This window comes from Poecile atricapillus, chromosome 28, assembly GCF_030490865.1.
Source record: "Poecile atricapillus isolate bPoeAtr1 chromosome 28, bPoeAtr1.hap1, whole genome shotgun sequence".
In the NCBI taxonomy this organism is placed as follows: Eukaryota; Metazoa; Chordata; class Aves; order Passeriformes; family Paridae; genus Poecile; species Poecile atricapillus.
The window spans coordinates 3,445,985-3,507,168 of NC_081276.1; the positions used below are offsets into that span (position 1 = coordinate 3,445,985).

The 61,184-nt window shown below is 43.3% G+C and overlaps 3 protein-coding genes across 12 annotated transcripts; 2 read left to right on the forward strand and 1 right to left on the reverse strand.

The window, feature by feature from the left end:
* Positions 1 to 880: 880 nt before the first annotated feature.
* Positions 881 to 7,888, reverse strand: HAUS8 (HAUS augmin like complex subunit 8). Of its 3 annotated transcripts, XM_058858608.1 has the most exons (11): positions 7,709 to 7,888; positions 7,444 to 7,547; positions 7,121 to 7,217; positions 6,194 to 6,307; positions 5,730 to 5,815; positions 5,056 to 5,127; positions 4,376 to 4,534; positions 3,396 to 3,537; positions 2,245 to 2,386; positions 1,380 to 1,524; positions 882 to 1,165 (listed from the first exon to the last, which is right to left on the reverse strand). In XM_058858608.1, the coding sequence occupies exons 1-10, from the start codon at positions 7,767 to 7,769 to the stop codon at positions 1,404 to 1,406; spliced, it is 1,098 nt and encodes a 365-aa protein (XP_058714591.1). In that variant the 5' UTR covers positions 7,770 to 7,888; the 3' UTR covers positions 882 to 1,165; positions 1,380 to 1,403. The 3 variants fall into 3 exon arrangements, with proteins under 3 accessions (XP_058714592.1, XP_058714590.1, XP_058714591.1); XM_058858609.1 differs by having other exon boundaries at positions 881 to 1,524; positions 4,376 to 4,465; XM_058858607.1 differs by having other exon boundaries at positions 881 to 1,524; positions 7,709 to 7,887.
* Positions 7,889 to 8,884: 996 nt separating this feature from the next.
* MYO9B (myosin IXB) lies at positions 8,885 to 50,931 on the forward strand. Of its 8 annotated transcripts, none has more exons than XM_058858523.1 (43): positions 8,885 to 8,942; positions 14,264 to 14,366; positions 16,915 to 17,808; positions 24,814 to 24,908; positions 26,178 to 26,240; positions 26,363 to 26,462; positions 26,600 to 26,700; positions 26,913 to 27,042; positions 27,499 to 27,588; positions 27,831 to 27,947; positions 28,233 to 28,367; positions 30,243 to 30,364; positions 30,934 to 31,075; positions 31,307 to 31,502; positions 32,800 to 32,875; positions 33,274 to 33,363; positions 34,395 to 34,505; positions 35,528 to 35,567; positions 36,020 to 36,142; positions 36,558 to 36,638; positions 36,834 to 36,944; positions 37,448 to 37,570; positions 38,064 to 38,213; positions 38,325 to 38,491; positions 39,049 to 39,993; positions 40,519 to 40,585; positions 40,950 to 41,080; positions 41,725 to 41,882; positions 41,991 to 42,169; positions 42,643 to 42,741; positions 43,244 to 43,420; positions 43,893 to 43,934; positions 44,461 to 44,572; positions 44,725 to 44,795; positions 45,255 to 45,447; positions 45,766 to 45,894; positions 46,470 to 46,575; positions 47,241 to 47,372; positions 48,310 to 48,433; positions 48,845 to 48,892; positions 49,363 to 49,502; positions 49,762 to 49,889; positions 50,039 to 50,931. In XM_058858523.1, exons 3-43 carry the CDS (start codon positions 16,972 to 16,974, stop codon positions 50,473 to 50,475), a joined length of 6,618 nt encoding a protein of 2,205 aa, XP_058714506.1. In that variant the 5' UTR covers positions 8,885 to 8,942; positions 14,264 to 14,366; positions 16,915 to 16,971; the 3' UTR covers positions 50,476 to 50,931. The 8 variants fall into 8 exon arrangements, with proteins under 8 accessions (XP_058714506.1, XP_058714513.1, XP_058714507.1 ...); XM_058858530.1 differs by having other exon boundaries at positions 49,762 to 49,901; positions 50,039 to 50,175; XM_058858524.1 differs by lacking the exon at positions 48,845 to 48,892.
* Positions 50,932 to 51,383: 452 nt separating this feature from the next.
* Positions 51,384 to 57,128, forward strand: USE1 (unconventional SNARE in the ER 1). Its single transcript, XM_058858786.1, has 8 exons — positions 51,384 to 51,530; positions 51,690 to 51,739; positions 52,308 to 52,386; positions 52,874 to 53,026; positions 53,255 to 53,273; positions 53,986 to 54,016; positions 54,256 to 54,418; positions 54,630 to 57,128. Exons 1-8 carry the CDS (start codon positions 51,393 to 51,395, stop codon positions 54,810 to 54,812), a joined length of 816 nt encoding a protein of 271 aa, XP_058714769.1. The 5' UTR covers positions 51,384 to 51,392; the 3' UTR covers positions 54,813 to 57,128.
* Positions 57,129 to 61,184: the final 4,056 nt, after the last annotated feature.

Here is a 61,184-nt window from a genome sequence, read left to right on the forward strand (position 1 = left end):
CACATCTCCATCCACCAAAACTAACCAGCCCACACATTTCCAGCCAGCTGACTTTGCTGGGCAAAGTTCCCCATCCAGTGGCCAAATTCATGGATGCAGCTCATGCTCCTGCCCCAGAGCTTGATCCAGCACCTATTGCTGATGTGCTGGATTGCAGCCACAGGTGAACTACCAGGTGCAGATCGTGTGAGGAAAAAGAAAGAAGAGATATCCTGAAATTACACTGGTTCACAGAGAAGCTGCTGCTAAAAAAATGACACTGACATTGCGTGCGAGGAGGGTCCGAAGTTTGTTTCATGGGTGTGGCACATCTGCTGATCCAGTTACTTTTTTTTTTACTCCTAATTTTTAATAAAAGGAGACAAGAATCTGGATAGACCTTTAGCAGTGCCAGGACAAAAGCCTTAACAGCACCTGAAGGAGTGCAAGAATAATACTCCAGGTATCTAAGGAGTAGGCCAAAAAGCCTTATAGACACAGCTTAAGATAGAAATGTGAAAAACCATTACAGAACAAGGTTCCACAGGTTAAAAAATACAGGTTACAGCACATCTTCCAGAAAAAAATGCATTCCATGTGAAAAAAAAAAGAATGTTGAAGAAACATGCCAGATGTGGCTTGTATGTTCCTAGCACAGCACATGCACTCAGCAAGCAGGTTTGTGGTTTCTTTCCCCATTTCCAATCCTTTGGCCTCAGCACTTGGGGTGCTCATGGCTGACCACTGGGACCACTTGGTGTGTACAAGGGCATCACTGGACTGTGCAGTATTAGCCCCAAGTAAGGCCAGATGGAAACAAAAGCTGCTGTAGGAGATCAGTGAACATATTCAAACTTGAAGGCTCCTGCTAGAGCAGTGGAAAACAGTCTTTACTATTAAAAAGAATAAAATCCTTAAAGAGGAGTCAGGTTTATACAAAAGCATTTGTGATTTCAATAATTTATTTACAAGGCAATTAGGCAACCAGTTACCAAAACTTCTCACTTGTTAAAAGTGACCAGGCTCCTTCCAAGCAAGTGCTTTGTACCCACCCAGCACATCCAGAAATACGGGACAAATCAGAGTTCCTGCAGAAGTTGTTCAGTGAGCAACCAACACTCAGGCTGTAGATTACCACAGGTCAGATTTGCCAGGAATAGCACTTTTTATCACTTCTCTTTCAGTACTGTCAAGGCAGAAAGGAGTGGAAAACCTGTCACAGAAATCCCCATTAAAAGCGAGCGGCGATGTCTCCTTGTGGGACAGCCTGCAAAACAACTCTCCAATTCCTCCATCAGTGAGCACCCCTGCTGCTGGCTTCACTGAAAAACTGGGCAAGTTGTATGTCCATACAAGAAGTAATAGAATAAAAAGTCTTCTGGCTTTGAGTTAGTACCTACCCAGTAGTAAAACAATACAGAAACTCAGCTGAAATACCAGCGTTTCACAACATCTACTCCATGATTCTCTTCACACACATATTGGTTATGCAGAGAAACTTCTTTACTGGTTTCAAACGACAGGTTCTGCACATCTGTGAAGCTCCTGGAACACATGAAAATAAACCAGTGACTCTGAAGGACAATAACTCTGCTTTAGCCCAAAGACTACATGCCTGGACATCTTTCTCCTACTATGGATGGCCCCACCAGAAAAAAACAAACATAAAATGTGAATTTTCTTCTCAAAATCAATAACTGGGAGGACAGATGGGGCAGTATGCAGGAGGGGGAGATGAGTGGCTTAACAGCCTATTAATCTTCAAAGATTCTAATTTCTTCTGCAGCAATGAAGGAAGGGAAGGACATTAGTCATGCTTTATCTCTTCCTCATCCTCCCAGTGATGCTTTGTATTTGTTGCCACAATAGTTGAGGAGAAAACCCTTCTCTGTGCTACTTGTGCCTTCTCAAGGATGACACATTTGCAGGGTTGTTATTTCAGACAGTGTGCAGCTCACTTTTCTGTTTCCTGGGTTTCTCCACTCCTACATACCTAAACTAAAGTCTGTTCTTGCTCAGCAAAATCCTCAGCTGAAGTGGCAGAGAATGGCACACTCAATTGGCTCACCTGGAGTACAAACCCAACCCCAAACCCCAAACATCCTACTGTGACTGGAGGCAGGGCAGGGACAGAAATACAGATGACTGCTACAAAGAGAATTACACTTAGTGCTACCAAACCCTCAGTTAACCCTCCTCCAGTCTGAGTAGATTTTCCTCTGAATATGTTATCAACAAGTCTTTCCACCAACTAGTTGTGATTACCTTTGAAGCCCTTCACTCAGCTCTTGAGACACTACTTTAAGCTCTTTCAGTGCATCCAGTGCTTTTGCACTATCCCCTGAGTGGTTTGGCATAACGTCTGTCAGAAGCTCCTGTGTGATCATTAATTGTTTTCTCAGTTCATCTGGAAGATGAGAAGTTAAATGTATTAAAAATGAGAGTGGCACCAGTTAACACATGATATTAACAGCTGGAGTAACCCAGAGACAGGTGAACTAGATGACAAAAAAACATTGTTCAGCTTTCACAAAAACACTGTGAAACTGTGAAAGCCGAATTATTTTTCACTGTTGTGACTAGCACCAGAAACAGGCTATTAAAATTGCTCATCAAGCTCTCATTTAGAGTATGTCAAAGATTTTTAAGAGAAAAAACAAGTTTTAGACACCCAAAATTCCTTGGCCAGTTTCATGTATTACTGTTGGCAGGTATCCCCTCCATGAAATTTATTCAGTCATTTCCTTCAACATTCACAAACAAAAAAAATGGACCTATTCCTTTCCAGTCTTCTTACAAGAATTCGAAGTTCTTCAATAAACGTTTTGCATTTATCTTAAAGTGCAAGATTACTGTAAATGATTTAGAAATCTTGTTTGTTGTAGACCAGCAGTTTAAAAACGTAACCTTTTCTCCAGACTTCAATATCAAATGTATGTACTGATTTATTAAATATGCTCTGATTCAAGACAGCACAAAATAGGATTTAAGTTCCAGTTCTGCAAGAAACTTGAGCAAGTCTGCCCAGGTGATTCTGTCCCTCAAACACAGAAAGATCACAGCATTCCTACAACTTGTTTACACATCAAGAAAAAGAAAGGGAGAGAAATACCATGAATACAGTTTGAATATATAGAAACCTACTTAAAAAAGGTGTATATGAATACTGAACTAACTTAAAAAGTTAATTTCTTCTCTGCTGCAAGATAAAAAACTGTAGTTAAGTGGTTAAACAGAAGTAAGAATTACACACAGCACAAAGTGTGATTATTGCTGCAGGCCAGTGTCCACACAGGCTCTAGGAGCACATGAAGTTCCTCCAGTGGACACAGGCAGATGCAGCACTATGTGAGAAGCTTTTTTTAACAAAAACCCACTATAACTGAAAGCAAATTTGGCAAATCAAATTTTCATACCAAGGTAGGTTTGCTTATCTCCTTCTATGTGAATGTTCTTTATGGGTAATTCATGTCTCGTAGCATCCAGGGAAGCCGCAAAGTTTTTGTATTGCTCTTTAAACTGTTCACAGACAGCAACGAGGGGAGACAGCACTTCTATCTGAAAGAGACACACACTGAACAACACTCCTCCAAAAGCACATCTTCTGTAATTACAAACCTGGCTCACTACAAAAAAATACTTTATGATAAAACCAAATACCACTCTGAAATGCTTATTGTCAGAGGAATTCAAGAAGTCTGTGGTACAATAATCCTATCAAACTGTTTATTATGTTTTCCTCTACATCCTCAGTACCAGTTCCTTTGTTTCTGTAGCTCAGAGATATTAGCAACATAGCCAGCAAAGGGTTTTATATCAGATCCTTTGACTGTAATTAACAAGGGTGTTCTCCAACAGCCTTGCTCAATTTTTGCAATGTGTATTTGTTAAAAAAGCAAAGAGATTCAGTTTTGAAAATTCATTATTCAAACATTAATTATTCACTAGAAACCCGTCTTCTTATAATTAGGCCAGAACTACTTGTGGCTAACACATACATAAACAACAGAAGATGTTCACTTCTCTCTAAGGGGTGGCATCTCAGCTCTAACCACAACTGGAGCTGCCTAAGGGCAGGATGTTCACAAGGTTTTGGGTACTTTCACCTCCTGGGCATCACCCAGACCCTGTCCTGGCAGCCACTGCAGTCCCTGCCCTTGCCTCATGCTTCTCCTCCCTGCCCCTGAGTTGTCCACGAGGGGCAACTCAACAGTGACAAAGGCACCTGCTCAGGTGCTGCAGGCCTCAACAGGAACGAGATATTTATTTTCTTTAGAATGCATAAAATTATACCCCTGCAGGTCACAGAAGCAAAGATATCTCCCCTGGATAAAGGACTACTTCATAAATGAGTTTGTGTAACAATCAGAGAAACATTAATCCTATTAAAACCTACCTGTTTGTCTAATGTTTCATTGAGCTTCTGCTCTCTCTCCTCAAGCAGAATTTCACGTTTCAGCTCCCAGAGCTTCTCCTGTTGTCTCCGCTTTTCTTCACACAGCATTAATAAATTTTTTTCAGCTTTTTCCTCCATCTTGGCAACCCTTTTTTCTGCCTATTACATCCCAAAAATATTCACAATTAAAGCAATGCTACATCTGAGCAATTGACATATTCTGAATAAAGAAATGCAAGCCTCAGACCAGACCAGACCTCACACAGTAAGCAAAGACAATCAGAGTTAAAGACTCTCTCAAGACTCTTGCCCCAGCCGTGCTTATTTTTGTAAAGGAAAATACACAAACTAACAGCACTGAGGGAAAAAAGTCACAACCTTCAACTCCAGATAGACTCAAAACTTTCAGTCCCCCTAAAATGTTTTTTTAAAGTTTTCCCTTTGAACATTTTTCCTTTTAAATTTCTGCATCGCCCTAATTCCTAAGGAACCACCACCAGCTTAATAAACTGGCACTGAATCCACTCTAAGAGTTTTCATAGCAAGTCTTATGGTTTCACAAATAATAAATATATACAGTCACGAAAATCTAATTTTTACAGGTCAGGAAGTATTTAAGAAATTAAACAATTCTTCAGTATCAAGTTCTGTCTGAAACACCACGCTTGACTAACTCTTACCTTTATTCTTAGGAAAGTTAAAAGTAGTGTCTCAGATTCCAGTTCTGCCATCAGATCACGAGAAGCAGTTTCCTTCAGAAAAGAAAAGAATATTCTGCATCAAGTTTGGTATTTAAACAATTGTTTTTTTCAGTGGTCAAATTAATTACCAAATTAATTACCAATAGTTCAGTTTGTGCCCGGAATCATCACTGCCAAGAGGGAACTCAATGAGAGAAGTTTGTTTTTTAAACACTCATGTTAAGTAAATACTTTGTTCCACCACCTTTTATAACATTTTCAGCAGATTTTCATAAAGAGCACTTTATATTAAATTGAATCAGTGTTAGTTCTCAGAACAAAAATATTTAAAATTATTTATAAAATAATTATAAATATTTAAAATATTTAAAGATAATGTGATGTAATTAAAGAGAAAGGGCAGGAATGCAAGAAGAATCCACCTGAGGAGATGCAATAATTGGAACAGATTCTTTACCACAAGAAATGGAAGGAAAGCTCTGGTCAGTGTGCAGATATTTGATCAACACACCAAACACTGCCAGCAGTAGAACTGATTTCTGCAAGGAGGCTTTAGACCCTCCCAGGAGCTCAGCTGCAATTCAGATTAAAGATAAACACAAAATCTTAATTTCAAAATAAATATCCTTACTAATGTAAGCAGTGAGACTCACCTCATCAGTCGATCTGCTTTTCTTTATCTCTGAATCTCCTTCTGAAGCAGATTCTGAACAAGAACTCTTCTTGGGGTCACTTTTATCTGTATCACAACAACAAAGTTAGTATGCTCTTCTGTCAAGGTCTGTTGATCACGTGGGCATTTAGCTTTAAGGGACAAATAAATGTGATCTACTTTTCAGAAGGGCTGACACCCACTATTATAGGACAGAGACTCAAAAGTACTTCATTCTTTAATTTTTCATTTTATTCTTTACTTTTTGACTTTAAACAAAACAGAGCACCCCAAAGGTACTACAAATTGAGAGGTTAATTTAAACTCCAGAGGTATTAGTACCTCTGCTTAAAATTCTTTTGTGAATATACAAGAATACAATTTCTTATCCCCAAGTTTCAGCACATACATTAAAATAATAATAATAAAAAAACTACCAGAAATTGTGTACAAATGGAAATTTACCATTAATAGCAGAAATATCAAGGTCTGGTAGCTTCATTTTTTCTTCATCTAATAAAGTGGACTGCAAGTCACCCTTCTCAAAACCACTCTGATTTAATGAGCTGTAATCAACACCTGTAGAAAGAAGCTGTTATCAGACTAGAAGAATTAGAACCAAAAGAATTAGGTTCAGCAGAAGTTCACAATTCAAAGCTGTAGAGGCCCAGGGAAGCTGATCTGGTTGCATCTCCCCACTCACACCCCGCTATGACCTGAGAAATGCTCCTTAGGCCTCGGACTTGAACTGCACCTGGACAAGGCCCCTCGAGCTTATCAGAAACACTCTCTCTTCCCAGGAATGTCTAATGAGCATCTGTTTTCTAATGAACAGCCTTAAAACCTTATTCTTCTTGAACCTCCAAAGAAAGTTACCAACTGGAATTGCAGCCAGAATGGAAAATTATTATGACTAAAGCCAACTCTCTAACAACCCCATAAAGTGAGAGCCTTTGAGGTTCTAATTCACAGAAAACAAGGGAATAATTTGTCTCAATAACTGGGTATCTGTGGAGACAACCAAGGACTGTCAATAATACCAGGCAGGAATCATTGGTAATAACAAAAGAAATAAAAATGGACTGTTTTGCACATAGAGATTTTGGTTTAACAGAAAGATTAAATAAAAAAAAACCAAACAGAATAATGGTGAGGGCATAGGAAAAGAACCATATAAAACCTTGTGCAGAAGGCAGAAAAGACCAAATCACTCAATTCCAGAGGCAGGACCTAATTTGTCTTAGTCTCACACCAAGTTTTTTGATTTCCTTCGCATACAAATAATAACTGACAGTGATGCAAGTAACACAAAATATCAATATCTTAGAGATGTTAAGAGTTTCATAGGCTGGAAATACAAAAGAATAGCTTTTAAACATTGATAAAACCTACCAGCATTAGTTTTGTGTTTCTGAGAGAGATCTGATCTTGCTTTAGTTCTAGTAGATGGCAGAGAAGTATTTGAAGAAGAAGAACTTGACGAAGCATCCTGAAGAGAAAGAAACAGCTAATACAGAACATAGATAGCAATCTCTTATCTTTAACTTAAACGCTGACAATAAACAACTAAATCCCAGGGCACCTTGGTACTTTGGAAGTCACCCGAGGACAGTCCCAAGCTCCTACCAAGTAACACATCCCAACTCCCTCATAACCCCTGCAAAGGCGGTTTTCTCCCAGGTCTCGCTGCCACTTGTCGAAGCTGCCCCTCACACCTTTTCTGCCTTTCGCTGAGCGACGCCTGATCTCGGCAGTCTCGGCACTTTCTGTCCGTCTTTCTTATCGAAGTGCAGGTAGCGAGACTGCACGACTCTTCCTCCTGAAAGAGGAGAAAACGGAGCTCAGCCGGGCCCAGTGCGGAGCCTCCCGCCTCAGGTCGGATCCCCCCTCGGCCAGGCCGGGCCGGGCCGGGCCGGGCCGCGCCGGGCCGGGCTGGGCTCCCGCCTCAGCTAGCGCGGGTCCGCCCTCACCCCACGCTACCTTTCCGCTTAGCTTTAGGCGTTTGTCCGCCCGCCGCCATGCCGCCGCCCTCCGAGGACATGGTGCCGAGGCAGCGGCGGGGGGCGAGGGGCCGGGCAGCGATCACTCCCCTCAGCCCCGAACCGCCCCAGCCGCCATCGCGTTTGAATCACCGCGCATGCGCGCGCCGAGGCGGGAGCGGTGAGGGGCGGCAGCGCGCCCCCTGGCGGCGCGGAGGAATGAAAGGAGCCCGGGGCTGCGCTGCCTTTTAAATAAAGCAATAAAGGAAGGTCTGGCAACTCCTGCGGTACGGCTGGCCCTAAAGGTGCTCCTGGCCTCAGGCCTTTGGTGGGAGGTAGCTTCAGCTGGTGAAGTCTGTTCTGGGCTCCTCAGTACAAGAAAGACAAGGAGCTACTGGAGAGGATCCAGCGGAAGCCGCAAAGATGATAAGTCTGGAGCATCTCTGTGATGAGGAGAGGCTGTGGGAGCTGGGCCTGGTTAGTCCAGAGAAGAGAAGGCTCAGAGAGGATTCCATCAATCCTATATAAATATACAAATGTCTCCAAGGGGTGTCCAGAGGATGGTGCCACTGCTCAGAGGTGCCCAGTGACAGGACGAGGAGTAATGGACAGAAAATGAAATGCAAGACAAACACCTCAACATGAGGAAGAACTTCTTTACATTGAGGGCGATAGAGCAGTGGAACATCTGCCCAGGGAGGATGTGGAGTCTCCCTCTCTGGAGACATCCCAAACCCACCTGGACGCTTTCCGGTGCCACCTGCTCCAGGTGACCCTGCCTTGGCAAACATCTTTGATTCTGTGAACCACTGTGCCCCAGTGCTGTGACAGACCAAGCACCAGCCACCCCACCACCGCCGCAGCGGGAGCCCTCACAGCGGCGGGCGGCAACACTCCGGGCCAGGCACGGCACCGGGGTTCTTTGGTTTTCACAGGACTCCACCCCCGCTACCTCAAACAGACAGACAGACAGACAGACAGCACCTGGCTACCGCGGCGGGGGCGAGAAGCGGGCTCGGGGCTCGAACCCGCGTTCCCCCGAGCCCCGCCCGCCGCATCCCCTCCATTCCCCCCAGCCCGTGGGCGCCGCTCCGCGCCCCCGCCCCGGCTCGGCGCATGCGCGGGGCGAGCGCGGCGCTGAATGGGCGCGCCCCGGCCCCCCCCACCCGGAAGTGGCGCGCGCGGGGCCTGTGGCGGCGGCGGGGCCGGGCGGCCGCGCTTCGACACCGGCGCAGGTAACGGGCCCCGCGCTCCTCTTCCCCCTGCTCCACATCGTTCCCGCTCCCCCTGCCTCTTGCTCCTTCGCTATGGGCTACGCAGCGCTGTGGTAGCGGTGCCTCGGAGGACCGGGTCTCGCACCGAGTGCTGTGGGGCGGCCGGGGCAATTCTGAGGGGCTGTGTGGGGGTCGGCTCTGAGGGGATCTGTGAGGGTCGGTGCCTCGGGGCAGATGTGAGGGAGCGTGTGACGGTCGGCTCTGAGGGGGTGTCTAAAAATCAGTTCCAGGCCGGGGCAGCTGCGGGGCTCCGCCGCCGCCCTCAGGAGCTCGGGGCCGGAGCGGTTCCCCGGGACGCCCGCAGGAGCTCGGCTGTGCTCGGGGCCAGGGCCGGGCCCGGCTCCGGGGCTGTGCCGGGCGCGGGCAGATGCTGCTGACTTTGTGTCAGCTGTGCCCGAGGAGCTGGAGGTGCCAAGGGAAGGGAAGTGTCTGACGCCCGGCTGTGCCTCCCATCTCTCGGGCAGAGCCTGAAATTGTTACTTCTAGCTCCCGGGTTTTTCCATCTCCTGCTTGTGATATTTCAGCCACACAGTGTTCTGCTTTCTCGTGTGATGTTTCTAACTCTCGGTATGAACAGCCTGTAATCTTTCAGAGAAATATCTCACGATCTTTCAAAGAATTCGTTAAAATTCTCAGGGCTCTTTTGTTTCTTTGTGTTATTTTTGCACACCTCTTGACAGCTGGTGCTGCTGCTGTGCTGAGGGAGTGTTTTATCGTGATGACTGTCGTTGCCCGGTTGAATCATGCCTTTTGCTGTGTGGATGTCGATAGTGCTCTGTCTTTTTGGCAAGCTTGGTGTTGCAATCTCTGGGAAGTAAAACTTTTGCAAGCTAGGAACATCCTTTGTTACATGTTTCTAGACTAAAAGTATCAGACTGCCGTCCTGACTCATGACAATTCTGGCCTTAGGTCTGATACAGGTATGTGTGATCCTGGTGGAAGATGAATTCCCAGTATCATTTTAGCTTTGTTTTCTGTTACTCCAGTAAGTATTTTGGCAAAATTCATGCCTGGCTTTATTTGCAATTCGTGTTTGTGGAAAGCGAGAAGCACTTTGGATGCAAATGAGCTCAGCATTCTTTGATTTCACCTTCTGGAAATGGGTGGCAGTGGAGCAAAGGGCTGGAGATGATCTCAAGCTCCTGGCAGATGTGATTATCCTTTCAAAGATGTCATCAGCATCCTCCCACGGTACTCCTAGAGGTGGATCGGTATCGGTGCGTCTGCCAAGCTGTTCGTCTGCCAAGCTGTTTGCAAATAAGTTTGTCATGGGTAATTAGGAGCTCTTTGATTTCAGGCCTGTTAGCTGGAATCCACGGCTGAAGGACTTGCCCTAAAGTAACAGCGTGGGATAACCTTGCATTCCGGTTTAGGATGCTGGTGTCACACCCAGCAAGTTTTAGTGAGCCCTGGGTGTCTTTAACTCAGAATCTGGTCAGGAACAAATCCATTTAATGTAGGGGAAGCAGCTTGGGGAGCTTTTAATTTGTATTCATATTAGCTCCAAGATTCATTAGGGCTTTTTTTAGAAAAGAGCTCATCTCGGCTTTTTTTGTCTTTGCACTTCTATGGGGTTCTCTGCCTGCCCTACATCTGAAGTCAAACAACAGTGAGCTTTTTAGGATGATGCATCTGAGGCCACTTCCTCAATCTTTAATCCTTACTTATTCACGTAAAACTCAGGAGTCACTGAGTAATGCAAAGTATTTTGTAGAACTGTACAGTTTGGGGCTTGTTTTTTTTTGTTTTGGTGGGTTTTTTGTGGGTTTTTTGTGGGTTTTTTTGGTTGGTTTTTATTTTTCAGTTTTTTTTTTTTGTTACTGTGCTTGAACATTTGTCTCAACAAAAAGCTTTTTCACAAGTTGAATGTTGCAGCTCCTGCAGTGACAGCTGCCTGTACAAACTGTCCATTCCCAGCGGGAAGACTCCCAGGTCTGGACTTTTCTGTGGAACCCAAAACGCCCATGGAACTGAATAATTTAGAAGGAGTAAATGCAACTGATGAAAGATTTAAACGAGGTTCACCTAGCAAGGAATACTCTGTGCAGACAGTTTTCTGACCCACAGTGATTCAAACATTTGACCTCTTGAATAATCCTGTGTGTGAATAGCATGTTTGACTCACACGCACACTGAGGCTAAATATGGCCTTTCCTCAGCTAGAAGGTCGAAGGGCAGGCTTTGCATATCCTAGGCATTTAAAAAGGAAGAATTCCTAAAAAATGCAACAGTATTGGCTATCTCAACAGTCAAGGAAAAGAGTGAAAGACTCTGATTTAACAAAATGTTTTGGCTCAATGCTTTTTTGTGAACTTGAAGGCTGAAGGTGTTTATCACATTTCCAAGAAACAAGGCCTGTTTATGCTAATATCAAGGAGAAGTAAAGCCTGAGATGCTGATAAGGGTTTATTTTTCTAACAGGAAGGATTAGGGATGTCTTTATTTCACAAAATGAAAATTCAAAGGTTTTGTCTGTAGAATATTGTGTTTTCTTGGTGTATCAAGTGACTTAAGCGTGGCTGCTTCTATCAAGGCTTTATTGTGCTGTGTGTCTCTGATTACCAAATGAAACTCAATGCAGATTCCAGAAAAATCTGCCCTTTCTGTAAAGACCATTGATATTAAACAATAAAAGTGTTTTTAAAGCTATTTTTGACATGTGTACATTCTGTTCACACAGAAGTTCAGCCTAAAGTTTCTTTAAAACATTTTTCATCAGCATAAATGCAACATTAGAGCAGTGAAACTTTTATTTCCTTTGTTGATAGCTGTGGTGCTGTTAAGGAAAAAAATTAAGAAGACTACAAAAGGTTGTAGAATGTCCCCCAAGATTCTTTTGGCTTGCATTCTTTACCTCTGCCTCTTTCAGTTGCTTTGCCTTGATTCCTCAACTGGGCCACATTTTCTGAATCATATTCTCACGTGCATCTGTAACTGTGTGACATCACACTTTTTATAAGGTATTAACATCTAACATCACTGTAAAGCCTGATAAGATATTTGTGTTTTGAGGTGAGATTGTGCATTTGAGTCATTCAGAGGAAGTGGAGGCCGCATCAGGGGTGGTTTAGGGTGGGGATTGGGATCAGGGTCCCAGGAGCAGGTAACTGAAAAGGAACTGCCTGTAACAAAAGTGATTTCTTTGACTTTTTCCTGTGTTACACTACATTGCAGCCCAACTTCTCCTTTGTCAGCACTCTGGGGCTGCAACTTCCCTGCAGGGTTGATTGCAAAGAGTAGTAACAAATGTTTTGTAATTTTTGTGTGGTCCATTCAAAACTCCTCATTTTGGAGCAGAAAATCCAAGAGCTTTTAGTTAAAGAAAACCAAGGATCTAAACTTCTTTAGTCCCGCTGATTTTTTTATAACCAAGGAAAACATTTAAGTGTGACTAGAAGCTGAAGTGATTTTCAAGTAATCTACAAATGCCTGGAACACTGGAAAAAAAAGTTAAAATCAATTATGCTCAATTAACAGCACTTGTCCTTATGACACTAGGTAGGACAAGGATCTTTACCTTACCTGTTAATTGCACAGTTAATTGTGGAAACTTTAAGGTGTCTCTGTTGCCTGATTTGCTGGAAATTCCTTGCTTTATAAATCAAGGTCAGTAATAGCTGAATATTTTTGAAATTGCTAAATGTTTTCAAATTGACCAGACAGATTGGTCTCTTTTGGAAATGGTCACTGACAGTTCTGATATTTAAGAATATCAGAGGTCAGATACCTGTGGTAGATTTCCACTTTTGCGTTGATAATTGCTTGGTGAGCAGTGGGAGAAGCTGGAGTCTTTCCCTCTGAGGAATGCAGCAGAGGAAATGCACATGAAAATGCAAAGAATATTATACAGTTCATCCTCAACAATTTTGCTGTAATGGTAGCTTTCCCTTTTTAGCTTCACCATGATTCATTGACTAAATATGTGGCTTCAAATTATGGCCTTATTTAAACTAAAGAGATACCCTGCACTGATTGGGGCGAAGCTCTCTGCTGGAGTTCCACTCTGTTACCAAGTGGACACAGTTAGCTTTAATGCCTATTAAAAAATTAATTTGCTTAATGGAGTCTAGAAAACATTTACAAAATACCATTAAAATGACCATCTAGAATTGGATTTTTTTTTTAGTTTTGTTACTAAAATTGTCTGAGCTAAAAGTAAGAGGATTTTTTTTCCCTCTTCTGTAGATTGAAATGGGATTTGTTATAAGAAAGGGTATTGAAAGAACTTGAGGTAACTGCAGAATTTCCACCTCCAGCCAGAACCCAGCAGTGGTGGCTGGGCTGCAGGGTTTGTGTCCTGACCTGTATGGTTTCAGTATTACCTTCTTTGTTGTAGTTCTCCTTTTACTTCCAGTATTCTCTGTACCTGAATTCAGGCTTGTGCTTCCTTGATGAGCCAAATCACACTGAATAAATATTTCAGTTGCTTAAAAATTGTCTAAATAATTGGAGATCATAAAATGAGAAGGAATCACTGCAATAATCTCTTCAGACTGCTCTTGACATAAACAAGAGGGTGGTACCTAATTAACTCTTCTAATTATGAAGTAACTTGGTTCCTGGGGCCTGGCTGATTTTCTAAAAAAGAGGTTTGGCAACCGGGCATCATTGGTGTCAAATTTTTGCAGTGCAGTTGAACCTTCTGGTGATGTTTATGTCTTATGTTTGCCTGAGTTTGTTTAGCTGCAAATTCCAGCCTCTGCCTTGTGTTGTGGCTTTGTCCTCCAGCCTGGTGATTGTACCCAACTGCAGGTCCTGTGCAAGGACTGCCACTGATAACAGTGTCCTCTGTGTGCTCCTCGCAGACAAAGCTTGCAGAGTGTTTGGCTGTAAGGGGGATGTTTTCTAACAGATTTAGGTTTGTTCTTGTTGTTGCTGACCTTAGCTCCTTAATTGAAATTTGGATTTATTATAGACGCTGTATTTGTGCCACTGAGCACAAGGGTGATATGGCTGCCTAAGAAAATATTAATTTATGTTTCTCTGAAGATTGCATTTGTTGTCATGCTTGTGGTGCTGTGGTAGAATACCATGTTCAAATAATTCCTTGCTATGCTTTCAAACCTATTTCAGGATAGCTCTCCTTCCATCCTTCTGATATAGATTGGTTCTTGGATAAAGTTGAAGTTTTATCTATCTATAAACTCAGCTGAAATTTGTTTAGCAGTTGTTTTCTTGCTCCTTTGTTACCGAACTATATAATTGATTTAAGTTGCTCACTTGCTGCCTTCTCAATCTCTCTATGATATGTTCTTTATCAGTAACTCTTTTCTTTCTTTCAGAACCATCATGAAAACGTTTGCTTTGATGCCAGGAATCCAACTTCGCTAGGAACTCCAATTGCTTGAAGATACCTGTCCTTAGTTGAATACTGGGACTCATTAGGTAACCAATTTATAATCTGTCTAGTGAAGGCTCTTTTGCTTTCATGTTCTAATTTGTGGCTTGAAAAATTGTTTAGTGGGAAGCCAGAGGTATGTCACTTTCAGAGCAGTATTGTCATAAAATAAATTTGATATCCTTTCTAAGAAAATCACAAGTAGTAGGAGACCAGCAGATTTTCCTCAAACCTCTGCAATATCTGAACATTCTCAGATGAAAAAATTGAATTTTCCAGTTGTACACACCTGAGCAGACCCTACTGGCTCTAATGGCCTTGGGTTTGTCACTTGTAGAGAAGTGGCATCTGCACTCTGATTTCCCCTTTGCAAAATGTGAGCTGGGATATTGAGCAATGTCCCAAATTTTGGTGGCTGACAAGGTTAGGAAATGTGTGTTAATAAAGTCACAGGTCAGCACCGAGGTTCAGCTCTTCTGTGTTGGCAAAAAGCTGGTGCAACAGTTTTTAGGGAGCTGTTTTGGCCAAAATGCTTACTGAGGGGACTTCCTCTAACTCAGCAGACTGTGTGTCTGAAACTAATTGGTGGGGGGAGAAAAAAGGAAGTCTGCAAAAGGCTGTGTCCCTTGAACTGGCTGAGTAGCTGGAGAGGAAAATGGTCTGTCTGTGCTCAGATGGATCTTCCTCATGAGCAGCAGTCTGCTGTACATTCAACTTTGTGCCAGAGTTTGAGCTTTTATATATTAAGAATGCTTAACACTTGCTTAATTACTTCAAAGGTGCTTCAGGCTTCTTTACTGGTCAGTGATAATTACAGGAAATGGAGAGGGCACTTGGACTCGTTGCTCCAGCCTTTTATATGGCCAGGTTCTTGGAACCAACCCTCCTTAATGAGCAGAGAATGGCATTTAATGAGGAAAAACATTTTTGGGTGGTTCATACAGTTTGATCAGAGATGTATTGCGGTTTCTCTTGCCATCTGTGGCTTATTCAGCCTTCTTTTTGATGAGTAGCCACTACAAATGATCCAGCTTGTGTGGTAGTGTCTGCTGTAAGCTGTCTGTGCAGAGTCCCTGAAAGCCCAGCTCCCTCCTCGGAGGCTGTTCATGAGCCACAGCTGTGTCATATGTTTTGTGAAGTGATTCATTACTTGCACTGGAAGTGGCAGTTAAAAGCCTCCAACTCTACTGATTTTAATTTGAAATGATTACTCTCTGTGGCCTTGTGCAAGTTCCTGTGCAGTTGTTTAGTGACAAAAAGTAACTTCTTTGGCATTTCTCTGCCTCTTTCCTCTTTTTTTTTTAATGTATTTGGCATGTCAGTGTATAATTAGAACACTTTGTTCTTGAAACAAAAATTGAGCTGCTATTCTCAGTATGAAGTTTTACAGACTGCTGAAACAAAGGGGTACTTCATTATCCTTCTCCTTTTAGTACCCCTTGAGAAGCAAAGGAACTGTGGAGCTAAAGCAACATGGACAAACTTAGTCCTGGTGACCTGGGGGCACCAAACTGCAGATGAGAGGAAAATCACCAGCAAAGGCACAGATGGTAACAGAGTCTAGAGACTTTTAACTTGGCAGTGAGGAAGAGGTTGACTTCTGAGGTTGTTGATAGGCTGGAGTTGTGTGTCTGGCCTGCACCAAGGCTGAATGGAGGAAAAAGCAATCGCAGTGTCTGATTTTTGGGGATGTGTGAATGAGGTTCCTGAACCTAGTGAGGAAGGAGTTGATGTGATGGGTATGAAGGCTTGTGAATGAAATGGATTATTTAGGATCTTGTTTACTGCTGAAAAGTAGTTGCAATAAGACTTGACTTTACTTTGTTGCCTAAAATGGAAGATAAAAGTCAGGTTCAAACCCTCTGTAGCAAGGATGTGGTTCACTCAAGTGGAAAGAGCAGTCTCTTGGCTCTGTAAATGATCTGTGTTGAAGAAATCCCTGTGATGTGTTAGAGGGAGCTGACAGCAGTGTCTGCTCCAGGCAGCTGGGGGCTCTGCTTCCTGAAAGCTCGGTGGGGTAGATGCTGTACCTATCTTGTACCTCTCATGGAAAAAGCTTAGGGAAAATAAGGGGGAAAAAAAAGTGAGTCTCAGTGTCAGAACCATTTTCCTCCTTGTGTCTATGTGCACTGATCCCCCTGCCATAGCTCATGGCTGCTCTAAACTATCACTGCTGAATTAAAAAGTGACCAAACCCCGTTTCTGCCTCAAGCTGCTGGTGCAGCTTTGAGGAAGGGTTTCTGTGGGAGGGTGGATAAATGTTTATGTGGACCAGTTCAAGTTTTATTTTGGATGTTGATCCTGGTTTGTTCTTCTTTGGTTGTATGAATTTTTGTGTGCCCTGACAGGAAGGAAGGGATGGCATGGGAATAGAAGGAAAAGTGAAAGGAGGCTGGGTCCTGTGGCAGCTCTCCACTCCACAGGATATCCTAAACAGGCTGTTAGAAAAAATATCATTGATAGTAAATTATTAAAGAACAAATGCACTATGTAATAACTGTATTCTCATCCTGCAGAGAATAACACCTTGCCCTAATACCTGTTGTGACCACTTTTTAACACCTGATTTTTTTTCATTTTTCATTTTTTTTTCAGACAATGGGCACTGCATATTGAGCAGGGGTGGAAGACTGAAGCCCATCTGGGGACAGAATGAGTTTAAAAGATGCTGACAGTGCAGTTTGCCAGGCAAAGGCAGCGTATAATCTTCATATTTACCCCCAACTCTCAACAGAAAGTGCTCCCTGCTGCAAAGTGACAGCAACCAAGGACAGCACGTCATCAGATGTCATCAAGGATGTGATTAATATCTTAAACTTGGATGTCTCTAAACATTATGTGCTCGTGGAGGTGAAAGAATCAGGTGGAGAAGAATGGGTACTTGACATAAACGATTCTCCTGTGCACAGGGTTTTGCTTTGGCCTCGCCGTGCTCAGGACGAGCACCCACAGAAGGATGGGTACTACTTCCTCCTGCAGGAAAAGAACACTGATGGCACCATCAAGTACGTGCAGATGCAGCTGCTCTCCGAGGAGACGGATGCTCGGCGCTTGGTGGAGAGAGGTTTTCTGCCCTGGCACCAGGAGGACTTTGATGACCTTTGCAATCTGCCCAACCTGACTGAGACAACGCTCCTGGAGAATCTCAAGTGCCGCTTCCTAAAGCACAGGATCTACACTTACGCGGGAAGTATCCTGATCGCAATTAACCCCTTCAAGTTCCTGCCCATTTATAACCCCAAGTACGTCAAGATGTATGAGAACCATCAGCTTGGGAAGTTGGAGCCTCATATTTTTGCCATTGCTGATGTGGCCTATCACACAATGCTTAAAAAACATGTTAATCAGTGCATCGTTATATCAGGTGAAAGTGGGTCTGGGAAAACCCAAAGCACAAACTTCTTAATACACTGCCTCACGGCGCTGAGCCAGAAAGGGTACGCCAGTGGTGTGGAGAGAACCATTCTGGGAGCTGGACCAGTTCTGGAGGTAAATTCATGCTCAAGTTGCCTTCTTTATAAATTGTTTTTTAAAAACTTAAAATGACTGCTGTTGAATGCTACTTTTGAGTCACCTACTTGGTTTAAGCTTAAAATGTCACTGGTTTAGGCTTGTCACTTGGTGCAGGTTTAAATGTCACTGGGGTGCAGTGGTGCTTGGAAGTGTTACCCAACTGCTTCTGATTGGTTTTCCTTATTATGTTCACTTGACTTCCTGCTGCTTGTAATTTGTATATGACTTAACTTTGCACCACTAAACACCAATAATCTGGGGCAGAGGGTACGTGTGTTTTCCATCTGAAAGTTTTGATGGTGTTTGAATCAAATTGTAAGCAAATTTTTCATATTGTTCCACTGAAACATCAACTGCTTGGTGAAATCCTGCCTTTGTGTATGAGCATTTTACTGAACTCACTTTTTGAGGGAGTTATTTCTACAGCTGTTTGTGGGAAGAGAGCAACATTTTTAGTTGGGGAGAAAGTAGGAGTCTGTTTTGGCTTTTAATTATTACAGTATTTCCAGCAGAAAGCAAAACTAAACATGTGAGGAGGGGATACATCTGGCCTTGTATTAGGTAATGTCACGATAAACTTAAACTGATCTGATGGGCCCTGTTACTCTCTTAAAGGAAAACTCTAGAGGTCTAGATGGATGTAATGCTCACCCATAACAAAATCTTCAACAGCAAAGAGCTTGAACACCGCCACTGTAATTTTTAGGTTTAGTTTCAAATGTAGTAACACCTTCATAAAAAAAGTTCAAGTTTTTTTAAAGCTCTTCTGTAAAAAATGAGGAATATATGCAAGTTCTTTTTGTGTTGCTTTCAGCTGCTTGAAAGAAGAAGTAAAATTGAGGCTTGTTGGTTGCCGGAGTTCAAGTTTGCAGTTCTAAACAGAAAACAGGAAGGGGTCGCAGTGGAAAGCCCTGTTTGATCAGCTGATCTCTCTGTCTTTGATAAATTTAAGTGTTTCATATCCTCGTCTACAGACCTGGTTACAGCTGTGTCAAACCAGGCAGAGATTTAACGTCCTGTGTGCCTGCTTGTCTGCTGAGTGACAAATGCGCGTATTCCTGGGCTCAGAACTAAAATTCAGAACTTTGTTGGTGTCATAGGCTGTTGTGTAAATCTGGGCATGTTCATAAATAGATATTTGTGTTTTTCTCTGCTAAGACTGGTTGTCTGAAGTACCACAATTTCTTCAGATTTCCACTTAGCATTTAGTAATACTTTTAATGAGAAAATAGTCTTTCAGAATTGGATAGATGTCCATGTAAATTCAGTGTGCATCTAAAAGGTAGGCTTAAAACATAAAAGGTGAAATCCAGTTATCCTATTTACAGTTGCATTAGAGTTGATTCAGCTGACAGTGAAGTTTCCATGTTTCCCAATTTCAGTCACTAAGCATAATTAAAAAAAAATAATAAAACAAACTCTTGGTCCTGGGGAGGAATGCACAGAAAGCTTATGTTGCTTTGTAGAAGTTAAACTGACTGCAGGCTCCTCCTAGAGCTGGTCACTTCTAAAGGCGTGTGGTGACTCATTTTGGGTTTTTACTGACAGGAACTAAAGTGCTACGAGGGAATTTTTCTTAAATGGATGTTTCTGGGGATTTTTTGCACAAATGGTTTTGCAGTGTGCCCAGACTATTTGAGAAGGTCCTGCTTAACTTTGAAGTTTTATTCTGAATCTTCATCAAAGTTGAAAATGCATTCTTGACTAAAAACTTCCATGATGTAGAAGTGGGTTGCATTCTGGGTCAGAACTTCCTCATTTTAGTGATCTCTTATTTTTCTGCTACCTAAGTGAAATGGACCTGTAAAAGTTCAAGGATTTAAAGCAGCTGTTTGTCGCACAGAGGGGTGAGCACAATTAGGGTTATGGAGGTGGATTTATAATTTTATCTTTTCATGCTTAGGGAATCAGAAACTTTTCTTATTGAATCTGATTTTTGAGTTGGCTGATTAATCTGAGTTCAAATCTCTAAATAGTTTACAGATAAACTATTGTTAATATTTTTGCTCCTTGATTACAATTTCTAGACTGAAGAATGGAGTTACAGCTGGACCATGAAAGATTTGATGTTAAATGTTGCTTGATGTTGCCTTGTCAAACAGCTGAGAGATGAAAGCCCTGATGCTGAGGCAGTGTAGCTGAAAATTAACCATGAGATCATCACAACTGCTGTCACATGGGCTGTGAGAGGAGAGTGGTCATGGGGCAGCTCTGAGCTTCCTGCTCTGTCCCAGCATCCGTTTGAGCTGTTTAAAATATTCCTTGCAGGGGAGCTCATTTGCAGAGATCAATTGCAATAATTTTGACTATGTTTGGCACTGCTTGCAGCTTTCCAGAGAAAAAGTATCAGGAAGGGAGGCTGCTTTCATGGACAGTGGTGCTTAAAGCTGAGCTTTGTGCTGGTCTTTAACAGTTCATGGACATTCAGTTGCCTTTCCTGTATATGAATTGCTCTCAGATTGTGGTTTCTTTTTTGTTTTAATTGTATCTTCAGGCAAAGGGAGATCATCTCTAGTGAAGAGCAGTTTCTTTAAAACTGGTGGGAAGATAAATATAAGTTCTTTTTTAAGATACTCCTGACTTTTTTAACCTTTTCTAAATTTAGTAATTAAAATACAGTTTCCTGACTTGAAGCTTTGCCTTCTTGTATTGACTAAGTTCAAGTTACTTATGATTGAAATCCTAAGAAGGAATTTACACATGGGAACTATTTAAGTCAAATTTTGAATAGTGAATCAAACCTTGGGGAACTGTTTGGGTTAAATAGAGAATAATGAATCAAACCTTTGTTTATTTTATGGTCTCAAACAAGACAATTAAACCTTTCCATACACACTGAAGAAGTTTCCAATAAATTTATATTTTCCTTTCATCAAGGAAAAATAGCTTAACTGCACGTTTCAGATATAAAATGCACAGCATGCTATCTAAGACACTGAATTTATTTTGGAAACTGAGTTTATTCTTCAAGCCAGTTAGTGAAGTGGCAGAAAATTGAGTTAGGGGATGGGAGCATGTGGTGAGAGAAGAGAGGGAATGGGAGCTTTGTTTTCTGGCAGCAGAACTCCCCTTGGCTTTCTGTCTGTTGTTAAATTGTAACCCTCAGTGTCCCCTGTTTATTACAGAATTTCTGTTACTTTTGGAGTGTGCTGAAAGTTCATTTCCCTCTGAAATGGGAGGTGAGGAGAGTTGGGACAGATGAAGATATTTGGGGTGCCATAATTCTTCATGTATTATTTTGAAAATCATTGCTTATTCCCATTTGGATGTGTTCTTGATTTCTCAACAATGCTGAACCAGTCTTTGGAAAGAATTAAGGCCAAATAAAATGGAAATTCCAACAGGAAGCTTTTATTAATTGGTCTTCTAAAGAGGAATTATTGACAGCACAGTCAGGAGGGGGATCAGATTTTCTAGAACTCACCATATTTAAAAACTCTTAAAATGTAATTATATCAAGTTTTGTGCTTTGCAATTCTGTGGAGAAGAGCAGAGCAATTTGCTGTCAGCTCTGTTTCCCTCGTGCCAAGCCCACTGTGCTCATGGCTTTGGGATGAGATGGGCTGAAGCTCAGTGGAGCTTCAGCTCTGGTTTTCATTCCTATTTGCCATCAAAGCCTGCTCATGCACCTCGTGGGTGTAGCCTGTTCTGTTCCAGGGAAAGTGCTTGTTTTGAGGCCATTATCTGCATGGGTTTGCTTAAGAATTGTGATCAAAGGAGAAATGGAGCTTCCTTTTTCTATTTGCTTGCATGGCACTGGTTTTTCTGGTAGGAATGTGATGTTTCCTGCTTTTCCCTGCTGCACACAACTCTTGGGGAAAAAAATCACCTTGTTCTTCATTCAGTCCTGCTACGGGGATTGCTTGGAGTTCCCAGGACATCCCCAAGCAGGAGGAGTTGCAGAATTACCCTGAAGGCTGCAATTTCCTGTTGGTGAGTGGATATTTCACAGCATGGTTGTAAGGACCACTGTTAAACCAAGTTCATCTCTGAAGGAGTCATTTCCTCTGCCAGGGTGTGGAATTCGAGGCTCTCCTGTCCTCTGGCACATTTGAAGCCGGGTCTCTGTGCAGTGGTGGTTCTGCCATGGAGAGGAGTGGTTTACATGAAAATCCCAATAGCTTTTTCAGATTTTGGCTATTCTTATGAAACACTTAAATGAGATTTTTGTTGTGTTCTTGAGGTACATGCTGGGAGCGTATGTGTGGTGTTGGGGTGTTGTTGGGCTTTTTTTAACAAATAAAAGGAGAATTTGGTGATTTCCTGCATGCTTTTATATCTATCCCTGTGGCAGGCTCCAGTTTCTGCCTCATGCATTCCAAGGTAAGAGGATGGGTTGAATCTTGCCTCCCAGAATTGGTTATCCCAGCTCTGATTCCTGCTGCCATTGCTCTGCTATTTTGGACTCGCCCTATTTTATACAGCTGGTGTTGTGCATTGGAGTGATTTAGTTTTAGTTTTTTGATTTTATTTGTCTTCACATAGACTCACAAGGGAAAACAGTGAATGGGTTTGCTTATGTAAAGGATTAATTATCTTTAGCTGAAATTTTCTCGTCCCCTCAGATCTTCTGAATTTATTTTGTACTCTTCTAAGTATTTTCAAAAACATGGTAACAGTCATTAAGTGTTACCAAAAAAACACCCACCCAAAATGTTACCTGACTTGGAACATTCTTTAAAAAGCTGTAGATGTTAAAGGCTCTTCTGAGGAAACCGATACATGAAAACTTTCCTAAAAACTGTTAATATTAGATCAGCTTTTGAGAATTTGCTTTGACTAAATACCAGACACATGAGATCATAAGAGCCTTTAGTTTTAAACTGTATTCATTGCTTACATGAGTAATCACTAAGAAAAGTTTTCAGGAAGCCTGAGTTATGGGATTCCTTAACTCTATAATGCCAAAAATATTTATTAATAAAAAACTGTTGCGGATGTGGCTGTACTGTGGTTTGGCTTCTTGGACAGAACTGGTGAACTGATAGTTCACTGGTGGCTTAAGGTGGAAAACTTTATAAAGTGTTTTCTGGGATCATTTTGCAAGTCCATTACTCTGCAGTCTGGCAAAGTTCACTGCAGCAGATTTCCCAAAGCCCAGAATGGGAAGTTGGACGATGTTTTGCAGGCAGCAGGAGCTGAGCCGCTGTCCTGGAGAGGAAGAGGGGTTTGATTTACTGACAATTCACTGTGCTGATGTCACAGGACTTTCACTGCGGGTTTGGCAACTGCAAGGAGCTGACCTGGATTTTATGCATCTATTAATATGCATATGCATGCAAAATGGGCTCTAAAAAAAGGATATCTGGGTGATACAGTGGTGGATAAATAAAATAAAAAAGAGATATTGGTGGCTGGGCTTTGAGAAATCTGTGTGGGGGTGCTGTTGGCACTGTAACATGTGTGGTGTGGTCTTGGAAAATCCAAAGCTGGAGCTCAGCCTCAGCCATCTGTGAGCACTTCTGGATACAAATCCTCCCTCTTCAGCCATCTGTGGGCACTTCTGGATATAAATCCTCTCCCTGGTGAAGCCTGTTGACTTTTCTGGAGTTGCAGCACAGTTACTCTGCACAGAAAAAACTCCTTGAGCTTATTCCTTTAGGTCAGGAATAACAGTTCTTTGAGGAATTATGGACATTGTCCCAGTCTATAGGAAGCTTTTCAGATCCTCTGAATGCAGATAGTGGTGGAAATCTGCTTGTGGGAGAGCTTGGAGAACCTGGTCTGGAATAAGTGGCCCAAAAGTTCCACTGCAGCACTGCTGAAACCCTTAAGGTACTTTGAAAAAACCAAAACCAGAAGAGAAGGGAAGACTTTCACCATACAGATAATGATAATGACAGTGTTCCCATGGAAATACCCCCTAACTGCATGTGTGCAGGATGGCTGGGTGTGCACACAGCTCTGTGCAATCATTTCACAAATCATCTCACAAGGGTTCTGTATTAGGGAGGAGGATTTCCTAATGGAGAATTTCATTGCTTGGAATTTTAAGAGGATATATCTGTGGCAGGAGATGATGGGATAGTCTGCCTCAAGCGGGGTGTTTTTGCAAGTAATTGCATTTTGCTGAGGTTTCCTTCTTTAGATGCTGTGTGGTAGAAGGGGTGACAAGTTTCTCTTGCCCTTGGAACACATAGTTAAGAGTTGATAAAGAAATTCCCAATAACTAATGGTACTGGACTTTTACATGTAAAAAGTTTCCTTTGTAGCTCTTAAGTGTGGCTCATGCAGAGGATTTTGTGTTATTTTGTGTATTAGCAGCTGTCAGAGGATTCATGATCTGATAGAAGAATTAGAGATGCACAGGGTTTGTGCCATATGTATTTTTTCTTTCCTAACACCTCATCATAAAACTCCATTTTTCAGCGTTGTGTAGCAGAGTAGCTGCCCAAGGAGTTGTTCTGTAAAACAAAATTTTTCTGCTTGTCCTTTTCCTGTTATTTTGAATACACAACTCTGAAAATTCCTGGGCTAACTTTATAAATAAGATATTAATGTTCTGTCTCTCTTGAAGAAAAGTTGTGCTTAACATGAGTTTTATTCGGTGGTAGCAATTAATGGAAGAATAGGATGTGGTTTGTGACTTTTGTATGGAAGAGTTGATTTCATGGTGGTTGGGCTGTCTTCACTTTGCTGAATGTCTTCTCTGAGGTCCTAATTGTTATTGAATGAGGCTGTTTTGCACTCTCTACCTGTGGTTACCTGTCCTGTACTCCTGGAAATATCTAAAAGTGTTATTCCCTTCCCTCGGTCCCACAAAAATTACTGCATAGGTAAAATAATAAATACATATAATTCTGTGAGGAACATGAGGGTTTCCTAGGCTGCCTTTTTGGTGTTTGTGTGCTGCAGTTCCCCCAGTATTCTGATTTATTCTGGAAGCCAACAGGAATCTGAACAATGAACAGAAGAGCTTGGGAAGCTTTGTGTTGACGTATTTAGTTTGATTGAAAATTAACTCATTTTGCTTTATTGCAGGCATTTGGAAATGCAAAAACAGCACATAACAATAACTCCAGTCGTTTTGGGAAGTTCATTCAAGTCAACTATTTAGAGAATGGTATTGTCCGGGGGTAAGTACAGGGTGAGCTGATTCTGGGGGTGATCTCTGTGCTTTTAGGGACTGGGAAGCCTCTGTTGTACATGAAATGCTGCCTTGTTGAAGCTCTGCTCATATGAGAATAGCTTGGTGCTGAGGAGTTCAAAATTCTGTAAACTGAGCTTTGTGGAATTGTGAGGTGATGCACAATATTCTGATTTTGCTGTACAGCTGGCTCAGGTTAAGAATCTGCTGCTGTATCTTTACCTTCATGCTAAATGAAAGCTTCTGCATAACACCCCTTGTCCCCTCCATTTTGCATTTAAAACCAACATCTGAATTTTTAAGAGGAGTGGAGAGAAGTGAAAAATATATTTGAGGAAGCCATTTTAAAGAAACAATTTAAACATCAGTTAGAGAGATAAAGAAGTCCATAAAATTACTTAATCAAATGTGTGTGTTTATATCTGAAGGTCTTAAAACATGAGCTATTTCATGCCTACATTTGCTGGTTCTGAGAGACTGTGTGGAGTGTCATGAGCAATCCCTGACCTTTATGCTCCAGTGTTTCTTTTCTTTGGATTTCTTCTCATTTGCAATAACGTGAGTGACTGGGAACTCGGTGCCACATGTGCCTTGAGTGTTATTCTGAACGAATTTAACATGTTTTCAGACCCAGTCACACTAGCTAAGGAGATTGGTACAATTTGAATACAGTTGTTTTGTCTTCATCCTGAAAAAAAGGTCCTCAAACTTTGTCCTCAATGATTGTACCCCTTGTCAAAGACTTGGAATTATTGTTTAGGTTACTTTCTCACCCTGGAGGGGGTTTGCTGGCTGGCTGGCTTCCATTCTGGGCTGATGTCTTCAATGACATAAAAACCCAGCAGAATTGTTGGGATGAGAATCAGGCAGATATCTGGGATATTTCTGGGGTCTTGCCTTGGTATGCCTTGTCAGATAAGTGTTTATCTTCTGGGATAACACATTGTTACCACTCTGTGGGTCTTGTTTCTGGTGGCAATTTTCATCAGCACTTTCCTTGCTTCGTCTGCCTGTTCTCAGTTATCTGCACTAAACCCCAGCACTGCAGAGTGATGTTCATTGGGTATTTCTTTGCTCCAGTCACAATATAGGGCCTACTGAAATTCTTGGTTTAGATTTAAGGTAGTGTCTAAGCTCTTCTCTTGCACATTTCAGTGCAGATCTCATTATCTGAACTCTCTTGGCATTTGCTGTCTAATGTTTTCTGAGGTCTTTTGGTTTTGCCCTCATGCTTATTTCATTTTCTGTGTCTCCTTAGGGCTGTGGTTGAAAAATACCTGCTTGAAAAATCTCGTCTGGTTTCTCAAGAAAAAGATGAAAGGTAAGAGAGAAATACAGTTTTACAAGAGAATTCAAATCAATGCAGCAGTTTAAGAGCATGAATTATATAGAATAAAAGAAAATCCACTATATTTTCATGAGAGAAATGTATTGGCTTTGCAGGAACTACCATGTCTTTTATTATTTGCTTCTTGGAGTCAGTGAGGAAGAGCGTAAAGAATTTCACCTCAAGCAACCTGAAGATTATTTCTACCTCAACCAGGTAATCTGTGATTTACCAATGCATTGCTAAGGGTTGTCTGTGTGTTGTGTCAGAGATGAAAGGGAGAATTGATTATATTGGGCTTTTTGTGATCTTTGGGTTTCACTCTTTGCCTTTTTTTGGATTTCTCTTTGCAGCATAACTTGAAAATTGAAGATGGGGAAGATCTCCGACATGAATTTGAGAGATTAAAACAAGCCATGGAGATGGTTGGCTTCCTTTCAGCAACAAAGAAACAGTAAGTGGAATTCTGTAAGCTTTTGTTACTGGCAGTTACTGTTCATGGGTTGCAAGGAGTAGTTGGGATCACATGTGGTTCTGTAGGGAACAAGGAGAGCTGAGTATTTGAGAGCTTACAGACTAATTCTTGAGGCAGAATTAGGTCTGCTAACCTGTTATAATGAACTCTCTTAAGGAAAATTCTGACATAATTCAATTTTTCTTCCTTAGAATCTTCTCAGTACTTTCAGCTATTCTGTATTTGGGCAACGTCACATACAAGAAGAAAGCCACAGGTCGGGATGAAGGGTTGGACGTGGGACCTCCTGAAGTGTTGGACATTCTTTCCCAGCTGTTGAAAGTAAAGTATTTCTCTTTAGCATTCATGTGTGATATACCTGTTTGTCATGTTCTACCTCAGCATTTCACTCAGATACCCCAATTGCTGTATCTAAATCTCCTTCATGAGATAATTTCTCTTGCGGGAGGGGAAACATGGAATTAGTGAGGTTTATTTGGGTTAGAGATGGAATATAATCTATAGCATGGAAATAGAGTTTGTTGACTCACCAATCACAGTGATGAGCAAGAATAGATTCAGTGTAGGTGTGTTCTTTGCCACCACAGGGAAACATCTGAATGAATGTAAACAGGATAATTTAAACAAGTTGTAGGACTTGTAAAGCTGCTGATGGATGATAAATGTGGCTGTTGTCAAAGAGCTTCTCTGAAGAAGTTGTATGTCCACTGCTGCAGTCAAATAACTCATTGGAGAGCTTGATAGTGACAGCAACTCTCGTTCTCTCTCGTTTTGAAGGTTAAACGGGAAATCCTGGTAGAAGTGCTAACAAAAAGAAAAACTGTGACTGCTAACGATAAGCTTATTTTGCCATATAGTCTCAATGAGGTGAGTAAAAGAGCACTTGTAGAGTGATTTTAAATAACTGAAACTTGCTTTTCTGGGTTAAAAAAGCTATTATGGTACACTTTCACCTTTTGTGAGGGATGGTTGGAAAGTTAGAAGTTTGAATTAAAGGCAAATTGTGGTTTTATTTCTCTCTGCTGGGACTGTAACCTGTGAGTGACACTAGTTTGAAACAGAAATGATTATTTTTTTAAACAAAGTTCTGAAGATTGTTTGATCTGCAGGCAATAACAGCTCGTGATTCCATGGCAAAGTCCTTGTACAGTGCTCTGTTTGATTGGATTGTTCTGAGAATCAATCATGCACTCCTTAACAAGAAGGACATGGAGGAATCTGTTACAGTAAGTCTCTCACTAAACCAAGCCTTTGCAGACAGTTGTGTGTTTGGACCCAACAGTCGATGCTAGAGATGATGTGTTGTGATATCTGGGATAAATTTTGATACTTCCCAAGCCCATGGTAAATCTCCTGGTAATATTTAATCATCTCTATTTTCACAGTAGACAGACCTATTAAATATTTAAAATCTTTCAGCACAGACTGCAGTGGTTTCTGGACTTTTTATCTCTTGGGGGTTAAGGCACTGTATGACAGATGGGTAACTAGATTTCCACATCTTCTTTTAGTGTCTGTCCATTGGTGTACTTGATATTTTTGGATTTGAAGACTTTGAAACCAACAGTTTTGAGCAGTTCTGTATAAATTATGCAAATGAGCAACTTCAGTATTATTTCAATCAGCACATTTTCAAATTGGAGCAGGTAAGAAACAAGAGTCACTGTAGTGAAAACTTTTTTTTTTATCAACAGTTTATGTATTATGCAAACTTAGCCTCTATTCTGCAAAACCCCATGGCACAATTGCTTGAATATTTCTGAATATTTTTATTTTCTGAACATCTTTACTTTTTCAATTTCTTCTTTCACTGTTGCTTGTTATTGTACTGATGATAGTGGGGTCTTTCTTTAGCAGGCTGGCACTAAGTTTCTGCTTGAGTGCAAAAACTAAGATAACACTCAGGTGATCCCAGACAGAAGTCAGCTAAAATTGTGAACTTTGGTATTGGAAGTCTGTAGGTGAGGGGTTGGATTCAGGTGTTTTTATTTTAATGGCTGGGAACCAGCTTCTCTTATTTTTCAGTCTGTAAGTATTTAATAACCAGTCTTTGCTGCTTCTCCCACCCACCTGCATTTAGGGGATACAATTCTGATCCTGGCAGTGGTTCTGAAATCCTGGCATGTGTTGGTGGACTTGTTTGCAGATGATGTCATTTGACAGAGTACTCTGAGTGCTGCAGGAGCCAGCAGATACTGTTCCTGGACTGGGTTTTGGAGGGGGTTTGCTCCAGACTTGTTTCTTTTCTGCTTTGTGCAGAAGTGTGGTTCTCAGGTCACTGCTGAAAGGAGTCATTCTCTAGTATGTGGTACTTTGTCAACAACTTTAGGCAAGCTTTTTAAAGAAAATAAAATTACCAAACATTCAAATTTTGTGTGTAATGTTGAGGTCCCTGTTTTGTAACTTAGGACAGAATTGGCTATCCAGGCTGGCTAGAGTAAATAGTTACATTGTCTTATTTTTCTTTTTTTTTCCTAATGCCATTTTTCCAAATAAGCTTAATCCTTGAATGACCCATTTCCTGTATCTCTTGCAGCCTGAGGGCCCTCAGGGGGATCTCTATATCTTTTTAAAGAATGGCTTTTTTGTCTGTGGAAAATGGCATTTCAGTTCTGTAATACGGTGTGCACTGTGTTGGGCAGACTGAATTCCACCTACTTAAAAATAATGCATTTATCATCATTATCATCTAGAACATAAGAGGTGCCTTTTGTGCTTTGTTAAACATAAAACTTATTTAATTTTCTGTGTAATTCTTTTTTTACTTTATCATTTTTTTACTTTATTACCTTATCATTAGCTTTTTCCTGTGGGTATTAAGAAAAGCTTTAAGAAAGCATTAGGAAAATCTGGTATTTTGCTTCTCTGTCTTAGTGGAAAGCTTGTCTTGTTGAGCATTTGAGGGTTTGTCACTATAGCAGAAGAGCTTCATGTTCTCTTGTCAGGGAGCTCCAAATGTTCTGAGCCTAAGCAATATCCATTGCTTCCTTAGGGAAGTTCTGATCTTGTGTAGGCCTTAACTGCCTGTTTTGCAACTTCTGTTATTTTCTCTGACGATGCAATATGAAAATTCTGGAACTTGATATTTAACTGTTCTCATTTCCCATAATACAAAAATTATGGAAGAGAAAATAGACTTGAACTCTTCTGTGTCTGCCCAGTTTTACTGGAGTGCTGTGGATGTAATGTCTGACTCCAGGGTCACAGGCTGCTGATTGCTGGGAAGGCAGAGCACAGCAGAACATTCCTTTCACAGCTTTGGTTTTGAAATAGTTTTACCCCAAACAGACCCTGATGAGTGACGTGCCTGAGGACCTTTGATCTGTGCCACTATGCCTGTTCTTCTGTTCTAGTTTATAAAGTCTCCTTATTTTTGTGTCTGTTGCCTGAACTAACAAACTCCACTTGCTGTAGCTGTCCAAGACTACATTGTACACTACACTGTATTTTAAGCACTTAAACCACAGGACATCAAAGGTCGGGGCACTGTACTGATAAGGGAATTTTCTTGAGCTGCACAGGAGGAATATAAGAGTGAAGGGATCACTTGGCACAATATTGACTATACTGATAATGTGGCCTGCATTCACTTAATCAGCAAGAAGCCAACTGGCCTCTTCTATCTTCTGGATGAAGAAAGCAAGTAAGCAACAAACATCTGCAAAAACATTGGTGGCAGGGGGAGGGAAGGGCTGTGAAAGGGAACAGAAATACAGCCCTTGAAAAAGAAGAGGAATGTTGTGGGAAGCAAGGAGTTATTTATGACTATGATTTACACTGGAGTTTGCTTCTAATGATTCCAGTATGCTGGTAATATACATTGATGCTAAAATTGAACTTTGGCTTATGCAAACTTAGGAACTTCCATGTTTGTGGCTTACCATGGAGCTGCGATTAAATAAAATGCATGTCTGTGAGTCTTTGGAGCATTAAGTAGCAAGTGTGGTAAATAGTTAATGTGGTGCTAACTAAATTTGACTGGTGAAGTGGGAGGAAACATTGATGTACACTTGAAAGCTCAGAATATTCTTCTGTGTGTGGAACTGCTTGTTTTGGGTCCAGAAATTGAGCCCACCTTTAAAATTCAAAGCAGGTGTAGAGATCTTGAACAATTAATACTTTCCACAAGCAGCAATTGGTGTTCATTCTGTCACCCTAATAAACATAACTGTATTTGAGAAAAAACTGATCTCTTTTGTCTTGTATTCCCAGTTTTCCACATGCCACCAACCAAACTCTACTGGCAAAATTCAAACAGCAGCATGAGGAGAACAAGTTTTTTGTTGGAACCCCAGTGATGGAGCCTGCTTTTATTATTCGCCACTTTGCTGGCAAAGTGAAATACCAGATCAAAGTATGTGGTAAATCTGCTGGGCACAAAAATAATTCCTTGCCTTTCTGGGAGTTTATTGTCAGGATGTAGAAAATTTGCTGGGAATGGGCTGGATCAGAAGGGTTCTCAGAGGTACTTTGGGTTTGCTTTTGGGTGGTGGTGATGGCTGAAGGGCAACCCTCACTGTTATTCTGAATAAACAAAACAGGGAGCTTTCCCAAGAGCTTGCTGTTCCATGTGCCTGTTTTTCAGGATTTCAGGGAGAAAAACATGGATTACATGAGACCGGACATCGTGGCTCTGCTGCGCAGCAGCGACAGCGCCTTCGTGCGGGAGCTGATCGGGATGGACCCGGTGGCCGTGTTCCGCTGGGCCGTGCTGCGCGCGGCCATCCGCTCCATGGCCGTGTTCGCCCAGGCAGGACGGGACAGGGCCCAGAAAACAGCAGGTGGGGCTGGGGAACAGCAGGGATGGAATGGGAAACGGCAGGGATGGAATGGGAAATGGCAGGGATGGAATGGGAAACGGCAGGTGGGGCTGGGGAACAGCAGGGATGGACTGGGAAACAGCAGGGATGGAATGGGAAATGGCAGGTGGGGCTGGGGAACAGCAGGGATGGACTGGGAAACTGCAGGGATGGAATGGGAAGCAGCAGGTGGGGATGGGGAACAGCAGGGATGGACTGGGAAACGGCAGGGATGGACTGGGAAACGGCAGGGATGGACTGGGAAACGGCAGGGATGGACTGGGAAACGGCAGGGATGGACTGGGAAACAGCAGGGATGGAATGGGAAACGGCAGGGATGGAACGGGAAACGGCAGGTGGGGATGGGGAGCGGCAGGGATGGACTGGGAAACGGCAGGGATGGAACGGGAAACGGCAGGGATGGAACGGGAAACGGCAGGTGGGGATGGGGAGCGGCAGGGATGGAACGGGAAGCAGCAGGTGGGGATGGGGAATGGCAGGTAGGGCAAAGGAAAGTGCTGCTAAAGCTGGGAAACTGCAGGTATGGCTCAGGAAACTGCAGGTATGGCTCAGGAAACTGCAGGTAGGGCTCGGGAAACTGCAGGTAGGGCTCGGGAAACTGCAGGTAGGGCTCGGGAAACTGCAGGTAGGGCTCAAAAAGTGCAGGTAAGGCATGAGAAAGTGCATGTATGGCACAGATAGGGCACGGGAAACTGCAGGTAAGGCTTGGAAAGTGTGGGTGTGGCTGGGAAATGGCAGGTAGGGCACAGGAAACTGCAAATAGGGCTGGGAAACTGAAGGTATGGCACAGAAAACTGCTCTGAAAACGCTTAATACTCTACAGTTGCTCTGCTGGCAGAATGAGTTTGTGGCAAAACTTCATCAACCAGACACCATCTTTGGTGCTAAAAGCAAACTGGGTATGGAAATGGTTTAATATTCACACGTGGAGGAGGTTGTCACTGTTCTTACCTGAGGTCATTCAGCTTTCTTCCTCCAGTCAGTGCAGCATTTCCAGCAGGCTGGGAAAGACTTGAAGGCCTGTTTGTGAAAGATGGGGGGTGATAGTTCTGATATTTTCATCTTATCATTAGTTTTGATCTTCTTAGACCTCTGTGAAGTATCAAATGAGTATTCAGAATTAACTACTAAATTTGAGCAGCTGCAGCTTCCTTTCTAGTAGAAGGGAGTTTGAGCAGCAAAGTACAGTGGTTTGTTTGGGGTTTTTTGCCTGCTCATATCTTTATCAAAATGCAGTTTTTTGGTTATTTGCTAACAGGAGTCATACGTCAAGGACCCAGAGTTCCCCTTGGAGAGCTCCAGAGATCGAATACGCCAATAGAAAAAGTTTATCGGTGAGAAACACATCCTTAACCCCTACAGGGAAAAGCTGAACTGCTGAGTTGGATTTTCATATATCAGATCTCATCTAGATCATTCCATAAGGAAAGCAAGTTTTATTTTTTCTGTCTTGTTTTCTTTGGCCTTTTTAATACCATCCAAACAACACTCTAGCTTATTTTGTGTAAGACCCAATGCCACCACATGTCAGGGACAACCTCAGTTCCATTTACCACTGGGTTTTTGAGTTCTCTGTGGTTGGTGTGTGCAGCTTTTAGCATTGTGTGCTCCTCTGCAGCCAGTCCAGGTCACTGAAGGGGGCAGAGGCAGGGCCAGTCTTACAGAACTGTACCTCTGTAGGGAGATTTGCCTTTCCATGGATATTTAGGCTTTGTACGTGTTCCTTTTGCAGCTGCTCAGTGCTCGATTTCTCATTTGATTGTTCTGAGGATTTCGATATAAATGCTTTTCAAGACATCATTTCTTTTTGTGAGAACAAGAAGTAAGTAGCAAAAGGCCTGAACTCCCAGGCCAGGGAGGCACATTTCCAGGACACAGTGACTTTCTCAGTGTGCTCTGGGTGACAGTGAAGCCTTGGAGCACTTAGAGTAGTGACTTCATCCTGCTTCCTAATTCCTGTATCCTGGACAGCCTCTGTCACTTGGGGAAACAAAGAACTAAATATCCAATTTGGGTGAAAGGATTGGTCACAGCTTACCAGATCTATTTCCTTGGGATATCTTAAATCTTGATATTCAAAAAAGTTCAGAGGTGCCCAGGGAAGTAACAACCCTGTGTAATAATGTTGCTGCCTCTGTGAGCAGCTCAGAATGGGGAGAGCATCTAAAAGTCAGAAGTGGTTCTTACACTTCTGTTATTTTTGGTTTGTGCCTCTCTGGAGAGTAAAGAAGGTAAGTTCTCTATGCCAGGATGCAGCACTTCACAAGCATAGTGCATGCTTGAAGAATGGAACATGCCACAAATTAAGGACCATCCCAGGCTTACTTTGAAAAGCTAAACATGAATAAGTTTGAAATGGAAATGAAAGCCAAAATTTCTTCAAGTATCCCTCTAAGAGCTTGTTTATAACTTACTTTTCTGATGTAAGTCTGTTTAAGTAGCCTCATTTTAATAGTCAAATCTCTCTATTAAAAAGTTTACTGTTGTTTATAAAGAAGCATATATCTACCTGAAAGGGTTCCTTGGTTTAACATCCTTCCTTAATGTCCTTGCCTGTTAAGTGCATTTTGCTAAATTTCCCTCCATTTTCTGGATTAATGGCTCAAGAATTTACATCAAAAGGTAGAACAGGGTGAGCCCTGGCAATTAAATTTTAGAGCACTGATGGAGTAGAAAGTGCTGACTTGTCATCAAAATCACTCATGTTTAGGAAAAAGTAGCCTGGGATTGACCTGCTACATTTTGGAGCACACTTGGTGATGGAACCTTTTGGGGTTTTAACTCCTTTTTTCCCCCTCTCTCATGGCTGTGTATCTCTGTTTGCCACCTGTGTTTTGCTGTGGATCATTTTAGAGACATGCATGAACAAATCATCGCCAGTATTAAAGGACTGCCCTGGCAGGGTGATGATCCCTGTGAGCTGCTTCGGTCCCTCAGTCAGCTTCAACACCGCTCCCACCTCCTGTGAGTGCTCTGGGTATTGCTTTGAAAATGCAACAAGAACCAAGCAGTTACTCCAGTCCCTAAAAATGATGTTTGTCCCAAATTTGTCTTTTGAAAAACACTAAAGACAATTAAAAATAAAACATCCCTTCTGCAAATAGGCTGTAGAGAACACTTTGTTGCTTCATTGTCGTAGCTGAAAGTTAAACCTACTTCTCATGTGAACTTTCTTTAAAAACCCCAAGTATGTAGTATGAGCTTGTTGCAAAATATTCAACAGTGAGATCTCCCACAAGGTGTGACAAATGTTTCCTGAAATTCAGGGTGCTGCTGGATATATTCCTGGGTTTAGAGTCCTTACAGCTGCAGTTCTGTGCATGTGTAAGGAAATGAATCTGTGCTCTGCTGTATAATAAGTAAATGTAAATTGGGTGGCTCAGAGCAGGAACCTGCCCTATATCACAGTTAACATGCTTAGAACCAGCAGGATGAGAACTGCAGCCTTCTTTCTGAGAGTTCCACTTCTTCACCTTCTGTGTGTGGATGAGAGCTGTGCCTGAAGTGTGTGTCCTGCTCAGACATTCCAGAGTTCCTGGTGCTGGGACATGCATTGTCCTTCTGGGAGCAGCTGGATGCTTTCACAGAGGTTCTGGTGCCACCAGCTGTAACTTCTGAATCAAGTATATTTATTTGATAGTGCCTTATAATGAGTTTAATGACCATACCCTTGCTAAAGATGCTCATGCTCCAGTAGTCTGTACAACAGTGCAGTTTGGAATAGCTTTAGCTTCAGAGGTAATGTTTCACTTTTGAAAGCTTCCAATACCTACAGAGTTTATTTGAGAAAAAAAAAAATTGTTCTTGTTGCAGAGCAGTTTGCATTTCTTGCATTGATCACTTGTGAGGCATGCATGAACACACCCTTGTGCTCATTTCCTTCTGTCCTTCACTTTGCCTCATAAATTGCACCAACTTATGGCTTGCTGAAATAATCAAAATCATGTGTATTTTTTTTTCTTAAATTATCTTTAATATTTTAACAGGAAAAGTAGAGGTGTCAAGCAAAAGCAGATCATTCCCAAGGTAACCAGAAAATTCAGATTTCTCTCGGGTTTGGGCTTTTTTGCACTGTGAATTTCATTTTGATTGACAGAACTCACTTCAGAACTGTTTTATAGTGTAGGAAAAATGTGTTATTTATCTAAGCTAAAAAATAGGTGAATGTTCATTTTAATAAGAATTGTTTAATTAGACAGATATGGAGATGCCATAAATGCATAATGTCATTTCGAAGTCAGGGAAGGCAAATGCAGTGATTTTGTGATTCCCCTTGTTCACCTTACACTCTTGGGATGGGACAGTGAAACAGCCTCACTTTTAAAAAAATGTTTTTTCCCAAAATAGAAATAATCATGAAATGTAGCATGCCATTGAATGTGGAACTCTGGGTTGCTGGTTTCATTCTGACTCTTTTCAGACAAATATTTCCCTTTTAGTTGAAAGACTTGCATTTTGTTATACAAACTTTCTTGTAGAACTTGCTGGATTCCAAATCTCTGAAGCTGATCGTGAGCATGACCCTGCACGATCGGACTACAAAGTCCCTTTTGCACTTGCACAAGAAGAAGAAACCCCCCAGCATAAGTGCCCAGTTCCAGGTAGGTGACACCTCAGGGCACAGGCCCTCCTGGCCTGATCTAGGCTGGAAAACAAAGTGGGTTTTATTCTTGGGGGTTTTTTGAAGTGGGGTTATTACTTGATTAAAGTCAGAGTACATTTTGAGATGCCATTTATGCCATGACGTGTGTCAATCCTCTGTACTGATCACCACTGTATACAGATCTCGTGCCACTGTGAGAACATATTCAAACCCTGCTTTAAATTATTTTGAGAAAAGCTAAAAGCAAATACCAAATACAGGGATGTGCTGAGCAATATGGGAGAATCTGTTTGGATTTTGTGTAGCCATCAGACCTGAAACAACCTGACTCCTGAGGCAGAAGCTGTCCTGCTGTTAAACACCACTCAAAATACTAATACCTGAAGAAAAACTTTGTGGCTGTTTCATTTCAGACTTCACTTAACAAGTTGCTGGAGACACTGAGCAGGGCTGAGCCATTCTTCATCCGCTGCATCCGCTCCAATGCAGAGAAGGTGAGGCTGCCTCAGAGCTGAGCTGCCTGCTGAGATCCAGGGCATGAGCCTTGGAATCCCTTTATTTCAACTTGTTCACTGTCACTCTGTGTGCAGGTGAAAGGTAACCAAGGTGTGGAAAGAAATCTGCTGTCCCTATGACAGCAGCTGGGCTCCTCAGGCTCTCAGTGGCTGTTTTCTGCTGATCTTTTACAGAAGGAGATGCTCTTTGATGAGAGCTTGGTGCTGCAGCAGTTACGGTACACGGGCATGCTGGAAACTGTGCGGATCAGGAGGTCTGGCTACAGTGCCAAATACACATTCCAGGTAGGGTGGGAACTGGAAGTGGTTGTGCTTTCAGGAACATCTGCTCTCTTCAGAAAACATGTCTTGTGTGTCTCTTCATAGGAGGCTCATGACCCTTGGGATGAGCTGTAAAAATGCACTGTAGTTTTGAGAGCCTCCATGGTAAAAAGTTGTAGTTAAACTGTTGTGAGTCATGTGCCAGTAAATTCTTCCTGGTTATGTGAAGGAAAACACTCTGAGTACAGTCAGTCAGTGCTGCACAGTGCTGTCTCCATGTGGGAATTTTAGTTTTCTGTAAAACACTCCGTGGGGGTTTAGAGATCACATCCAGGTGATCTTTCCCGTTAACACGAGGCTGACTGTAGCCTGCATTTTATGTGGAAAAATAGCTCAGTTTGGAGTGAGAGGTATTTTCAGATCTCTGTAGCTTAAGTGTCTTAAATAGAATTCTATTTTGGAGCTAAAACTCTAAACTTGGTAGTTTTCTTCTAACTTTGGTCTCTTGCTGTCTCTGCTTTTTACAGGAATTCATTGACCAGTTTCAGGTGTTACTACCCAAAAATGCCAAAGCCTCCAAGGAAGACATTTGTGCTTATTTGAATAAACTCAAACTGAATGAAAACTACTATCAAATAGGGAAGACCAAGGTCTGTGAAACTTTCTGTAAGGCAGTAAGAAGCTCTGTTGTACACTGAAAAATTCAGTGCAGTTAGTTTACAAGTGTTACTCTTCTTTGCTTTTTGTACCTAAATTGGCTATTTTAACTCTTGCAAGTGGTGACACAGAGGTTATACTTGACCCCTGGGTTTTGATGCCAACCTGGTTTCTTGACTACAGTACAAATCCATGTTATATAGATACTGTTTGGGAAATCGTTGCTATTGGCATTTGTCAAACAGGTCAGTGTTTGCATTTTAGGAGGGTTCTGTGATTTGAAGGCTGTAAGAACAGGTGTAAGTTTTAGAATCCAAACTCTGAAATTTAAAAGGACTTTTATTTTTGGGCAAGCTGTAAACTTTGAGCAAGTTGTCAAGGTTTGGTGCAGTGGTACCAAGCCATTGCCTCATCTGTTATCGCTCCAGTGGGGGCTGAAAGGTTCCTGTTAACTGCTTCTTGATGAACTTTTCTCTAACTGAACAGGTTTTTATGAAAGAGGCTGAAAGGCAGATACTACAGGATACACTACACAAAGAAGTGATCAGGAAAATCATCCTCCTTCAGAGCTGGCTCAGGATGGTTTTGGAAAGGAGACGTTTTCTCAGGATGCGGCAGGCAGCCGTTGTTCTACAGGTATCTTTGAGAATTGCTGACCTTATTTTCCTAATAAACAAACAAACTCTGTCATGTAACGCTCCCCACCTTGAAGTGTCCCTCCCTGACTTTGGAAACCTCCCTTTGCAGGCGTGCTGGCGCTCCCGCTGTGTCAGGATGGCTCTGCAGAGGAACAACGCTGCCATCGAGATCCAGGCGGCCTGGAGGCGGCACCGGCAGCGGAAACGCTTCCTGCAGCTCAGGAGGAGAGTTTGTCTCCTGCAGGCCCTGCTCAGGGGGCACCTGCAGCGTAAGAGGTAAAGGGGAAGGAGCAACGTGGTATGAGAACATCCATTTAATCACCTGGCTTCACCTGCCAAGCTCAGTTTGTGTGTTGGGGTGACTTAGTAAACAACTTGGTAAACTGTTGCCCAAGGAAGTTGTGGCTGCCCCTGGACCCCTGGAAATGTCCAAGGCCAGGTTGGGTGGGGCTGGGAACACCCTGGGATAGTGGAAGGTGTCACTGCCCATGGTAGGGGGATGGGAATGAGATGATCTTTAAGGTCCCTCCCAACTCAAACCATTCTGGGATTATATGAACTTTAAGGTAGTTACTCCATGTGATATTTCAGTCAGTATCAAGTGGTCAGTGGAGTGTGGACACTGTGTAAGTTCTCAAGACCTGAGCTTTATTCAGCTGAGCTGTTGTGGTGCTGCCAGTCCTGACAAGCAGACACCTCCCTGCAGTCCCCCTGGGACTGGAGGTGTAATTTGGGTCTGTATCACTATTTGGGCTGCATTTAAGCAGTTGGTGGTTTTTTTTGGACCCCTGGGCATTAAGGATTTGTTTTTTTATGTTAAAAATTCTTAACAGATACCAGAAAATGGTTCTAGAAAGGCAGAAAGCTGAAGAAAAGCAGAGAGAAATGAAGGAAGATGAGGACAAAGAGGATGATATGAGCAAGGATGAGCAGAGTGAACCAGCAACAGATGAGCTGCCTGTGAAACACGAGTCAGAGTCAGATCAAGCTGTTGAGGATGGAGATCATGCTCAAAATGAACAAGCTGAAAACCTGAGCTCATCTGAGAAAGCCACGTTACCCCAGAAGCACACGATGGAGGGCTCGGAGAAAGTAACCAACAGCCGGGAGAAGCGGGAATCCCGTCGGCAGAGGGGGCTGGAACACAATGACTTGCAGAACAAGCATGTGCTCCTCTCCTTTGAAGGACCATCCGTGCTGTGCCAGGAGGAGCAAACTGTTTCTGAAGAGGCTCTGGAAACTGCTCCAGAGCTAGAGAAATCCACAGCACAAGAAGATAACGCCCTTCAGGGAAGCAGTGAGGGAGAGAAAAGTCCAAGCAAAGAAAAAACTCTTTCAGACATTCCACCATCAAGTGAGATAAAAGAAAGCGGTTCTGTTCCTGAGCAACCACCTGGATCACAAGCAGAGGACACGGCAGCTGAGAGAATGAAAACACAAGGGAAGCAAAATAACCAAGTAAAAGGCAGCCAAAGCTTTACGTGCCCTGAAAGGCCGACAGATCTTGCACTGAATGTTCGTAACACACTGTCTGCTACTGGCAGCTTTCAGGGCCCTGCTGACTGCTGGGCAGATAAAAACAGGCGGCAGAGGGCAACCAAAGACCTGGACAGCCCCACTTCTGCAATCCAGAGATATGTGGATGACCCAGAGAAGCTAAAGTACAAGAGAGAGAAGTGGAAAGGAAAGAGACAGTCTGATGCTGGCCAGAATGATGTGCTGAGTCAGTCTTTGGATGGAAGGATATGTGTGGATAAGTCTCCTCAGGATCAGCTAGAGTAAGGGCAGCTTCCTTTTTTTCACTTCACAGAAAGCAGATATCTGTAATGTTTAAAAATCAGTGGAGAACTCCTGAGGGCCTGTGCATTTGGGCCACGTTATGGGGGCAAATAGAGTTGTGAACAATTCCTGTTTTCCTTGGCTCCCAGTCCTGCATTGAATTTGCATAGGCAGAATGTTTTCAGAAGCTCACAAAAGATGCAAACCCTGCCTGGCTGTATTAAAATGGAGAGTCAGGGCATTAGTTGAAATAGTGTCTGGAGTTTATTTTCATGTATCTTTTACCCAATGAAAACAAGGTTTTAGTGACCTGCAGCTTGCAAGCATCATCCTTCTGATATGGGAGGAAATCTGACATTCCCATGGTTTTTCACCTCTCCAGTATATTTTGCATTTAAAAGTAAATTGCAGGGGCTGATCAGGGTTCTGACTCAGATGTAGTGTTGATATGTCAGTTATTTAAAGGATGTGAAAAGGCCACAGACTTTTTTAAAACATATATTCTGAAACTCATCTTACTACAGGAAGAAGGGGAGCTCAGTTTCATTAAGTGACCTCTCAACTTTGGCCCAGACTATTGCCATGAACCAGGTACTGATGCTATTGTGCATATTTATACTTAATTATCATTGTTTATAAATATTAAAGATTTGTGAATAATTGTCTATAGTGTGTTTCTGTGTTCCTTCAGGTTGATTTTCTTTTTGCTTGATACCCATGTAAAAACAATCATCAGGAAATATTATACAGTAATTTGAAGACCTGATTTTAAATAAAAATCTTTGATTCTTGATCAAAGCATTAAATATATTTGGCTCTTGTATTGGGAAGCTAATATCTATTGGGTAAATTGTTTTGTCTTGATGAAGCAAACTTCACCATTCTAGCTTTTAGAACCATTTAAAGAATCTGTGTCACTCAAAATGCAGTTTTTGATGATTCCTTTCTCCTGTAGCAATCACCAGATCCAATAGAAGAAGAAAAAAGCAACAAGAAATATCCTGTGCAGAAGAAACCCAGTGACCACTTCCCTACCTTGGACTCAGCCGTTCCTGTGCAGCCAGCGAGTCAGCAAGGGGATGCCAAGTATGGGCTGTGTGTGTGACTGGCCTGTCTTTGAGAAAATGAAAAAAAAAGAGATTTTCCATTGGTACTTGAGTTGGGCACCTTGAGACTGTGATTGTGGAGGGGCACAAGTTGGCATCAGCTACATGAGTGGCTGTGTTGCTGGTTCATGTTGCTCTGAGCATGATATCTGACCCTGCTGAGGAACAGATTCTCTGCTTCTTGCATAACACTTTCTGTGAACTGATTCTTTTTAAAATAAGAACCAACTTACAGCTGGGATTAAAGGTTCATGTAGTGTAATACAACACCAAGAGAAAAGCTGAAGAACCCAGCAAGCGTGCAGTGCTGCTTCTCTGGCCTGCTCCAGCCTCTGGCATTCTGCAGCCCAGGGACTTTATCAGCCACAAGTGATGTTTTGGATATGTGAGGTGTTGTCTGTGTATGCTGAAGGTTGCTCTCTGATCTTGTAAATAGCAGAAACTCCAGGAGTGCTTTCACATTGTCTTTCCTTTTTTTGTGCTGCTCAGTTTTTCTGCAGGTTGGGCCTTAAATAGTCCCCATAGTTGTAAATCCTGTTGTGGGTTATTGTTAAGAGCCTGTTCTTGTGGCAGAGCCAGCTTCCATTACTAATGGGACTGACTTGTATCTGCTTTTGTGTTCAGGTCGGCTTTCAAAAGCCCTTTGCGTAGACTTTTGGGAAAAAAGCCAGACAAGAAAATTGCAAAGGAGAGTTCTGATGTGATTGAGGAAGGAGATGGCCTCTCCCTTGTATCTTGTGTCCTCTTTACAGACACAGGAGGAGCCCAGAAAGTTTCAGAAGGTGAGTTAGGTGATTTAACCCTCAGCGCAGTGAGTCTTTTCTGCAAGGAAACAAATGCTGCAGAGTTCCCTCACCCTGCTTGAATGTAAAAATCCATTTCTTTGGCAGGTTCTTCAGGGCAGCCAAGCCGCCCCCAGGCTGGGAAGGAGAGCAGCAAAGCAAAGAAGAACAGAACCATAAAGATCAGCAAGATTTCGAGCGTGTCCCAGAACTGGCGTGCGTCCATGGTCCGGGAGATTGCAAATGCCAATGAGCTGAAACACCTGGATGAGTTCCTCCTAAACAAGGTGAAAGGCTCCTAGCCATGATAAAATTCAAGTCTTTGTTCACTGTTTGTGTAGAATTTTTAAGCCTGTTGGTCTAGGTGCAAGTTTGTTATAATCTAAAGCAAAAGGAAATTGTTTGGATGGTTTGGCTGAGTTAGGTCTGCATTAGGGCCCTTCCTATTTTTTTCCTCAAGTCACTGAATGCATAATATTGCATTAAATACAATACAGGGCATTCATGATAGTTCTTTGTTTACAAATGAGTGGGCAGCAAAACTTGTATTAAAACAACAGAGAGGGTTGTAAGTAAAGAGAGAATTCTCTAAAGCCCAACTACCCGACTCCCCTGTTTTGTATCACCAGCACAATGCATTAAAAAGTGTTGTTTTAAATAATTGGAATGGTCACAAATGACTAAGCCCAGCCACTGAAGCTTAACTCTGTTCAGATGTTCTTTTTTTAACAAAATCTGATGCAGATGTATTTTTTTCTAGATCAATGACCTACGCTCCCAGAAGTCTGGTGTTGAATGTTTGTTTTTTGAAGCCACAGAGAAGTTCAGAGGAAACATCAAGACCATGTACTCTGCTCCTGTAAGTAGTAAGTCTCAATAAAGGAAAGTTGGCAGGCAATAAATGAAATGAGTGTGCAGGTTAAAGTCTTGGCCTGCAGCTCTTCAACAAAGCAGTTCAGCAATTCTCAGGATAGAATTCAGAGCTGAATGTTAGACTCATTTTACAGTTCTGTAATCTCAAGCAGCCTGCTTTGTTTTCCTTTTCTCATTCACTCAGCCATAAATTTATTTTTAGAAATGGATGGATTTTGCTGTCTTCAGCCTCTTAATGCTGCTGTGTTTAAACACCAAAGAGAGGAGCCAACAGCTTTTCCAATATTCTTCTGACACTGCTTTGTGTCAGCCAAGTGCTGTTGGACAGTGCAGGAGGGAAGTGTGTTAACTTGTTTCTGTCATGGGCTGTTATCTTTGACTTTGATCATGGCTGTGCTTTTTCACCTCTGAACTTAAGTACATGAAAATATGAAACTGTCTCAACAGTATCAAAAAGAAATTCCTGACAAGTATTTTTCCTTCTTTAGAACGGACAAATCCATGTTGGCTATAAAGATCTGGTGGAAAATTACCAGCTCCTAGTTACAAACCTGGCCAAAAAAAGGGAAGAGAAAGAAGTCAAGCTGGTTTTGAATCTCTTTCTATCCCTTCTGGATGAATTCATCAGAGGATATACAAAGAAAGAGGAATCTGAGCAGCCCAAGGTATGAAAGTTACTCTGTTTATGGGATGGTGAAACACTGTTGCTCTCTTAACATAAGGGACCTGTGTTACCTCAGAAACCTTTTCCATGGCATTCTTTTTTGTTTGGGAAATGCTTGCCATACACACAACATGTGTGTAACAAATTCTGATTGCTGATACACCTTTATGGAATTGTTAATTTTTTAACTTAATATTTTCAGAATCTGAAAGTGTGCATTTTCTTTGGTGAAAACATAGGAGTTCTCTGGAGGTTTGAGAGATGGAGTTGCTTTGTCATCAGGCAGTGAGCTCAGTTGGTTTTTAGGAAGTTGATAGTGTGAGCGCAGACAACCCTCAAACCAAGCTGAAGCTGCAGGATAGTGTCTCGAATGTCTGGAGGTGAAGTAAAGTCTGGGAAACTCAATAGGGGGAAAAAAAGGAATGGAATTTCTGAATTTCAAAGACTAAGACCGGTTTTGTTTCCCTCTGCAGCAAACCAAAGCTCAGAAGAAGAAACGGAAACAAGATCGTGCAGTAAGTGCTTTCTTTTTGCAATAATCCAAGTCCTCAGGTGCACTCACAGAACACAAACACCCTTTGAAGAGCTTGATTTTGTACTGATGTTCTGGTTTGTTTTGCATGCTCATTGACTTTCTTTTATGAAGATGTAACAATATAAAACTGGTTTTCACAAAGCAGAGATCTTGCTCATGCAGTGATAGGTGGTACTCCAGCATTTTCTTGCTTGTCCATAGCTTCTTTTAGAGTCTGAAGGCTTTCTCAAGCATGGGTTGTATAAAAGAAAACAACTATTGAATTTTAATAACAAAACTCTAGCACTTGTGTTAGACTGATGAACTTTAAGGCAGCAAGTCAATTATGAAATATTCCAGCAAACATGACTGCCTTAAGGCGAAATTTGGTTTCAGGGTGAAAGCTTTCAGCTGTAATTGTAAAATAAAAGGTGAGAATCTACGATAGAAATAATAATAATAATAATAATAATAGTAATTTTTAAAAGGCAAAAAGAGTTCACTGATTCCTTGCTGTCTCTCACTAGATTGAAGAGCACAATGGCCATGTGTTCACAAGCTACCAAGTGAGCATCCGGCAGTCGTGTGAGCACTGCTCCTCCTACATCTGGCCCATGGAGAAAGCCTGTCTGTGCAGTGGTGAGTGAACACACCTCAGGTGTGCAGACTGCTGGTAGCTCTGGCTGCTACAGGTGGGCCTTGGTGAATAGGCCATGTACAGAGTGGGTAATTCAAGATGCAAAGTGTTTCAATGTGATTTAGATGCTTGTAACAATTGCTTCTTTCTCTAGTCTGCAAGCTGACTTGTCACAAGAAGTGCATGTCCAAAATCCAGAGCAGCTGTACCTCCTGTGGGAAAAAGGTAAGGCCCGTAGATCTGTGATGGGGTTCTGTGGTACCAGAATTGGTGCATGCAAATGCTGCCTTTATTTCTCAGCAAACGAACAGTGAATGTCCAGGCACTGAATAAAAATTGCTTAAAGAGTTTCCTCCTCTGTCTGCATGTAGTCACAGAGGAACCCTGCACTTGCAGAAACAGAGCATTTTCCTAGGAGGTGATGCTTGAGCTAATTTAGGAACCCTTCTCACAGTGTGTGTGCAGTGTTGGCCAAACTAATAAAGAAATCCTGCAATGTGAACCATAAAGGCTCTTCTGCTGCAGCTCAGGAAACCTACCTTATGATCAAAGGCATGTAGCAGGCCAGAATAAAACACTCAGCTTTAGTTTCTGGAAGCATAAGGCAGTTGTAGCAGGAAGCCATGGTGTTTTCTAGCTTGGGAAGGGGAATTCACAGTGGGATCACACCTGTGTCAACCGCAGAGCGAGCAGGACACGGAGCCCCGGCACTTCGGGGTGTGTGTGAGTGCCCTGACCAGCGAGAGAAACTCTGTCCCTGTGGTCATGGAGAAGCTGCTGGAGTACGTGGAGATGCACGGGCTCTACACAGAAGGCATCTACAGGAAATCAGGATCAGCAAATCGGATGAAGGAGCTGAAGCAGTTGCTGCAAGAAGGTCAGGCAGTGTTGTCCACCCTTTGCATTTCATTGCATGATATCAGTTTTCCCTGTAATTTTCTTCTATCTGAAAGTATCTGTCACATCTTAGTGTTTAAAAACAGCTTTTTGCTGACTGTGCAGGCTGTATTATTTTTGATGGCTGCCTAAGGCTGTTGAGTACCTACAAATTACTGTCTTTTACCTATTTTTAACTTCTGAATTGCCAGTTGGGCTCTGTAAACGGGAATTTTGAATGTTTCTAATCTTATTTCTATGGGATCTCATTGTATGCATCAAAGGATTCAACTGCTCTAAATAAAACATTTCTTTTCAGACCCAAACTCAGTGAAACTGGAGAATTACCCTATTCACACCATCACAGGGATCCTTAAGCAGTGGCTGAGGGAATTGCCAGACCCACTGATGACCTCAGCACAGTACAATGATTTTCTCAGAGCTGTAGGTAGGTTTAAAAACCATTCTCTAAGCATTTCTTTTTTACCTCATTGTGTCCTTGGGAAAAGAAATTCTTAAGTTGCTCATGCTGACTAAACAGCTCCTTCCAGTGCACTTACAACAATGATTGCAGACATTTTACATAAAACACTTTCCAGGGAAATTCTCCTCTAGCTTACTTGATCTTGCTTCAGTGTTCTTTTTTTATTTTTAATGTGTAACTTGCAGCTGCTCTTTTAAAAACTGTATAAGCATGTGAATAAGTTTTCTTTCAGGCAGGGTTTTTCTTCTTGTTCTGAACCAGATCTGAATATACAGACACTTTAAAACCCTAGATTCTTCTAGCTTCAGTGGGATTAGGGCACCCTAGACAGTGTTGGAAGTCTTAGTGTGTCACTTGATGCTAACAGCAGCAGCATCTGAAAATACAAGATAATTGTAGTGCCATGAGAGGTACTTTAACACTCAGATATAACAGTTGCTAAATTAAATGACAGTAGGACTTACCAGAATTTAGGAATTCGTAGCTTTCCACTAGCCTTGCACACCAATTACAATCTTGTGTTTTCTCCCTTTGTGCAGAACTGCCAGAGAAACAGGAGCAACTCTGTGCTATTTACAGTGTCCTGGAGCAGCTCCCACAAGCAAATCATAATACCTTGGAACGACTCATCTTCCATCTTGTCAAGTAATGAGTTTAATTTCTTCATTTGTAGAGAAACTGTGATTCTGAATGCTTCTTGGAAGCTTTCTAAACTGTTAAACACCTTCAGTCTCAGTGTGGGGATTGTGCTGCTGGTTTAGAAATGAAAGCTGGTAGTTGTGCTTATGAGTGTGGTTACTTCCACCACCTGGTGTATTTGGATCAAACCAGGTAAGAACAACTTTGAAGACAAGATGGATCTTAAAGCCTTGGTGAATCACCCAAGCACCAAGATTTAGACAGAGGGGCTTGTAATGAACTGAGGATGAACATATGCAAGTCCCAGGAGCAGGGATAAATGGTGCTCATAAAGGGGCTGCTCTTACCCAGGGAACCTGAGGACTTTCCAAGCAGCCCTCTGAGCATGGGCAAAAGGGATTTTTGAAGAGAAGACACTGAGTCACCAAACATACTTTTGAGAAGCCACCAGACTAGCTTAACCTGGGTGACTCCCTGATCCTTTGATACATGAAACGTTGTCTGCTTAGTAGGTACGAGATAACTGTAAAACTTCTTTGGACTGCTGCACGTACTGAGTGTCCAAGAGGCCTCCTTGTATGTTATTTGGAAACTCTGGCTAGGTGTGATCAGGGTGTTTGTATTCTAGCAAGGGCTGCTTAAAATCTCTTTTCCTGGATGTTGAATTTCAGAGTGGCTTTGATAGAAGATGTGAACCGCATGTCCCCCAATGCCTTGGCCATCGTGTTTGCTCCATGCCTCTTGCGCTGTCCTGATACCTCTGACCCCTTGACCAGCATGAAGGATGTTTCAAAAACAACCATGTAAGTTTTGGCAGTAGTGTTTTGGAATGGGATGGAAAGTCAGTACCACTACCTGTATTTGTTACAACTTTATTCATATCAAGCTGAGAAGTTGAGGTTCAAGAGCTGTTGAATTCTAGCTCTGCTAGTGCTGCCAATTCCTACACCCCTCTCAGACCTTCCACCTGTCTCCATTTTTTACTAAGCATAAAGTAGGATGACTTAAAAGTTTTAACTTGTTTTACATCAAGATAATCTGTTTTTCAGAGGGCTTGTACTCTAATTGTCTATTTTGCTGAGATACAAGGCATAATAAAACAATACAATATAGAATTAAGCTGTCTCCTGCATATTTGGAACCCCCGATGATCTCTTCTGCATTGATCTTTGAATTGAAGAAGGTTCTGTCCTTGACCCTCTCTGTTCTCACCCTCCAGCAGCTCTGGCTGTGAGAGCCCCTCACCATCCTCACTGCATGGCTGGCCGTGCCTCTGCCTCCAATGAAAACAGAGCTTGAAAAATGACAGCTTTTTGTAGCTTCATACTGACCCCTGGGGCCATAGAGGTGGAGAAGGGCAGTTGCAGGCTCGTTGTGTCTCTGCCAGCCTGTGCCAGCACAGGGACAACAGGTAGAAGCAGCAGGAGCTGTTGGCAGCCATGGTAATGTCTGTCTGCTCACCACTGTGTACAGCCAGCATGGGAGGCTCTGGTGATCCCAGGAAGAACATGTGCCATTACCTGTCACCATTACATGTCCTGTTGTGCCTGCTGTGTTGGACTCCTCACCCCGTTACCGTGCAGTGCTGCTGTGAGGGGTGGGCTGGGACACTGCGGTCACACTCCAGCCACGTGTGTGTGACAAACACCCCCAGGCCAGGAGCAGCATCTCATCCCACCATGGTTGTTTCAGAACCTTCAGGGTATGAGGCAGCTAAGTAAGCTCTTGCCTTTCTCCCAGGTGTGTGGAGATGCTCATAAAGGAGCAGATAAGGAAGTACAAGATAAAAATGGAAGAAATCAATCAGCTGGAAGCAGCAGAGAGCTTTGCTTTCCGACGGCTCTCATTGCTTCGGCAGAACACAGTAAGCATTGAAATAAAACACCAACTTCTTGGGGAGGGAGTGCTACTTATCCTGTCCATCCATTCAGTGAGTCAAAACTCATTTGGAAAAAAACAACTGCCCAAAGCTGTAGGTAGGAGCTAAATATACAGCTGTACTGTAGTTCTGATAAATGAAGGGTGCAGGGGTGGGAATCTGCTTTTGTACTGGTTAAAATCTGTTACCATGTAATTCTGTCAGTGGAACTAATATTGAGTGTCTGATATGGCAAAAGAGTTCCTTTGCTCCAGAGATGGCTGGTGTGCAAAAATGTACTGCGTTCTAGGAGGGAAAATACACTTACTCTTTGTTTTTGTTATACTGATTAATACAAACCAAACTATGTCTGTTCAGAGGCTGCATATAGTGAATTTGGTCTCCATCTCTCTCTAGCTCTGGCCTATAAAACTTGGGTTCTCTTCTCCTTACGAGGGGAAGCTGGTATGTACAACTGCCTAGCTCTAGTGCATGGGTTTTTCTTATGGTACTCTTGCATGACTAAAGTGCTTACACGGGTTGTAACCCAGTTTTAAACATTCTTTTGAACCATCAGGACTGCATGTACTGGTGCAATTTCCTCCCCAGACTGCATGCAGGGCTGCTGGCCTGTTCTGTCATCACCTGGTATTTTATAGACACTGTATGTAACTTATATTGGATGTAATAATATTACTCATTGAGTGATTACTAAAACTAAGCTAAGCCATCAAAAAAAGGTAACAAAATCCTGGAAATCAGGCAAACGGGAAATTTTCTCTTACTTTTTGAAACATTTGTTTGGATAACTAACATCTCTTTATCAATTCCATCAGCCTCTCCTTTGACCTACTCATTTGTCTTCCACTCTGAAACTTGCAGACGGGTGTAGTTGCTTGTGACTGACAACTGTTACATGTAAATCTGTCTTGCAGAGTAAAAGCTCTCAGGTCAAAGGAAATGACAGTGGCACCTCAGAGCTGGACTCGGTGCACGAAGAGGAGGATGTTTCTGAAGCCAACAATCGGGAGAAGGAGATTCTCATTGATCGCATACAGTCAATAAAAGAAGAAAAGTAAGTCCCCCTTTACCTGGTCAGGCCATGCCCTCTGCACTTGGAGGCAACACAGGCAGTAGAGCAGGATACCTTTTGTCCAAAAGGATCTAACTCTGTTCTGTAGGCCTTTTTGAGGGAGGGTAAAAGAAAATATGAAGCCCAAGCTGAGAAAAAAATACCATGAGCATTAATAGTTAATGACTACATGCTTTACCTCTGAACATAAGCTGTGTGAAGGTGCTTGTGTCAGAGGTGCTGCAGCCTGTGTTTGATGCAGGGAGGACATCACTTACCGCTTACCTGAGCTTGACCAGCGAGGCTCTGATGAGGAAAACGTGGACTCGGAGACCTCTGCGAGCACAGAGAGCCTGCTGGAGGACAAACCAGGCCGGATGGATACCGAAGGTCAGTATTAAGGTAGTAAGTGCTTTTTTATTATTCTACATCTTTCACTTCATACAGCCAGGTGACCAAACATTCTCTGGTCACAGTGGCTCGTATCGAGTTACATTTTAGGCCTGCTATCAGTCTCTAAGTATCTTATTTCTTTAAAGCAATTATTGGATTACACTGTCGTGCTCAGAGCTCCAGCGTGCCTGCCAAAGACATTTGCAAAGTGCCTTCTTTCCCGCAAACCTCTTCAAATTCTTACTCTGCATCCCTGGCTTCAAGGCGCAGATACTCCCTAACACTGTCCAAGATTAAAGTGCCCCGTCGAACTCCAGTGATGCCAACAGCAAATATAAAACTTCCTCCTGGGATGTTCAAATGTACAGAATCCCAGGACAAGGTTTTCTCTAGGGAAGAGTCTCAGATGGTGCAGTGGAGGGAGCAGCCAGCGAGGCGGACTGACAGCATCCACTCGGTGTACATTGCACAAGGGTCTGCACTGGCCCACGCTCAGGAACTCGGGGATGAATACGAACCCACAGCAAAACTCAAACGCAGGTTCTCGGACCCTTACTCTCACATTCCCTGTGTGGAGAAGTGAAATTCTTCAGCTCTCTGGACTCTTCTTGAAGTTGACCACAGCTTTGGCTTTAACCCTTTGAAGGCTGTGAACCTGTTCATGGTCTTTTAAGTGGCTGCGGGGAAGGCAGCCCAGAAGTGTACAGTACTGTAAGGGTTAAGCAAGGTTGTTTAAAGCAAATATTCTCCACTTTAAATTAAAACCTTGCAAAGAAAGTAAAGCTTAATGTTGAATAAAATACATGGGTTGAGTGTACAGGAAACAAGCCTCCCCCATTCTGCTGCCGTGCCTTTTCCATTTGCCTTACAATGGACTCTCATGGGACCAACAGTGAGTTTAGGTCAATGTGTGTTGCCTTAATGTTTTGTATGATTTTATGACAATTTTCTCTGTGGTTTACAGAACTGTTAATGTGGTAATAGCCTTAACTGAGACCAACGTGTATAAAAACGTTTATTAAAACATTGCACTTTTAAAAAATACATGTGGTAGTTTATCGATGTCTGTCTAACAAGCAATTTATTCCAAAGGAAGCCTTTAATGGGGTTACTGTTTTTATGGAGTACTGATAAAGGACGGGGAAACGGGCAGCACTAACGCGGAACTCCCCTGCTGGGTGTGCTGTGCGGAGCCGCCTCACCTGGCTGCGGGGACACACCTGAGGGCGAGCTGCCATCCCCCAGCAGCGCCTCGAAGCCTCGGCCCCTCACGGCTCTGCGCCATGTTGGAGTGAGGGAAGAGCTCAGCTCGGCCACAGCAGCCTTCACAGCACTGCCCCAGCGGCACCGAGCCGCAGCTGCCTCTGTGCCTTTGTGCGGCCGATGGCTTCGGGCTGATTTGGGAGAGGATTTGGGTTGGGTTTTTTTTTTTTTTTAAATAAACCGGGGCGGTCACGGCCCGCCCGGCGCTTCCCGCCCCTCCCCGCGCCCCGCCCCAAGATGGCGCCCGGCGCTGAGGCGAGTTCCGGTGCCACCATGTCCGCGACGCGGCTGGAGCTGAACTTGATGCGGCTCCTGAGCCGGTGCGAGGCGATGGCGGCGGAGCGGCGGGACCCTGAGGAGTGGCGGCTGGAGAAGGTGAGGCCGCCGCGCCCCTCCCGCCCCTCTGCCCCGCAGCACCGCGCCCGGCCCCTCAATAACCGAGACTGGGAGCGCTGTGATGTTAAACTCACAGCCTTGACCAGACTGGGTATTTCTCCTTAATGCAGTCGCTTAAAATCTTGTTTTTGCCCTCAGTATGTGGCTGCCCTGGAGGACATGCTCCGGGAGCTGAAGAAGCAGTCCAGGTGAGCGCTCTGAGCCCCTGGGTGCCCCTTGTGGGGTTTGTGCTTCAAGGAAAACGCCTTCAGGTTGTGCCAGGGGAGGTTTAGGTTGGATACCAGGAAAAATTCCTTCCGTGGAAGTGGTAAAACACTGGAACGGGCTGCCCAGGGAAGGGGTGGAGTCTCCATCCCTGAAACCGTTCAGAAAGAGCAGATGTGGCACTTTGCCATATGGTTTAGTGGGGATGGGGGGATTTGGTAGAAGGTTGGATTTGGTGATCTTGGAAATCTTGTGCAACATTAATAACGCTATGATTTGATAATCGCTTATCTGTAAGTCAGCCATAGCCCACAAACACCATGGCAGTGTTTGCTTCCCTGTGGAAATACCTGTTCCCTGAGCCCTCGCTGCCTTGGAAAAGGTGATTTGCAGAGAGCTGCAAGTGTATTCTCAACCTGAAGCAAGTCTGAGGCTATTTCTGCTTCTTTGAAGAACCATGTGGGTTTGGGGGGTTTATTATTATTTCATTTGGAAAGTAGAACACTAGAAAATGCTGATAACTTTCATATTATTACCTTTAAATTCCAACAGCAAGCCAGCCCCTGAACTGCTGAATGAATACTCTCGCAAAGTGGACTTCCTAAAGGGACTCCTAGAAGCTGAAAAATTGGTAAGATATACTAGTTCAGCTTGAAAAGACTCTAATATTCTGTTTATATTCACCTATTGCCTGGCTCCTATGCTTACTTTTATCTTGCATCTCAAAATAACAATTGTTAAAATCTTATTAGGTACTCCTTGTAAAAGCCTGAATAAGTATATTTGATTCATATTTTGTTAAAAGAAGTGGTATTGTATGAAACTTCTTTTCAAAAGCAAAGTATACATTACCTACATCATTTCCACTCCTTTGCTGTGAGATGTAAGGGCAGGTACTGTCCCTCAGGCCCAACACCTCTCTGGGATGATCCCAGGTGCACCTGGAGGGCTGTGAGATGCCAATAAAGCTGGGTTTTAGTCAGTGCTGCTGTTCAGGCTGACTTCACTGTTGGGAAGCAGCTGTGGGACTGCACTCCCATCCTTGTGGGTCACACCCCAGCTGCCTCATGCTGCAGAGTGTCATATCCATAACTGTTCCCTGTTCTCCCCACTCCCAGTCTTCATCGATGGAAAAGGCTCTGGCAAACCAGTTCCTGGCCCCTGGGCGCACCCCGACCACAGCCAAGGAGAGAACCCCGGCCACCAAAACCGTCCATCTGCAGACCAAGGCGCGCTGCACGGGCCAGATGAGGAGTGAGCTGCTTGGCACAGTATGTTCAGTGCTGCTGCTGCTTTGCTGATTTACAGATTGTCCTGGTTGTTTTCAGCTGCCTCATGGGGGTGGGGGGGGGTGGCTGTCTCAGAAGTGTCCCAGGCTGGGTGGGGAATCACCTCTTTATCTCTAAATCCTGGGCACAGGCACTCTGCCAGGCCTGCAGGGCTGTCCTTTATCACTGACCCTTTGTAATCTGCTGGTTTGGTTCTCTTTCTTCTTCCAGGATCCCCTGGCTACTGATGGTAAGTTTGATCTGTTGTTTCCTCTAACTGTGGTCAACCTGAGTCTTACAGGGAGGGCAAGAGGGAGGTCAGGTGTTCAGCATTTCCCTAAGTGTACTTTTAATTTAGTGCCTCACTTCTTTCAAGACAGCAGATTTTAAAAACAAACTAAACCAAAAACGCGACAGATGAAAGCAGAAGTGTTGTTATCAATGGTGTCAGGGACTGGCAGGAAGTTCTTTTTGTAGCATTCATGCAGAAACAGACATTCTAATTACAGAATTAGCAGGAGCAATTTATTGTTGCTCCTGTTCCCTTCTGCTGTGAGCAAACCATGTGATCCTGGGTGCTTTGAGTAGGTGTTGTTCAGTTCCTCTGGAATACACAGCCATGTTATTCACGTAGGGAACTGGGAGGAATTAATTTGAGGTTTCCATGGCTACCGTTAGAGCGGCTGGAGCTGGGCCAATCTAACGTGTCCTGAAAGAACACTGAGATACAGGGCTGAAACCCTGCCCTCAGGGATGTGATTCAGCTGGGGTTTTTCCCCTCTTTTAATGCTGGGTGCACTTTTTGCCCTGTGAGAAGCAGGCAGGTATTTGACACCCATATTCCTTCAGGTAGAGGCTAAGTAGGATTTGGATATCCAAAAATCCCTTACAGGAGACTTGTTTTTTCAGCCTGTGATTGAATGGGAATATCTAACATGCTAAACACTTTTTTATTTTTCCAGATTCTGAGGAGTTGAACATAAGGAAGCGAAAGTGAGTCAAAATTTCTCCTTCCAGTACTCAGTGTTTTGGGAAGTGTTTTCTCAATGACCTTTAAATCCCAGATATGCTTTAAATTGGGTGAAGTGTCTGCTTATATAAACCAAAATATAATGGCTTCAGCTGACTCAATGGGACTTGTTGTCCTGTAGAGATATAAAACCTGGAGAAAACTTGTGAGATTGACCCACAATGAAATGTAAATCCCCTTTTTCCCCTTTGTGCTCTTGCAGAGGCCTCACATCAGATGAGAAGCAGTCGGCAGTGGAGCTGGATGCTGTGCTGCAGCACCACCAGGATATGCAGGAGAAGCTGGCTGAGGAAATGCTCAGCTTGGCTCGCAGCCTCAAAAACAACACTCTGGCTGCCCAGAACGTGATCAAACAGGACAACCAGGTAGCGCATGTTGAGCTGTGACCCCCCTCAGTTTTGCAGCCCACAAGGTTCAAGTGCTGATGTGTGAAATCCTGTAGCTCAATTCCACATGGGATTGGAGTGGGGAGGCTGGGGGCAACACCTGCCTGCAGTTGAACCTTTTCTGTCTTGGAGGAAGCTGCCAGACCTGGCAGCAGTGTGGCTGACACTGTTTGCTCTCTTTGCTCCACAGACACTGTCACACTCCCTCAGGATGGCAGACCAGAACTTCGAGAAGCTCAAGGACGAGTCCGACCGCCTGGAACAGCATGCCAAGAAATCCGTCAACTGGCTGCTGTGGATAATGCTAATTGTAGTTTGTTTTATATTCATCAGCATGATTCTCTTCATCAGGATTTTCCCCAAACTGAAATGATTCTGTTTCATTTTATTTAAAGCTGCCTGCAGTGCAGTGGGAAAGCTCAGCTGGTGTGGGAACTGTCACAGTCTCCTTAAAGAGGCTGTCCAAGGCATACCTTGTATCTCCTCCCTGTGCAGGCAGTGGAGGGTTTCCTGAGGAAGGCTTTCCACACTTGTTTACTTGGTGTCTGTTGTTACCTCTTGAGGGGAGAGCTGAAGCAACTATGAGAATTCACACTGAGCTGCTGACAAGTTCTTTAGTGGATAAATACAGTCATTTTTCATGTGGTTGTGACAAATGTTATGACTCCTAAAAGGCATTTAGTTAAATTAAATAATAGTTAAATTTAAATGACAGTTGAAGACTTACACTCTTTCCTGTCTTCACAGCTTTTCTCTACTGACCTAGGAGCTTGCTGCCAACAGGATATTTAATTTCAGTTATGTACATACACAGCTGCAGGTGTAGGAAGAGAATTCTGCTGTTCAGGTGCTTGCCTGGCTCAGATTCAGGGTATCAACAGGTAAAACTCTTCTCAGGCTCACCTTTTTCCCAGATGAGTATTTGAGACTTTGGACTTTACCATCCTCTCCAGTTTAGACTTACTACAGGACTGAAGTCGCTTTCTGTGCAGTGTTTGCTTCCCTTTTGTGCGTGCAAATGTTCTCACTTCTATTGTTGTGTTGATGCCATTGCATGCAGGAAACACCGTGACCCTGCCACCTTTGAACTGTACACACAGTGCTGCAGGTGGCACAGACCTCACCTGTGCAAACATCCTTGCACTGGAAGATGAGGGCAAAGGAAGGTGGTGTCTTCAAGATGGAAATAATAATTTTTAAAATATTCAGCCTTTCTTTTTGAGCAAATTGTTCATGTTAAACGTTGTCTTAGGAGTTCTCTAAAATTAAACAGAAAAAGTAATCTAATGTTTTTAAAACACTGATTCTGCTAGAAAAACTTGGAGGCTGCAGTAAAGCAGGGCTTGTGTGACAGCCTGAGTCTCTGTAGGTGCTTGTGGTAAGCTGAAAGCAAACCCTTCTGCATCCCTGCTGGTCAGTGTTCAGGTGTGTCCCATGGAGGAGGTGAGGGGCAGCAGGTCACCCTGGCTGTGCTTTGCTCTGGAACCAAACCATGGGGTGTTCCAGGCCTGGCTGCTGATCCCAACAGCCCCAGGACAGGGGATGGTGGGGGAAGAGCTGTTTGTCACAGCTGGGTTCTTAGGAAGATCCAGCTTTGCTTTGAACACATCCCAAAGCACCAGGCTCTGTGTCAGAGCTGTGCTCTCTTCTATACAAACCCTCTCTGCAAATGAAGACAGTTAACACTTTTTACACAAAGTATAAAAAGTGTTCATTTAACACAATGTTTGCAAGTATGCCACTCACTTATGGATTATCAAATGAATAATTATGAGGTACAGCTTTTAATTCCAGCTACTCAGGTATCTGCTGTATACTCCTGTTTTGCTTACCTTGAATTTAGAGAAATTTATAGATGTAGCAATCAATTTATGGACATTTCTACTTTTCCCAGTTGTTTTCCTTCATCTGCATGTAATGTTTGACATTTCACTGTGCTTCATTGGTCAATACTATGTCCCCAAATTATTTTTTAATTCTAATTTTTTACTACTTTCCCTGCAGGCATTTCAATGCCGAGCTCTTCTCTTAGAGGCTGAATGTGATGCTGGGATATTTTTTGTGTGTGAGATTTTGGGATGCAACATTAATGCTTCGTCCTCCATAACATTGTCCTCTTTATTACTTGAAATAAATTATTTTTTCCTATCTTGCAAAAGATTTGGTGCATCATTACAGAAAAGTTTAAAACTGAATTTTGCTATCAGCAAAATGGGTTGCCACTTTTTGGCACTTATAAATTAGGAATTTTTTGATTGGAAAGATGTGAAAAGGAGCTGCTAGGGATAGCTTGTCTCCAAGAAAACATGTACCCCTCCAAGTCACAGATACTGATTTACAAAAAAGCTGCATGGAATGAGTTCAGAAACCACTTAACTTTTGACCATTGACATTTCATGGGTGTTTGTTACTTTGAATGAACGACCAGGAGTGAACCCTGTAACACTTTTTGTTATCTCCAGCAGCCGTTGAGCACTGAGCCTCTGCTTCCTGGAGCTTCTCTCCCAGGTGGAAGAATTTTCCTCTCTTCCCCCATCCCAACGGATCCACTGCCTCAGCAATCCCTGTACACAAAGGCTGGGTTGTTGTCTTTGCTTTTCTCGAGCAATTGGAGTCATTCAACACCACTTTGAAGATGGGAGACAGTGCTATTTAGAATAAACAATGACTCAGGGCTTTGTGACATTTCCCAGATGAATGACAGTTTTTATTTTTGACTGACCTGTGGGGGGTGGTGGATGCTCTGCTGCTCCAGCCCTCAGCTCCATTTTGTGGCACAGGGCTCTGTGCAGCTCTCCACAGAAGAATATGTATAGAAATGGCCTTCTCTAAGGCTCTAAACTCTAAGTGAGAGTTGCTTAACTTTCCCAAAAGCTTGGGAAATCCAGGTGGGGGGATGTTTATCAGGCACTGGGCTGGCCTGGCTTGGCTTCTTGGCAGACTACCTGCTTTGAGATAGCAAGGAAAATTAAACCAAAACCCTTTTGGAGGCTTGGGTCATGTCAGGCCGGTGGATGCAGTGATTCAGTCTGGCAGCAGAAGTGACTGGGTCAGTCTGAGCTCCTCTGGCAATCGCCCTTGGTGGCAGAGACTGTGTGTGTTACCATGCTCAGTGTCCTGTCACAGCCAGACGTGATGGGATGTGCTGCAGGAATCGGTCACAGGCTCTCGGTGAGGGTACAGGAACAGCAGGAGCAGGACTGGGTATGATGGCTCCCGTGGCTGGGCAGTCCCAGGTTTTGGGCATGTGTTCCTTTGGCTTTTCTTTGCACTTTGTGCATCAGACATGAGAGGTGGTGAGACTTGTGAGCAGCTTCCCCAAACTGGCAGCTGTTCTGCCAAAAGGGAATATCCTGCAGAGTGAAGAGGAGGGAGTGGGCAGAGCAGGGTTCTGCTCCCGACTGTTCCCTGTGTGACAACAAGTGTCACCTTCTTTCTCATTGTCTGCTGTAAACCTGCCATGAAACCTCAGAATTGAGTCTTATGATTTATAGTTGCAATTTAGTCTCTTTTATGAAAGAAATTCTTCCCTGTGAGGGTGGTGAGGCCCCTGGCACAGGCTGCTCAGAGAAGCTGTGGCTGCCCCATTGCTGGAAATGTCCAAGGCCAGCCTGGATGGGGCTTGGAGCAACCTGGGATAGTGGAAGGTGTCCCTGCCATGGCAGAGGGTGGGATGGGCTTTAAAGATGCTTCCAACCCAAACCATTCCATGATTCTGTGAATCATAAAAACTGTAATGACAGTGCTAGAGGAGCTCAGAGCAGATCCTCAAATGTCATGGTCTGCTGCAGAATTCCCAATGTAATTCCCAAGTCCCAGGGCCTGGCATGGGCAGGCTGGGAGCTCCTGTCCTGACCTGCCCCACTGCTGGGAATCCGTGTGCACTCGCCGTGTGTCCCACTGAACGGCAGTGACATTAAACCCCAAGGCACTAAATCAATACCACCTGTCACATGATGCCACCGTGACATTTCTGGCATGAGCGCTCCCTCTAATAGGAGCTGGAAGTGGGAAGCAGCAGCAGTTAGTGAATAATGGATCAGATACGCCTGATTTGTAACATTTACAGAGGGAGGGCGTGTCTCCCAGCGACAGAACAAACCGGTTATCAAACGGGAACTGGGAGTTCTGGCTCGTCCAAAATGCAAACCCTGAGCAACGTGGTGCACAGAGCCAGGGTTTGTGAACCCCTGGTGCTGCCCAGAGTGCCAACGCTCCCTCCAAATTAGACTCTGGATCAACAAAAACAGGCATTAGTGTCAGGAAATAACCAAAGAAGGAGGGGCTGGGGGTGAGCTGTGGATCAGAACTGGTGTAGCCGGTGGCTGGGCTGGGGACAGTGACGCGGCTGCGGCCGCTGCCCTGCACGTGGTGGCTGATGGAGAACAGGGAGCCTGGCAGCAGGTTGTGCAAAACACACTTGGGGCTGCCTGAGGTGAGCCACAGAAGCTGTAGGGAAGGATGGAGGATAGAGAGTGAGGAGGCTCAGGGGCTGAAGGCCACATCTGTCTGGATGTCTCACATCTGGGCCCTGCTTGACAGGTCCAGGATGGGAGCACTGACAGTACTTTGGTTTTTCAAGTGGAAAAGTTTGATGCTGAATTAGAACAAAAATATTCTGTCAAGGAATTAAAAATAAGTTGAATATTGCATCTGCTTCTGTGATACCCAAGAATCAAACTGCACAAAACCAGAAACTGAATAAAAAAAAGCTAAAACGAGGCTGCAGTTGGCCATGAAGAGCTGGAATTTACATCCTTCATCTCCAGAGTCTTTGACCTGCATGTAGCAGAGAGATGCCCTCTGCCATTTTCACCCTGGCCAAAATTTGTATTTGCTCATGTAACAATAGAATTCTCCAGAAGGATCTGACAGTGTTTCCTGTTTCAACAGTAAAAAGCTGAGACTTCTGTCCTTAGCACATAAAGTGACCGGATCTCCATCCTCTGAGCCTTCTCACTGAGAAAAGTCACTTATCGGATTTGGTGTGGACGGAAGGAAGGGTAAGAAAGGAACTCTGTCAATCCATGACGTGAAATATTTTATATTAAGAGATTTGGCAAAGGGTTTTATGTGACTCTAAACAGGATGAGATAATTTTCCAAGGTCAGCTCTCCTGTACTCTCAGCTTTAGGTTTCGTTACTGAGAAGTCAATCCCGTAAACCTTCACAGCAACATCCTGCCAGTGATGCAGAGACTTGGCTGTTGTTGGCTTCAACAGCAGCTCTGCTGCATTTTCAAAGGGCAGGAGGCTGCATAACGTGCAAATTGCCTGGTGAGAAATGTGTGAGCAGGAAAGAGTGCCTGGCAAATCAATAAAAACAGAGCAACCCGAGCCATGGGGTAACTCTTTGCCCAGGCAGTTGCAACTTGTGGTTAAGAGAAGGCCACAGTGAACTGGTGGAGCAGAAAGTGGGAATTCTGACCTCAGCTCAGCCTCCAGGCTGCTGTGTGGCTTTGGCTCCTGAACTGGTTTTCAAGCAGTTTAGTTCTTAAAACAGAATTGGTACCAATGAACCTTCTTGGTGAGTCAGCTGCTCCAAAGCTCCTTTTGGGCACAAAGTTTGTGTTCCTTGACTATTCCCAGGCTGGTTAATTAGCAGGGAACTTTAATTCGTATGGCTAAAGACACAGTGCCTAAACCCACCCACGTGTTCCAGTGTCTAGAGAAGAAGATGTATTTGGTTTTCAAGGTGTGAAGCTTTCAGCAAGCTCCATGTGTTGGTGGTTGGGAGCTGAGCCGGGCTCTCTCTCCACAGACGCTTGTGACAGTAGAAGGATGTCACTGCTGCAACATTCAAGCTGCTTTGCAAAGTCATTGTCCCTCCCTGTTTGTGCAAACACAGCTCCTGCTCCAGGGATGGGCTTCCAAGGACCTCAGATCTGAGCAGCATTGATCTGGAGGAGGGATCTGTTGGGAAGCTGGTACTCTTAGGTTGGTTTGATGTGGAGGCATCTGCAGGACAGAGCAGTAGACTTTGGACAGGGATGGAATGGCTCCCAGTGCCAGAGGGCAGGGCTGGATGGGATATTGGGCAGGAATTGTTCCCTGTGAGGGTGGCCAGGCCCTGGCACAGGGTGCCCAGAGCAGCTGTGGCTGCCCCTGGATCCCTGGCAGTGCCCAAGGCCAGGCTGGATGGGGCTTGGAGCAGCCTGGGATGGTGGAAGGTGTCCCTGCCATGGCAGGAGGTGGAACAAGATGGTCCCCAAGGGTCCCTTCCAACCCAAACCATTCCAAGATTTAAGTAAGGAATGGATCAAACCAAAACAAATAAGTCTTTCTAGGGTCAAACAGATGGATACTCTCTGTTGCAAGTCTCTCTGTCCTTATTTTGTTAGGAGGATTCGGATCTGAACCCCCGCGGTCTGTAACTGTCACAGTTCATAGCAGACACTTATCCCTGCATATTTCCAAGTTATTTTAACTAAATCATAAAGCATCTGTAGTGGAGAGAAAGAAATGTGACTGTTGCCAATATTTAATATATCAAACTGGTGATTTTAGTAGCTTCTTGAATCAGGAATTAAAGAAGAGCCTGCATTGCAGCTATTAGGAAAAAAAAAAAAAAAGAGTAAGCAGGTGTTGGCTTAGTTTCTAAGCGCCCACATTGCTCCTGTTGGTTTATCTGATTGCAAACCAAGTGCACTGTAGCGTGATGAATATGTAGCACTGAATGTATGGGAAAGATGCTGGAAAGGTTGCACCCTGATGTTCTTAATCAGTAATTAGAAACTAAAAATAGT

Coding starts and splice junctions, on each gene's coding strand:
- HAUS8 (XM_058858607.1), bottom strand. CDS start 7,769: ATGTCCTCGGAGGGCGGCGGCATGGCGGCGGGCGGACAAACGCCTAAA. Junction 7,548..7,708: donor GCCTAAAGCTAAGCGGAAAG/GTAGCGTGGGGT, acceptor CTCCTCTTTCAG/GAGGAAGAGTCGTGCAGTCT. Junction 3,538..4,375: donor ATGAAACATTAGACAAACAG/GTAGGTTTTAAT, acceptor TGTCTCTTTCAG/ATAGAAGTGCTGTCTCCCCT.
- MYO9B (XM_058858523.1), top strand. CDS start 16,972: ATGAGTTTAAAAGATGCTGACAGTGCAGTTTGCCAGGCAAAGGCAGCG. Junction 26,241..26,362: donor TCTCAAGAAAAAGATGAAAG/GTAAGAGAGAAA, acceptor TTGGCTTTGCAG/GAACTACCATGTCTTTTATT. Junction 37,571..38,063: donor ATCAAATAGGGAAGACCAAG/GTCTGTGAAACT, acceptor CTAACTGAACAG/GTTTTTATGAAAGAGGCTGA.
- USE1 (XM_058858786.1), top strand. CDS start 51,393: ATGGCGCCCGGCGCTGAGGCGAGTTCCGGTGCCACCATGTCCGCGACG. Junction 51,740..52,307: donor GAGCTGAAGAAGCAGTCCAG/GTGAGCGCTCTG, acceptor AAATTCCAACAG/CAAGCCAGCCCCTGAACTGC. Junction 54,017..54,255: donor TTGAACATAAGGAAGCGAAA/GTGAGTCAAAAT, acceptor GTGCTCTTGCAG/AGGCCTCACATCAGATGAGA.